Raw genomic sequence first — 72089 nt, forward strand, 5'->3', positions numbered from 1 at the left:
AAACAGGTATTTTCTCTTAAACATATTGTTAAACCGTGGATAGTCATTGTCCGACATATTCATGTACGCAAATAAAAGATTCGAGTGGTGTTCGCTTGCACGCTATGGGGCTTTCACATATACACTCCGAGGCCCGTACGGCGAGTAAAAAGAGACATTTTGGGAATTTTCGGCCGGTGTCCGGCCGGTTGCCGTAAAGTTCCTACGGGCGCCGGGACAGTTTCTGAACCCGTACGGGCGCCGTGGTGCTGAGTTGGCTGCTCCCAATCCTCCCGGCGTTTTTATCTGACCGTTAGGTCGTAGAAAGCCCGTAAAGGGCCCGTAGGGCACCTTACGGGTCCCATGCGGGCTCCGGACGGTGCCCGGACGGGCCCCTCACGATTTGGGGGGTCAATTCACATGAAAAATCTTTTAGGGCGCCTTGCGGTGCTCAAGGGTTCCGTACGTGTACCCTACGCCTCCCTCACGGGCTCCTCAAGAGCCCCGGATGATATGCACAACAACAGGCGTCTGCCGTCCGAGGGCCATTTAAAATGAATATTGCCCGTGCGGGTCCCTCACGGCGACATCTCGAAATGTACAACGCTGTTTTAAATATAGGAGGTGCGGATACTAGAGGACACATACAGAGTGAGTCAGAAAAAAATGTCCCACTTTTTAAAAGTTGTATTGTTTGAAGTATGAATAATGATCATGAGTTTCATGATATGTCTTGATAGAGTTATCCTCCTAGTACATTTAGGTACCATTTTCATTTGAATCTCTGCATGCATGACTGAACATCAGACAATCTTTACAAGACATGCACAGGCACACGCACACAAATGAGCATTCCATTCCCGACAAGGCCCACCCAAACTGTTAATTTTTGTTGGGAATTCTTCTTATCGTATGAAAAGTTGAGTGGCCGCTGTCCTCTTGGTGCGTATTGGCGGATGTTGTGCTTCATGATGACGAATTGTCACCATGAGTGTTGTGTGTGTTGTGTGTGCGTTTTTGTGTGCGTGTGTATGTGGGTGGTTGTGTGTGCGTGTGCGCGTGTCTGACTGTCTGTGTTCAATGCACTGTTTTATTCCTCACCGGGTAATTTGGCGCAAGTGAGATCTGGCAGTCATGTAAAGAATGTCTGATACTCAGTGATACATGCAGAGATTCAAATGAAAATGGTACCTAAATGTACTGGGAGGATAACTCTATCAAGATGTATCATGAAACCCATGATTACATATTCATACTTCAAACAATACAACTTTTAAAAAGTGGGACATTTTTTTCTGACTCACTCTGTAGTTCAGTGCACCGCACGGCAGCCGGACGGGCGCCTTGAGGACAACGGCCGGGCCCCGGCATGGCACCTTCCGGGAGCTATCGGTACACCTGCTCATCGGACGGAGCCCGTAAGGTTACCGGCCGGCACTCGGCCGGCACCCTGCCAGCACCCTAACGGGCGCTTTGCATTTCAGTCGACCAATTTTCTCCGGGCACCTCCCGGGCGCCGCAGAATATGTGACCACACATGCCGTAGAAATGAAAATCGGACGGTTCCCGTACGGTCTCTAAATCCACGGCAAGCCGCCGGGTAGGGAAAAGTCTTTCGTTGGTCATAACCAGAGATATGATGTCTTCATAAAGTTGTATACGGTCGTATCCTCCACTTGTGTTCTTCATGCTCTCCGATTGGGGTTTAAAACAGGGAATGAGGATTTCGCAAATGTTTCCTCGATGTGAGGGTTAGTGTAATAACGTGTTCTTTTTCAAGTTATTTACTCAATCCAAGGCTCAGGGCATGACTTTTTGCTCTCCGATTGGGGTTTAAAACAGGGAATGAGGATTTTGCAATTTAAGGAAGTATCGGAAATTAAGGTCGGGTTCATGAACATCTATGGCAAGTCTGTTTAATTTTTTCTAAAGGCACTCATGGTTTATCTGATTCTTTTCATTGTTAACTCAGTAATTGCGTGCACCGTACCTTCATTAGACGAAAACGTATCTTCTGCGTGTTTAACCGGTACATCAGTGGGCTACAATGAACGATGCAGTTTCTCTTGTCCAACTGGCTATAACCTAATTGGTGCGTCGACTGTTACCTGCACGAGCTCAGGAAATTTCTCGGAACCGTTTCCTGAATGTGTGGGTAAGTGTAATATGGGAGCACTGTGGTATATCCATGAAGGTTCTCGACTCTCCTACGAGAGGTTGTGGGTTGTGGGTGTGGGTGTTGGTCATCACCAGAAATATCTTGATTTCATAAAGTTGTATACGGTCGTATCCTCCACTTGTGTTCTTTCCCCAAGTTATTTAGATCCAAAGCTCAGGGCATGACTTCATGCTCTCCGATTGGGGTTTAAAACAGGGAATGAGGATTTCGCAAATGTTTCCTCGATGTGAGGGTTAGTGTAATAATGTGTTCTTTTTCAAGTTATTTACTTAATCCAAGGCTCAGGGCATGACTTTTTGCTCTCCGATTGGGGTTTAAAACAGGGAATGAGGATTTTGCAATTTAAGGAAGTATCGGAAATTAAGGTCGGGTTCATGAACATCTATGGCAAGTCTGTTTAATTTTTTCTAAAGGCACTCATGGTTTATCTGATTTTTTTTCATTGTTAACTCAGTATATGCATGCACCGTACCTTCATTAGAAGAAAACGTATCTTCTTCGTGTTCAACCGGTACATCAGTAAGCTACAATGACCTATGCAGCTTCTCTTGTCCGACTGGCTATAACCTAATTGGTGCGTCGACTGTTACCTGCACGAGCTCAGGAAGTTTCTCGGAACCGTTTCCTCAGTGTGGGGGTAGGTATAATATGGGAGCACTGTGGTATATCCGTGAACGTTCTCGACTCTCCTACGAGAGGTTGTGGGTTGTGGGTTTGGGTCATCACCGGAGATATGATGTCTTCATAAAGTTGTATACGGTCGTATTCTCCACTTGTGTTCTTTCCCAAGTTATTAATTTAATCCAAAGCTCAGGGCATGACTTAAGTCATGCTCTCCGATTGGGGTTTATAACAGGGAATGAGGATTTCACAATTTAAGGAAGTATCGGACATTAAGGTTGGGTTTACGAACATCTATGGCAAGTCTGTTTAATATTGTTTTAAAGGCACTCATGGTTTTCTGATTCTTTTCATTATTAACTCAGTTATTGCGTGCACCGTACCTTCATTAGAACAAAACGTATTTTCTTCATGTTCATCCGGTGATCCAGTAAGCTACAATCGACAGTGCTACTTCGTTTGTCAGACTGGCTTTAGCCTAACGGGTCCACCGTCTGTTACCTGCACCGATTCAGAAAGTTTCTCGCAAATGTTTCCTCGTTGTGAGGGTAAGTGTAATATAGGAGCACTGTGATATATTCATGAAGGTTCTCGACTCTCCTACGAGAGGCTGTGGGTTGTGGATTTGGGTCATAACCGGAGATATGATGTCTTCATAAAGTTGTATACGGTCGTGTCCTCCACTTTTATTCTTTGTTCAAGTAATCTACTACATCCATAGCTCAGGGCATGACTTCTTGCTCTCTGACCGGGGTTAAAGGGATAGTTGAGTTCTGTTGCAGATGGGGCTACACAAAATATTTTTTGGTGAGATAATGACAAACTGGGTGTCAAATTTGAAAGAACAAACAATTTAATGACAAAATCAACTTTGTTTGATAAAAATCGGTTCAGAGACAGCTGAAATATCCACAAATATAACTATTTATAATACTTGTGTACCACCACAAATATTACATAATTTGAAAAAACCGTTGAAAAACGAAATTACGCCCTTTACGTCGTATTTCAGCCAATGCCGATGTTGGCTTTTTGGTGGCATTTTCGTGTTGGTTATATTACGCACAACCAGCTGGTCCATGTATTGTTATTTTTAATTAAATAATTAATTAACGGTCACCGTATTTTTTTTGAAAGGGGAGCTGATTTGGTATGATCGTATTGGCTAAATTTCACACATTTTGGGGTCTAAAATTACCTTCATAGCAATTTTAGGTTCTAAATCGGCACTAGAAATGTCATAGATAAGAATAAGAGCGATAACCATGCACTATAAAGGCATTCGCGGTCTGAAAACAGAACTCAACTATCCCTTTAATAGCAAGGAATGAGGGTTTCGCATTTTAAGGAAGTTTCGAAAATTAAGGTCGGATTCATGAATATTAATAGCAAGACTGTTTGAATGTTTCTAAAAGCACTCATGGTTATGGTTTGACTGATTCTTTTCTTTAGATAACCCAGTGACGTGCATCGTACCTTCATTAGAAGAAAATGTATTTTCTTCTTGTTCACCCTGTACATCAGTAAGCTACGATGACATATGCAGCTTCTCTTGTGCGACTGGCTATAACCTAATTGGTGCTTCGAATGTTACCTGCACGAGCTCAGGAAGTTTCTCGGAACCGTTTCCTCGTTGTGAGGGTAAGTGTAAAAAGAGAGCACTGTGGTATATTCGTGAAGGTTGTGGGTTTGGGTCATCACCGGAGATATGATGTCTTCATAAAGTTGTATACGGTCGTGTCCTCCACTTTTATTCTTTGTTCAAGTAATCTACTACATCCATAGCTCAGGGCATGACTTCATGCTCTCTGACCGGGGTTAAAGGGATAGTTGAGTTATGTTGCATAAGGGGCTACACAAAATAATTTTGTGTCAGATAATGAAAAACTGAGTGTCAAATTTGAATGACCATATAATTTAAATGACAAAATCAACTTTGTTTGATCAAAATCGGTTCAGAGACGGCTGAAATATCCACAAACATAACTATTTCTAATACTTGTGTACCACCACAATAAAGGAGCACTGTGATATATTCGTAAAGGTTCTCGACTCTCTTACGAAAGGTTGTGGGTTTTGGGTTTGGGTCATCACCGGAGATATGATGTCTTCATAAAGTTGTATACGGTTGTGTCCAAAGCTCAGGGCATGACTTCATGCTCTCTGACCGGGGTTTATAACAGGGAATGAGGTTTTCGCAATTTAAGGAAGTATCGGAAATTAAGGTCGGGTTCATGAACATCTATGGCAAGTCTTTTAACATTTGTCTAAAGGCACTCATGGTTTGTCTGATTCTTTTCATTATTAACTCAGTAATAACGTGCACCGTACCTTCATTTGACGAAGACGTATCTTCTTCGTGTTCACCCGGTGATTCAGTAAGCTACAATCAACGATGCAACTTCTCTTGTCCGGCTGGTTATAGCCGAGCGGGTCCGTCGTCTGTTACCTGCACGGGCTCAGGAAGTTTCTTGCAAATTTTTCCCCGTTGTGTGGGTAAGTGTAATATGGGAGCACTGTGGTAATATTCGTGAAGGTTCTGGACTCCCTATACGAGAGGTTCTAGGTTCGATCCTTGTTCGGTGCCTACATACTTGGACAAGCCGTTTTGCCTCCATGTCGAGCTCTCTGCTCAGGTGTAAATGTGTACCTGTCATTGATTGCAGGGTCCACAGGAAGAGTTCTATTAATACTGATATGGCTACCCTGGGTAAATAAGACACAATTAATATTTATTTCCTTATTATAGTCGACAAACAGTTAGGATGATAAGCGATGCAAAATATTTCCAACTCTGTACAGCTTTCATAAAATCAAGCGCTGTTTTGTACTTAATTTTAGTTCGGCTCATTAGCTCATATTTTTATTTGATAGTTTGTAATCCACGATAAAGATATTTACTGCTTTAGGAAATATTTATAAATGATGATTTCCACTAGTTTTCGTATGGTTTGACAGTTTCTAAATTTGGTTGCATCGAAATTATCTCACATATCAAAGCTCACAATTCATTTCTTCTTTGCAAGCATAGTGAATATTGTATTCCAGACCTGGGACCCGTTTCATAAAACTTGTTATCTATAACAACTGCTAAATTTCTATGACAAATTTGCTCTCAGCCAATCAGATGTCATGATTTCAGTAGCTTATAACAGTAGCTTGTAACTTGTTATTGATATCAAGTTTTTCCTTGTCTATATAGTTGTAAGGTGCACTGTATTTTTAATACAACCACAATTTGTTTGGGTCAGTTCAGTTCAGTTTAGTTCAGTTCATATTTACTTTTCATTTCCTACAGAACAGTAATTTTGACAAGTAATCAGATATACTATACAAATATACAATGACACTCGAGGATCTAGCTGAAACTATTCGCATCGAAGGAACATCAACTAGTACTATTCTCCTGAGGGCCATCGGCCCGAGGGAGAAAAGTACTAATGATGTTTCTGAGTGCGAATAGTTTTAGCTTGTTCCGAGAATGAGTCATTTTATATTTGTTTTATATCCCTTCCATCTGTATTATTCCTACACTTCTGTAATAACATGAACCTTATACTCACATTCACATCTTACATTCAGATCTAAAAGAAACTAGAATTTAAATCGTCACGAGGACGATTAAGGTGGTCTGAAATATGAGCATGATCCCGGCATCTGATCGAGAAATAAATTTCACATTTGTGATAGCTTATTGTCTCAGCTACAACATACTCAATGCTCAGCGAAAACGAAGCTAAGACGACGGAGATATTGCTCGTGAAAGACGGAAATGTAGAATCCAGTTTTGAGAAAAAGTCATGTCCCATAGAGAATACACGCAAAATGTAAAAAATTGACATGCCTCCTTTAATCGCAAAAATACGCCATGATACCATTGTCAAAATGAAATATCGTGGAGACTGCATTTGTAGAGAATATTCTCAGGTAGAACATATCAAAATTCGAAAGAAAATTGTTGAATATTTACAGAGATACAATCAATTTTCCAAAAATCTGCTGACGTCATAATATGCAAATTGAAATTTTGAGTTCGGAGGCCATTATGATGACGTCAAGAGTTAATTGAGGGTCAAATGAGACATGAAATCATATCTCCGACTCATAATCTATCTAAATATGAAAGAAAATTGGGGGTATCTGTCCATTCTGAAGAGTTACAATGAATTTTGTATAGGCATGTTTTTGCACATGTATGTTATGTATTACAAGAGCTCGCACGCACGGATGCGTATCTTAACGGACGCTCATTCCGTTATTAATGGTCAGAAAAAGGTGAACAAGGTATCAAAATGCTTGAATAAATGTGCCAAATATGATGACAGAGAAAATTTGGCGATTCTACGTTGCAAAATGCGAGTACGCGCGGAAACGCGCGCGCATAATTACGCGCGCGCAAATTTTAAAAATGCTTACAATGGCCTGAAACGTGTGCAAAAAAAATTTGAAATGAATTAGAGCATTTTAAAATTTTAATGCGCGCGTACGTGCGCGTCGAGGTGCGCGCACGAATTTTGTTGATATTTTTAGTTGACCTTTGACCTGAAGTTAATGTATACCAAATATGGTTTATTTTTTATGACTCGTTATCGAGATATGATAATGACCTGATTTTTACAAAATGGCGCCTGGATGACGTCACGATGACCCCATGAACTTGAAAAAGGTTTCGGGAACTTGATATTATAGGGCCTAATGACTATCAGAAATTTGAAGGAAATTGACCAAGTCGATTTCGAGTAAACGTATACACAAAAAAAGTGTACGGAAGAAATAAAAATAAACTAAAATTTAAATCGTCACGAGGACGATTAAGGTGGTCTGAAATATGAGCATGATCCCGGCATCTGATCGAGAAATAAATGTCAGATTTGTGATAGCTTATTGTCTCAGCTATAACATACTCGATGCTCAGCGAAAACGAAGCTAAGACGACGGAGATATTGCTCGTGAAAGACGGAAATGTAGAATCCAGTTTTCAGAAAAAGTCATGTCCCATAGAGAATACACGCAAAATGTAAAAAATTGACATGCCAAATCTGGTATCAACTTAAAGCTTAGATATCAGAGAAAATGTTGGTAATACCATTTAAGCAGAAATCCCTGGACATCCAAACATTTCCTATGGATTTATAGAAAATAAATCCCCAGAAATTAGTTTTGGCACACTTTGGTTCCTCCCTGGCCCACTGTGCGCCCGGACTCGAACCAGGGACCTCGAGGTCGGAAGTCAAGTGCGTTACCGATATACCAAAACATTTCCCATAGAGATTACACGTAAACGGAAAATGGAATTCTCAAATCCCACTTTGCAAGTGAAATATGAGCATGATCCCGGCATCTGATCGAAAAATAAAGGACACACTTGTGATAGCTTATTGTCTCAGCTAAAACATACTCAAAGCTCAGCGTAAACAAAGATAACAATACGGAGATATTGCTCGCGAAAGACGAGGATGTAGAATCCAGTTTTGAGAAAAAATCATGTCCCATAGAGAATACACGCAAAATGTGAAAAATTGACATGCCTCCTTAAATCGCAAAAATACGCCATGATACCATTGTCAAAATGAAATATCGTTGCAACTATATTTGTAGAGAATATTCTCAGGTAGAACATATCAAAATTTAAAAGAAAATTAATCAATATTTACAGAGATACAATCAATTTTCCAAAAATCTGCTGACGTCATAATATGCAAATTGAAATTTTGAGTTCGGAGGCCATTATGATGACGTCATGAGTTAATTGAGGGTCAAATGAGACATGAAATCATATCTCCAACTCATAATCTATTTAAATATGAAAGAAATTGGGGGGTATCTATCCATTCTGAAGAGTTACAATGAATTTTGTATAGGCATGTTTTTGCCCATGTATTGTGGATACAAATAGCGCAGGTCGGCGCGCGCGTTCAACTTTGACAGCCGCTAATTCCGTTATTACAGGTCGGAAAAAGGTAAACAAGGTATCAAAATGCTTGGAAAAATGTAATAAATATGATAACAGAGAAAATTTGGCGATGCTATGTTGCAAAATATCAGGACGCGTGGATACGCGCGGAAACGCGCGCGCATAATTACGCGCGCGCAAATTTTAAAAATGCTTACAATGGCCTGAAACGTGTGCAAAAAAAATTTGAAATGAATTAGAGCATTTTAAAATTGTAATGCGCGCGTACGTGCGCGTCGAGGTGCGCGCACGGATTTTGTTGACATTTTTAGTTGACCTTTGACCGGAAGTTGATGTATACTAAATATGGTTTATTTTTTATTACTCGTTATTGAGATATGATAATGACCTGATTTTTACAAAATGGCGCCTGGATGACGTCACGATGACCCCATGAACTTGAAAAAGGTTTCGGGAACTTCATATCATAGGGCCTGATGACTAACAGAAATTTGAAGGAAATTGACCAGGTCGAGTTCGAGTAAACGTATACACAAAAAAAGTGTACGGAATAAATAAAAGTAAATAAAGAATAAAGAATAAAGAATAAAGAAAGAAAGAAAATTCTAACGAAATCAATAGGTGATCTGTCATCGACAGACCACCTAATAAAAGAAAATTGCACGGCTCAAAAACAGGGTTTAGCTGGCGCTATTGCGTATAGTGTAGTGCAATTATCGCGCGCACAGCGCAAATTGCATGTGCGCATGCTTGAGCGCTGTGAGCTGAGGCATTGAAATCCTGTACGCTCGCTGACGTCACGCATAGTCCCTTTTTTCCCTAGGAAAAAAGGTACTATGCGTGACGTCAGCAATAAAAAATGTACTATTTCGATGTAGGCGGCAGGAAACTTCTTTTATAGTAAAACTATTCTTTTTCGTGTTGTGTACACTCCTAATGCAACAATCTTACGATAAGGGATATAAAATTTAATATTCAATAATATGCTTGTTTATTTACTGTTAATATCTAGAATCTTTGTAAATTCATTAGTACATTTTATTCTGTATATGTTGCACCAGTGAAAATCAAATCTCCAGAAATGGACAATAAATATTAAATACTATACAAATACAAATAATACATTTAACATGGTTTAAAGTTATGAAATAGAAAGTATACATAAATATCCCGTATAATATTTTTTATAGTTTTTGCCAGATAAACCTGTAGAAATGGAGGGATCCACTGAAAAGCGGAGCTTTTAAAATGTGGATCCCTCAAAATAATGACAAACATTATTTGTGTAACATGTAAATATAATTGACTTGAAAGAAAACCAATATATATATACGTACATGACCAAAGAGTGGCAGAATAACAATAACATTATAAATCCGTAATTTGAAAACTTGTTACGACACTTATACAGTGCGTCCCAGAAAAAACGAGACCGAGAATTATCGATGTATTATCAAAACTTATCCACATTTATAATTAATAAATGACACATATTTGTAAAGCTTAGATCCTCTTCTTTTATTTGATGCCACTTATATGAATGCATATTTCACGCATGAGTGATTAAAATGAATTTGAAGAGAGGAAACCAAAAAGTCATTTGGCGGACGGTATCTGAATTTCAAAGAGAAAATCACATTTCTAGAAAGTGAAGTGTATGCCCTTTCATGACACATCAGTTAGGAAAAATGAGCTAGGAATAACAAAGTTCTGTTTGTTTAAAGCAGTGCTTGCATTTCCTTATTTTTATTAAACGAAGTCGTTTTCACTGGCTGTCTGCCGTAGCAACAAATGGAATTAACAAAAGACTTAACTCCATTTCGTTGACAATCAGCCGTAGACGACAGAATTAATGCTTGGCTGATTGTCAACGAAACGTAGTTAAGTCTTTTGTCTATTCTGCTAGTTGCTACGGCAGGCAGCCAGTATAGTGAACACTGGAAAGGTCAAAAGAGACAATGACGACTGACAGAAAAGACATAAATGTTTAATAATAAGACAAAAATATATAAGACAACAGAAAATAAAGCAAGGAAAGAGAAAAATCGAAGAATAGAAAATGTTGCTGCATATGTGAAGAGTAAAGAAAAAGAAGAGAGGTGAAGAGGAGGAGAAAGGAGAGTGAGAGAGCACACGATGTGCATACTACAGTGGCACGCCGTTTTGGCTCGCCGTGGCTTGCTGTTGGGCGGACCGAAACGACGTTGTACCTTCCACACCGAAGAGATAGCGCGGTGTAGCGCGGGCTAGACCGCGCTATCTCTGCCGGTGTGAACAGCCTCTTACACACCTCTTTTAAATGGTTTCAGAGTTACCATAACTTTATTGGTGATGATCACGGGGCTCAAGCTGATTACTAAACTAAGCTGTGAATCCGTGATATTCAGGTGTGAAAAATTAGTAATTATTAGGTGTCTTAAAACACCTTTTTAAATGGCAGTCAAGGTTGCCACAAGTTCCGCGGTGATGATTTCGTGACTCAAACGTAGTATCAATATAAACTGGGCATCCGTAATTTCCAGGTGTGAAAAATTAGTAATTCTTAGGTGTCTGAAAACACCTTTTTAAAAGGTGGTCAAAGTTACCATAAGTTCCGTGGTGATGATCTCGTGACTCAAACTGATTTTTAATCTTAGGTGTGAATCTGTGATTTTTTAGGTGTGAAAAATGAGTTATTCTTGGGTGTCTTGATGGTTTCACAGTTACCATTTAAGTTCCGTGGTGATAATCTCTTGACTGTTGGCATATTTCCATTTGCACCAGTTGATAACTGACTGTTGGCATATTGTCAATGCACCAGTTGATAACTGGTCTGTGTGCATATTTCCAGTTGCACCAGTTGATGACTGACTGTTGGAATATTTCCAGTTGAACCAGTTGACACCAAATAATTTGCATATTGAATATGGGGTGCGTGCAGATCTATGTTTTTGTAACAATTAATCTGAATTTACAGCATATTTCTTAATTACTGATGATTTAGTTATATGCAATTCATTTCGAAAATACTTCAAATATAAATTACCAGTTATTAGGACCTTTCGCTACTTCGTATAAATTACATTTAATTAAACATGAATAAGGGAAACATTTAATCTGAAATAAATAATTTAAATAAAATACAAGTATATGAAAAAAATTCGATTAATTAAATATTTTAAGTCCACTTATTACCAATGCCTTTACATTGGAAATACAGACGTACCAGTATTGAAGTGTTGTTGCCGTTCAACTGGTGGAAGTTTTACCAAATGGTTCTACTGGCTCAGCTAGACCAGTTGAATTCTAACTGGCCTGGATCAACTGGTTCATTTAGCCCATTTCAATTTCCAGGGTTACCAGTTGGAATTAACTGGTTCATCAACTGGACCAGTTGCAACAAGCTTTTTTCTTCTTGGATGTTTGCACCACCCCCCCCCCCTTCTAAAACTTCTAAAGAATGTGATAATTTCGTTAATGAAGATGTAATTTCATAACCAAACAAAAACGGGAGTATTAGGTTTACAAACCATGGTATCCAAGGTAGGGATAATCACGTTATTATAATGGTGATATTCCAGTGACAATTGTGTGATTAAGTGTACGTGTTTTTATAGGTGACCTAGTGCAAGAAGCGTATTAACACAATCACGTAAATGTCAAGTGTTTGAAGAACGTCAATCTGTTCAAGTCGATACCTTGATATTGACGTGATTTTCACGTGAATTTGTTTATTGGGCATGCTAATTTTCACATTAATTGGACCTTCCTAGGTCGAGATCTTAGGGGGCCACAATGACCCCCCCCCCCCCCCTCCCCGGTCGTATTAAGACCTCAAATAGCCAGGCCTTTTTAGGGTGAAGGTAACAACAAGATTGGTGAGACAATAACATTCTTCCAAAATACATTTTATTTTTAGGGCCGGGATTTTCTGAAAGATTCGAACATTAACCGAGATATTTAGTTCATTTCAACTACATTTGATTTATTGATTAATAGTTTTACAAATATAATAATTATTTTCTTCACTGTCATTGATTTAATTTAAAAAAAACAGTATTGACTTAATTTTTCCTTGTATCCGCTACATAAAGACCAATTGCTTAAACGCAAAATAATTTTTCTTATCGCTTTTATCCCAATCATTATCTTCGGAACTCACTTTGCACAGATATCGACAATTGTTCTTCCGATCCGTGTATGAATGGAGGAGTTTGTACTAATGAATTAAACACCTATACTTGTGAATGCGTTGATGGCTTTACTGGGACTAGGTGTGAAACAGGTAAGCTATTTAGTCAAAGCAGATTACGTACCTACATACATACACTTTTCGTGTAAAGCAATTGCTCCTTGAACATCAAATACAAATTTCCTTTTAGTTTGATTTCTATCTTAACATTTATCTTGTGATTAAACAAAAATTGTCACTTGATGAAAGAGCTAATGGATTGGTTTTTAAGCTTCGCAGATCATCCCCACTATCATTTTGGGGAAAAGTCTTTGTAAAAAGTGGCTTTCATTCAGTGTCTTTTTCAATACAATTTCAAAAGTTGCATCGAAAATATTGACAGCTGTGATTCAAATCCCTGCTCGAATGGTGGGACATGTACAGATCGTGTCAGCTCTTATACATGTAATTGTGCTACTGGTTATTATGGAATGAATTGCTCAACAGGTATTACTAAATTGCGTCTCAATTCTCTGAAGACTACCAAATAATATTCCTCAGAAATTCCTGTTTAAAAAAATGTTCGTTCCTTTTTTTTTACAACTTTGTCTTAAAATTCATATTGGTTTGTATACTTATTTTGTATTACATCTGCTGAAAATGACATTTTGATGACATAATTGCATCATGACGATATTTTTACGACATTTTGTATATATTTAATAACAGTTTCTTTAATATACTTCAGTTAATTTTCTTTAACTTCAATTTGTTCTTCATATTAAATCCTGAAACAAATTAAACTATTTCACCTGATGGAAGGGCATTTTAATTGATTGTCATGCTTTGCAGTTCATATTCATTCTCATTTTTTGTTATACCACTGTACAAAGTGACTTTTATCTATTGTCCTTTTCAACACAAATTCAAATTTTCCATTGTAGACATTGACGACTGTGATCCTAATCCCTGTTCGAATGGTGGAACATGTTATGATCGTGTCAGCTCTTATACATGTACATGTGCTCCTGATTATACTGGAACGAGATGCGGTAACTAAATCGTGTCTCAATTCTCTGCAGATTACAAAATAAGATTTGCCAGAAATTCTTCTTTAAAAATAAGTTTGTCCCTTTTTCGTGTACAACTTTGTCTCAAAAGTTACCTTTGTTTCTGCATACGTGTTCTATATTACATCTGCGGAAAATGACATTTTGATCACATATCTGCAGAATGACGTAATTTCGGCGCCTTTCGTATATTTGTTAGGAAGAGTTTCTTTAATTTGCTTCAGTTAATTTCCTTTAGTTTCATTTTGATCTAAATATCTTATCCAGTGAAGAAGAAAAAAATCATCTGATGAAAGAACATATCAATTCTTGATATCGCCAATACTCCCACGTGCCTATAATTTTATGTGCAACTCTTGGGTGTAATTTGCGAGCCATTTTCCAGGACTAACAGACTTCCGATGTACGGTTCATGCAAGCTTGGAGATTTTTCTTAATTCAGAGTCAACAGGGTTGAAAGTACAGACAAAAGATGCGAGGGTGTTTCACATTTTGGTGTGATAATGAGAGAAACTAAACTCCTCTTGATGTCGAGTAGACACATGGAAAAGGGGAGTGCATTATACTTTCAAGAGCAGATTTGATATTGTGATTACCGCAACGATCTCTATCAACTATGATTTGTTTAAGGGTATGTTTAGGCTCGTATATTTCATCCTGATCGTACCGATTCAACTTTTAGCGCCAAGGTCACTTGAAATTCAGACTATGTATAAGACATTTCTGCGTTCAGGTTCACATTAATTTCATCCCGATGAAGGGAAAATTGATTTAGTGACCCGTTTTTCCGTTAACCTTAATAAGGCCGGGGGCCATAATGCCCCTCCCGGTCAAATTTTGGCCGCTGCATCAAAACCCCTGAACCTTTGGCGTTGAAATCGCATGGATTTTTTCCCTCATGTCTCCCGCATAATTTGATACCAAATTTGTTATGGGCGAACCTATGGTTCGGTATTAGGTGACAAAATATAATCACAAGTCAATCAAAATATGTAATTCTCACAAATGTGCGTGTGTAAGTATATTGCAGTTATATGAACTTTATCAAAATCAATATCATGAGTGATTTATTCCATGTTATGCAGTAACACATTCATGATTATACTTGTTAAGTATTGGCCAAGCATTTTTGTATTTACATAATAAAATACATAATAAATTAAAAGCAATAGAATACATACAAAAATTGGTAATTATAAATATAAAAGAAACTATAGTTTCATATGAAAACAACATGTAGCAAACATATGTGTACCTGTGTGTGCGTTTATTTGTATGTTTGTATTAGAGACTATTATATTTCAATTGATAAATGTTATTATTAAACTATTAAAACCAGCAATTTCAAATCAATCTGCCCATGCATTGTTCAAAATCACGCATTTTTGAAAATTTCCAATTTTTGTTTTGCATATTGTCATACAAATATCAATAAACAAATAAACAAATAAACATAAAAGAAAATAAACATTCCATCTTATTCAATTACTTCAATCTATCACCATGCTAATTTTCACCTTAATTGGACCTTCCTAGGCTGAGATCTTATTAGGGCCACAATGCCCCCCCCCCCGGCCGTATTAAGACCTCAAATAGCCCAGCCTTTTAAGGGTTAAGGGAACACCAAGATTGCTGAGGCAATAACATTTTTCCAAAATATGTTTTCTTTCTTAGGCCGGGATTTTGTGAAAGATTCGAACATTAACCGAGATATTTAGTTCATGTTATACTCCATTAGATTTATGGAGGGTCAAAAGTATTGAAAGTACAGATAAAAGATGCTAGAATGTTTCACGTTTTGGTGCAGTAATAAGAGAAACTACATTTCTCTTTTTTTTTGAGTAGATACATGGTAAAGGGGAGTGCATTATACTTTCAAGAGCAGATTTAATATTGTGATTACCGCAACGATCTCTATCAACTATGATTTGTTTAAGGGTATGTGTAGGCTCGTAAATTTCATCCTGATCGTACCGATTCAACTTTTAGCGCTAAGGTCACTTGAAATTTAGACTATGTATAAGACATTTCTGCGTTCATTTTCACATTAATTTCACCCCGATGAAGGGAAAATTGATTTAGTAACCCTTTTTCCGTTAAGGGAACACCAAGTTTACTGAGACAATAACATTTGTCCAACATATATTTTCTTTCTAAGGCCGGGATTTTCTAAAAGATTCAAACATTAAAAGAGATATTTAGTTCATTTTATACTCCACTTGATTTATTGATTTATAGTTTTACAAATATAATAATTCTTTTCTCCACTGTCATTGATTTAATTCAAAAAAACAGTATTGAATTAATTTGTCCCTTTATCCGCTACATGCAGATCAATTGCTTAAACGCAAAATAATTTTTCTCATTGCTTTTATTCCAATCATTATCTTCGGAACTCACTTTGCACAGATATCGACAATTGTTCTTCCGATCCGTGTATGAATGAAGGAGTTTGTACTAATGAATTAAACACCTATACTTGTGAATGCGTTGATGGCTTTACTGGGACTAGGTGTGAAACAGGTAAGCTATTAAGTCAAAGCAGATTACGTACCTACATACATACACTTTTTATGTAATTGCTCTTTGCACATCAAATAAAAATTTCCTCATACTTTAATTTCTATCTTAACATTTATCTTATGATTAAGCAAAAATTGTCACCTGATGAAAGAGGTAATGGATTGGTTTTTAAGCTTTGCAGATCATCCCCACTATCATTTTTTGGAAAAGTCTTTGTAAAAAGTGGCTTTCATCCAGTGTCTTTTTCAATACAATTTCAAAAGTTCCATCGCAGATATTGACACCTGTGATTCAAATCCCTGCGCGAATGGTGGGACATGTACAGACAATGTTAATTGTTATACCCGTTACTGTGCTAGTAATTATACTGGATTGACCTGCTCAACAGGAAACTGAAGTGTGTCTCAATTTTTCTGAAGATTACCAATAAGATTCGTCAGAAAATCTTCATGTCAAGATCATCATTATAACCCCCTCCCCCAGCCCCCCCCCCCTTCCCCCTCCAAAAAAAAACAACAACATACAGAATTGGAAAAGTCAGCCTAATTCATAATTTGACAATCTTAATCTCTTATTACCAATCTTGTGAAAGAATATGTTTTGACTACAAATCAAATACGGTAAGATACACATTTTGGCGGGAAAACGCCTACTAATTGATATATTTGGTAAATTATCATATCGATCCTGCCTGGATATCGATCGCAAATGCACTTCAACATTGAACATTTGGGTATATATTTCATTTTTTGCGAATTTAGGTTGAAGTATTGCCATCTTAACCTCTGAAGGCAATATTTAAACAATATTGTCTTAAGGTCTTTAGCTTTAAGTAAACTGTACTTAAATTCCAAGCTTTTGGAATTGTTCCGTCGAGAACGATAAATTCGTTAATAATTTAAGGATATTTTCTCTCCTCTCTGTAGTCGACTGTTCTAGTGACAACCCATGTATGAACGGAGGGAGGTGTGGTACCGATGCATGTAAATGCGCTACAGGATATCGGAATTTTTCGTATTCATCAAATAAGAATTGGTTTTCAAGGAAATTCATGTTTAGTTGTTTATTTTATACAAACAAAAATTGGCCATGCTACGCTCATATCAGGACTTCAACCTCTGAATACATTTCAAGATCGTCATTGTTACTTACCCCTTCCGGAAATTGTATCAATAACCTTTTTATAATTTAACAATCTTGAATGCCGAGCTTTTGAAAAGATTCGGTTGAGAATGATCAATGTTAAAATCGTTGTTGATTTTATTAAGGACATTTTCTTTCCTCGTTTTAGTTGACTGTAACAGTTCTTTAAACCCATGCATGAACGGGGGGAGCTGTGATAACGATGAATGTACCTGTGCTGCGGGGTATACAGGAGCTTTGTGTGGTGACGCAAGTAAGATCTTTTTATAAGCTTTTACTGATATTGTTTACAATTGTTAATGTCTATTTAGTATTAGAGTATTCAGGCGCGGATCCAGGATTTCTAAGGGGGAGGGGGGGTGCGGGGGGTGGTGAGCACTACACTTTTGTGTTGGTCCTCGAAAAAATTGAAAAATCTCAACCCCCCCCCCCCCCCCCTGAGCGCCGGGGGGGGGGGGCATCTCCAAAAAAGGTTAAATTAACGTGTTTTTATACGACCCGACCCCCCCCCCCCTGGATCTGCCACTGAGAATATTGCACACTACAGAAAGTACATATGGTCACAAGGCGGGAATCGAGCAACACCTTATATCAAATTATATCAAATCATATCATGTCTTTGCAATTTTAAATGTGTTTACAATACTACACTGTCGCTCATAACGTTGTAATAGTTTTTTTACCCCAATTTATGTTTTTATTTTGACAATGATTTATTCCTACTAGGGAACCTACGCCCTTAAGTCATACCTGACAGTAATGAGGATTAATGCCCCACAAAAGGGCACTAATATAGCACATCAACACGGTTTTTTATCCTGGGGCCTCACAGTTACGAGGTCATTGCTTTGCCACTGAACCATGACTATACGCAGCGGGGCTAGGGTAGGGGGCAGTTCCCGCAAATAAAAAAAAAGAAAAGAAAATGCAATAGATTATCAATAATTCATTGGATTCCCCCGGTCCCCACCATAAAAAAAAATTATGTGTGCCCAAGCCTTGAGCCATAATGCGTGGCCCTAAGAACTGTAGATAATGTTAACACTTAACGCAAAGGTTTGCAATGAATCGCTAATGGCATAATCATTAGGTCGACCACTATATTAACCAATCAATATCATTGTTTCAAATTTGTAATTGACTTCGGACTTTTGTGTTAAGGAAATGAAAATTGTGTTTCTTCGTTTATAAAATCTAGCATTGGCCTACGAGTTCAATGCGCTTGTCCAAATCCTTTCTGGTCGACGGAAACGGGCAGCTGTTCCCATTGGGTCACCAGAGGTACAGAACCTGCTGGATTCAGTAAGTGTTACCTTGGTCATTTCTTGAAATAAAACCTTCAGTTTGGGAAACTCTCTATGCAAAGTGTACCAATCACCTGATGAAATAATTGTATTCAGCTAGAATGTAAAAAGTCAACCTTAATACCTTAATAACTTTATCCGGCATTATATGGACCAAGAACAAATTACAGAATAGCATCAAACCAAGTCCACGGAACCCAAGTCGGACTTTGGTTTCGTGTGGGTCCTATTCCATGGGAGTGTGTATAGGTGTGTCGAGTAGTACAGTACTCACCAGTCGTGTTTATTTGAATTGAGAGTGTATTCAAATATGCAGTATCTGTTTACATACTGTAAGTTATATTAAAGGTTTTATTTTAAACGTAGTATAGCCACATGTTATTACTAACACACAGAATAAAGTACGTTTTGGTTATTGGTACAGTTTAAAGTTTACTATTTTACTTATTCTAGATAGTACTGTGTAAACCAGAATCGGTCATGATCGGTTAGCAATATGCAAACATAAACATGACATTTCGAACCTAACCCTTAATCTAACCATAAACCTGACCCTACCATTGCGTTAGGACCAATCGGTTTTAACAAATTTGTATTCACAAATATCTATGTTTCTATTCATTCATTTATTTATATTTTCATTTATTTTATCTCTATTTATCTATTTATTTATTCACTTATTTGTTAATAAATTAAAGTATTACTTAATTATTTATTCCATTATTCATTTATTTATTTAAGTATTACGTATGTATTTATTTATATCTTTATTCATTTAATCATTAACTTTTATTCAAACAAACAAACCAGTACCAGAAAATGGGGAATTCTGTTCAGAAGAATAATTATACAAAATTTGCCAAAATTGGTTGAGTATTTTGTATTTTTTTTAAATTCCAGCCCCATGTTAATGAAACAATGTTGAGACATCAATTGGCAGTGCTCCTTACAGAAAAATAACGTACCATTGTGTAGTTTCAGAAATTATGAGATTTGGTAAAGCTGTTTTTACACGTCAGATTGAATACAAACAAAGCATTCCATCAACATGTGTCCTTTTTATCAAGCGCTTTTAAAGGTAAAGACCAGTTATGGTCAAGCGATTGCATTGTGAAAGAAACGTTGTGGAATCGATCAGAATAGGTTGATCATCTAGCATCTAGGATCTGCAAGGTTCTGGAATCATCAAAATGATAAGAAATTTGGCCCATTCTTCGTAAAGTTACAAGCACTATACACAGAAAGATGTATATGGGACTACCCTATATCTCTCACAAACCATGAGAGAAACAAATTTACCAAATATATGAATTAGTAGGCGGTTTCCCGACAAATTGTTATCATCATGTATTAGTCAAAACATATTCTTTCACATGATTGGTAATGAGAGCTTCCATTTCATTTTTTGAAATTGGGGCGTTTCCAATACTGGTCTTCACCTTTACTGAATTTTCAAACACAAACATGAAATAATACGAATTTTTCAAACCACAGTTTCCGTGAAAGGGTTACTGGACACATTGAACTCCTAAAATACGTCATAAAATGCACCTTAAAATTAAACCCCATCAACCATATTTGTCAAAATTTGTCATCATCTTTTCATATAAAAGTATGTTAGTCCGTTTTGTCTGGGTTGTAATGTAACCAAATGTATTCCTAAGTGCCTCGATACGAATAATTTCATTCACCTGTTAAACATTATTGTATTTCAATAGTCACTATTAGAATGCAAATTGCATATATTACGTGTTGTTAGGTTAGGAAAGTTAAAAGGTGTGTCCTACCTAGCAACAGTTAATATGTGCGATTTTAATTCTGACTATTGAGATACATTTATTCGTAACAGGTGAATGAAATAATTGGTAGTGAGGCGCTTCACGAAGGCATTTATGCATACATTTGATTACATAACGAAAATAGCCTATTATAAATGTATTTGTTAATGATACCTTAATTGGATAGTGTTCGCAATTGCGCAAAAATAATCATGTGAATGAGACCTAAATTTGTTTGAATGGGATACCTGCCCCTCCCGGGGACTTTGAAGCGATGATGCTGTGAAAAATGAATAACTGCGTCACTAAACTGATTTTTTTTCTTTAGATCGTGATTGCTGTCGACAGTCTTCCAGAAGTAATTAGTGTAAATGGAAGAGCCATTTCAGCGAATAATGACACCATTGATCTCATCACAGCAAGAATCAGGCTAGACTTGATCTTTGGGAGTGACATCACGATTCAACAGTTGAGATTACTCGTGATAGCCTCTATCAACAACATACCTGGAGTCGACGTTCAAAGTGAGTAATGCAGCTGCATTACTACATTCGCCACTCTCCACCCAGGTGTTAAATGGGTCCGATAGGTAGGACTTATTGACTGCTGTTGGCCCTGGAATCGGTAGCCGGGATGATATTTGAGCGCCTTGAGCCCTTGGATGGTGGATATATGTGCTGTAACAAACATATATTTTTCTTCTCCTCCTTTTTCTTCTCCTCTTCCTTCTTCTTCTCCTTCTTCATTAATTGCTCACCTGAGCAGAACACTCTTGAAATCTGTTGAATTTTGTTATTTTGTTTAAATTGTTCCATTTTAATCAAGGATATCTCTCAAATGCCTAGTTACCCTCGACTTTTTCTTTCATATTCTGATTGTAAGGGGTAAAAAGTATTCGTATTAAATCGTTAGAATGGATTCTGGCTAAATATTATAGGAATCATTCTATGTGAAGAAATGGGATACCTAACCCTGCCGAGACCTGGAAGCAGTACCTCTAAATCGCCCTAATGATCCAGGTGTAAAGTGGATGGTAGCGAGGTCCCTCTTTGTGAAGCTCCAACTTATGATCCGCGGACCTCTTTTTTATTATTCTTATTATTGTTATGAATAATATTGTTTTATTATTGTTGTTATAATAATCATAATTATTATTTGTATGATGATGATTATGATCGTTATCATTATCATCATTATCATTATTATTTTTACAATTATAATTATTATTTCCATTATTGTTATTGTTATTATTATTATCATCATCATCATTATTTTTATTCCGAATAAAGCACTTCACATAAACATTATAACATTAGTCATCGGATCCAGGCTTACCTGCACACAATGTCCGCACATTCTCCACTATCCGGCGGGGGAGGGGGTGGGGTGATGGTTTAGTTATTGCTATTTGATCGAATTAGGAAAACACATTCATATTTCTGTGGTACTGGGTGCACTTAACCCTAATAAGGCTGGGGGGGCCATTATGGCCCCCCCCCCCTCCACGATTTTTCTGATTGTTCGAGAACGCATATGGATGGCGCCTCGCCGCTCGCTGACTTTTTTCTTTAGAGTCTTGCGCATCTTTTAAAAAAAAAAAAAAAAAAACGGACCTATAGTTACAAGGTCACGTGACCTTTTGTCTTTGCATGTCAGCCCGAAAATCGCTCATTTTTGTGATTTGTGTACAAAACATATGGAAATGTCATTTTTCCTAAAAATAGATCAAACATTGGTTATTGGGTCTTGTTTAAAGTTTAGGTGGTTGTTTTGGGAGTCAAAATAGTTGAATTGTAGGAAGAAATGAAAAGAAAAAAAACAATAACATAAATAAGTTAAAAAAAACAATGAAATACATAAGAAATTATCAAAACAAGAGATAACATAAGCAATAAGCTGGCTCTTCCAATTTTTTTGTCATATTATTGTTCCAAACGGTCTAATGAATATATGTAGTGAAAAAGAATGCTTAAATATGAATAATATAGGATTTATGGGTAAAAGTGTGATTTTATGACGTTATTTGCATAAATTACCATAAATATGCAAATGAGGGATTTTTTTCAAAAAATTGAAATTATCATATTGTTCTATACACTTCACTTGACATGCGTGCAAATTTTCGCAAAGATCAGCCGTTTCACGGCCGAGATCTTAGGGGGGGCCATAATGGCCCCCCCCCCCCCCCTGGCCGTAGTAAGACTTCAAATAGCCCGGCCTTATTAGGGTTAAATCGATGAGATAATAATTCACAGACAGGCTTCATTTATTGCGCATAAGCCAACATAGGTTTTATTCTTCTAATATATTTGAGGTTTGTTTATTTGTTTTACCTGACTGCTAAGTAAGTATGCTTGTAAATAAGCGACCAGGGACCAACGGAATGAAGTCCTCTCTGACGGACTTGGTTATGAGGACTAATGCTTAACCGAAGGGGAATAGCACATCGACTTGATTTCGAACCCGGGTCTTCCTGGCTACGAGACCACTGCTCTACCACTGAGATATCGCATATCACATTGCTCTAACAAGTACAGGGTATACATTGCTAACATTTCATGAAGGAAGGCAAACGTTTTTAATCATTTTTATCCACAGGTTTTGAGCTGCTGACTGATCCATGTTCATTGGACAATCCTTGTGGTAATGGAGATACATGTGTAAGGGTCGAGCCCGGCTCTGATAATGTTACCTGCATGTGAGTTTCTTCTGTTTTTATATTCTTTGAATAAGCCCTCATTTTCTGTACATCAGCAGGACAGGGGGCGTTGAGTGAGTCTATCCATTTAGGGTTTTTGGAACAGGGGGAGGGAAGTCTTTTGACGGGGTAAGAGTGCGGGCAATGCTTCAGGGGATCTTCTTTGCTGGTCAGTGTATCTTCTTCCTTTTCCTTACTCTATTTTTGTTTCTTCTTTCATTTTAATGTTATTAACCTCTCCCTCCCCCCCCCCCCACTCGTCCCTTAACGTGCCCCAGCATCCACTGTTACTGTAGTTGGGCCACCTTTTTCCATCTTCTTCTTCTTCTTCATTAATTGCTCACCTGAGTCAAACGCTCTTGAAAACTGTTGAATTTTTTTATTTTGTTTAAATTGTTCCATTTTAATCAAGGATATCTCTTCAAATGCTTAGTTACCCTCGACTTTTAATTTCATATTCTGATGGTGAGGGGTAAAAAGTATTCGTATTAAATCGCTAGTATGGATTCTAGCTAAATATTTTAGGAATCATTCTATTTGAAGAAATGGGATACCTAACCCTGCTGGGGACCTGGAAGCAGTACCCCTAAATTGCCCTATTGTTCAGGTGTAAATGTGTACCTGTCATTGATTGCAGGGTCAACATGGATAGTACTATTGATACTGAAATGGCTACCCTGGGTAAATATGACATAATTAATAATTACCTCTCTTTTTCTTTTTACAACTGTATTAAGTTACCTTGTTTAGCTTAAAAAAAACCTACTTTCATCGTTTATCCATAGGCCTAAAATATATACATGTGTCGTTCGTGCCCGTCTTTCATTGGTCGTAACCAGAGATATGATGTCTTCATAAAGTTAAATACGGTCGTATCCTCCACTTGTGTTCTTTCCCCAAGTTATTTACTTAATCCAAAGCTCAGGGCATGACTTCATGCTCTCCGATTGGGGTTTAATACAGGGAATGAGGATTTCGCAATTTAAGGAAGTATCGGACATTAAGGTTGGGTTCATGAACATCTATGGAAAGTCTGTTTGATTTTTTCTAAAGGCACTCATGGTTTATCATCCTGGTAGACCGACAGCCCACAAGCTGAAAGACCAACAAAAGAAAGAAATAATAATAATAATAATAAATTACATTTATATAGCGCTAATACAAAGTTTCTAAGCGCTTAACAAAAATAAAATTAAAGTAATGTTAACATACAAATTACAACAATATAATACATGATACATATTTATAATAACAAATTCCTAATAACAATCATACAATAATAATAGTAAATATTTACATATTATTTAAGTTAAGATAACGCAATACGGTCTCGTGGAGTGAACCCTTTAAAAAAAGTTGTCCAAAGGCCCGCAAGACCGATATAGTCTGTCTCATGGGTTGTCTGTCTAAAGAGCTGTAGCCAACAAATAATTCGCCCCCTGTTCAGTCACTTTTAAGTGGCCAACTTGAGCGACTGGGCACATTGAAATGAAACGTAATGTTTTTTGTAATTATTATACATCATACCTGATTTAGAGCAGAAATGCAACATTCTCCTGTGAGAACTGGAGGGAAGCCGTAATCTATTCTTACATATTTGATTTTGTTTTCCTTCTTTTTCCAGGAGTGCTAATTGGCCTGATTGTAGTCGTGGTAGCCCTGTTGCTGTACGCAGTTACTATTACTTTCTTGCTCATTCAGCTCAGGTATTTCAGGTTTATGCAATTTATTTCAGCCCTGTATTTCACCTTTTACAAGTTATACATAGACGAAATGTATTTACTGCAGAAAAATACTACCATTAAAGAGCTGTCTCCTAGACAATATGCACGATAACAAAGAATGAGCTTTTGAGGGTTATATACCTTACTACTTGTAACAAGATAATTCAGTTAATATTCATAAAGGTTGTTTGACCTTTGAATCCACATTATAACGAAACTTAATATTTATATAACATAATATTATAACATTAAAGTATTATCCAAACTATCTGTTGAAAAAGTGCAGGAGACCGCAATCATACTAAGCGATGCTTGACTAGAATGGCGGCCTCGAAAAAAAAATCTTAAGGTAAAACTTAAAATGAAAAAGTGTTTAAACGATCATGTGTATGAGTTTGTGAGTGTGTCGTATGAGTGTATATTGTGTATTTGTGTGTGTCACAAAGTAACTCGTATTTAGCCCAGGGAATAGTATAGTAATAATGACTGCTTTTAGAGAAATAGTTGTTTTATACGCTCCAAGGGGAGGTTACAATCGTGCTATTGCCCGAGGGCGTATAAAAACAACTATTTCTCGAAAATTAAAGCAGTCATTATTACTTGTATATACTGAAAAAAATAGTCAACTTATGACACCACCTTGGCTTTTGTCTAGTTAATCTGCACAGTTGTTATTTATGAGTGTATCTTTGATAGTTAGACTAGTCTAGATCGAGCCTAGCTCTAGGAATCTATGTAGCATTTTCCTCCTACTAGTCTAGGCCTAATTCCTCACAAATTTCGAAGCTGTTGAGTGTCATAAAATCAATAAATACCTTGTCCTGAAGACGTAAAGGATCAACCAAATCAAGCGAACCTTGGATTTTGTCAATGTCTTCTGCTGAGATAGCTGGTTTGTCAGTCACAACTCCCTTTCCTTCTTGTTTAAGCATTGCTGAAAAACACTTAAATACTCTCGTCGAATTGGAAAAATCTTCATGCTTAATTTATGGCGTCGACGTTGTTAGAATTGAGGAAATCCGAATCTAATAGTAACCATTGGCCTAGATCTACGTTGTCCAGCTCCAAATTTAGAAGTTTGTTTACGCTATCGAGCTCTCTGTTGATAACTTGCAGGTAGCCTAGATCTAGACCTATAATCTTTTTATGGAGAATTTCACGTACCCTTTTGGTGTTCTTGCTGTCAGCAAAATTAATTATGTCTTGCAATTGATCATCATCAAGAAGTTGAAATCTAGAAAGATTTTCTTTAGCCACTTTCGTCTTGTTTGGAAACTATAAGTAGAATCTAGGCCGGATTTAGTAGTACGAAACTACGATCGACATCGCTGGTCGTCTTATTAAAAAATCTAAAAATTAAGCTAGCGACCAATTCGCTCACACACAATGTATGGTATCCGCGCTCGCTCAAACCAGAATTTAACACGTGAACCAATGGGTATTTCAGAAAGATTGAACTATTTTCCCGGTAACTTGAATTTTGCCGGGATTTTACTGATTTACTCTAGAACTATTACATAGGTTTGGCATTTTAAGTGGAGAGCTATGAGTGTGATGTGTGCTTTTTAATAGGAGAGCTATGTGTGTGATGTGTGTTTTCAGGGATACCTTAGGCAAGAAGCTATACGTGTACTATGTCAAGTGTAGGGTGCATGAGTTAGTTGCAGTTGAGAACGAATTTAGCACTGGCCAAGGCATGAGCTAAGCTAGGATGCGCAGCAATTATCTAATTTTGGTGCCATCTTGGAAATCAGGGCAAGCAGGCCAGGAGAAGACTCCTCAGCAGCTCCTAAATCGTCTTTGAAACCTGTAAGTGACATTTGTTATATTCTTTTTCATATCTTTATCAATGTTTTCTTGTGTATGGAAGTTTCACAATATAGGGCGTGGCATAGGTAGGGAAACGCTATATAAGCAATAGGGGTTAAGTGTATTATGAGAAAGTAAAGCATTTTAGAATTGTGTCAGCAAAACATTGGAATCCATCATTTATTGGAGCATTTTTAAGTAGGATAAAAGAAGCAGTTATATTGGGGTTTTTCTTTTGTAAAATGGAAAGGAAGATATGTACTTTACCAAATTCTCATGCATTTATTTATCAGAAATTAGTAATTGTAATTGAAGATGTTTTATGATATTTTCCCTGCTAAAACGGGATGTAGTTTGCATAGCGCTTTAATAGCCTTGATAAGTATTACATCTTGCGTATGAAATACAGAGGATTATGTTGATGTATAGCATTACCATTTTGAGTGTGTTTCCTGATCCACTTATTTGGATATCATTGTCGTTTCAGTGGTAGGTAGGAAGATGTTAATAAGGATATATTTTCAGATATATGCAGCCATGTTTGTATAATGTATGATTATATTTTATATATTGGATTTACATGTATGCTATGACCATTGGGTTGCATGTATTGTTTTAACAGCAGTCACAGACGAGCTGGGCTAATATACGTCTACTAGACGATTTGTGACTTCAGGGTGAATTCCAACTTCTGAGAACTCGTTACACGGCTCTCTACGATGATTCAATCAGCGGATCTCAACTTTGGAGTACGGCTACTCGCTGAGGCGGTTAGAGGGTTCAAAATTTTTGCTACGGTTACTACTTTGTCCAGTACAGCATCGCTACAGACGAACGTCATATCGGATACAGATTCAGATTCAGATTCAGATTAATTTTATTGGTCCATTTGGAAATTCATTTGTTGGCATTACATAGGCACATGAACAATATATAATAGAAAAGAATATACACAAATAGATAATATACAGTAGCAAATGTACAATGACATATTCTTGTGGAAACACGGACATAAATCGTTTTTACATAGTGGAATTATATAAGAAAAATAGAATAGATAAATTAATGGACTTCCAACACTATTGAAAATGTACGATTGCGTAGAATTTGGATACCCGCGGATAATCTGTCGCGAGTCTACGTACGAGGGGTTAGACGAGACGTCAGCATGTCAGACAAACTACATGAGACTTCAAACGGACGGTGTTGAGTATCAGTTATATATGGAACATTTAATTGGCAGATATCACTAATGTGGAAGCATTTAGATTTGTACCTCTTTTCCGTGAATGATTAAGGGTAGGGTGAACACAATGCCTGTGCAAACAGTCTGCCCCGCGAACACACACAGACAAAAGCAGTCAGTTGGTAGAAATAGCAATTTGTGTAAATGTATTTTTAAAAAATTAAACAATATTTTTAAATGTTTATTTCACATATATTTCAAGCATACCTTTAACTATAATTCTGTGTAGTTTCATTGTTATAGGCATGTGGGAAATATGTTAATTATTTAATTAGAATATTGTCTTTTCACCCATGTATGACATGGCCCGCTGATCGCCCATTGACTCGCGCTGCTATTCTACGTGGCTTAAAAATGCACCTCAATGTATAAAACTCCCCTACAAAAATGCAATATCCTCATGCGTTTCACTCATTGAATCAATTTGTTTTTTTACACTCAAGTTAGCCACAACTGCACTGGGGTCACCAAGGGTCACCAAAGTGCTACTCAGAAATTCAGTCCCTGTGGAATGTTATGGCCTGTTGAATGGTTTCTCGGAAAATCGTCAAAAATCCTCAAATCTGACATCTTTTAAATAGGCAAATATACTGTGATGTAGCTGAAAGTCTACAAATTCTTATCATATGATCGTTTTTTTCTGAATAATTTGTGAAACACATGAGGAAATAGCTGTGACGGTGATCCAAGTAATTTCCATCGCCATATTTTATTGGCATTGCAAAAATATTTGGAATTTAAGGTTAATATTTGGTGTAAATATGATCTATGAATATATGATTTTACAAATGCCCCAAAAATGAACCATTTGACTTTCCTAATTTGCATAATGAGTGCGCGAATATAAAATTAGCTGAAATGACCTAATTTGCATATTGATGAATATTAATGATTTTTTTTAATAAATTTCCATACCTGTCTGATATACATAGGTTTCACTGATGTATCATGTTCAGTTTTGATTTGATTAGATATGCGCATATTAATTAGGCGGACTTGGTTATTTTCACAACTTTTTTATACACTGTCGCTCATAAAGGTGGAATATTTTAGTTTTACCCCAATTCATGGAATTATTTAAAAAATTATTTAAAAATAATAGATATAGATAATAGTATACATTCTCAGATTTTATTGAATAATAACTTGCCAATGTGTGTTTTGCGGAACTGCTAAAGCATGTGTATGCTACTATGCATATTAACTAGGGGACCTACGCTCTCAAGTCATAAATGACAGTAATGAGGATTAATGCCCCACAAAAGGGCACTAATATAGCACATCGACACGGTTTTGATCCTGGGGCCTGACAGTTACGAGGCCATTGTTTTGTCACTGAACCATGACTGTACGCAGCGGGGGCTAGGGTAGGGGGCAGTTTCCATAAATAAAAATAAACACAGAAAATGCAATAAATTTTCAAAAATTTATTGCATTTTACCCCGGTCCCCAACATAAAAAATCCTCTGGACGGCCATGCATTATGGCTCAAGGCATGGGCACACATAATTTTTGTTATGTTAGGCACCGGGGTTAAATGCAATAAATTATTGAAAATTTATGGCATTTTCTGTGTTTTTTTTTCCATTTATGGAAACTGCCCCCTACCCTAGCCCCCGCTGCGTACAGTCATGGTTCAGTGTCACAGCAATGGGCTCGTAACTGTGAGACCCTTGGATCAAAACCGTGTCGATGTGCTATATAAGTGCCCTTTAGTGGGGCATTAATCCTCATTACTGTCATTTATGACTTAAGGGCATAGGTCCCCTAGTTGATAAGCATAGTAGCATACACATGCTTTAGCAGTCACGCAAAACACACATTGGCAAATTATTATTCAATAAAATCTGAGAATGTATACTATTATCTAGATCTTTTATTTTTAAATTATTTTTAAAATAATTCCATAAATTGGACTAAAAAAAAAATATTCCACCTTTATGAGCGACAGTGTATCTGCAGATTCGCAAAAATGGCAAAAATGACTTATTTTGTTGGCTTCTGTTTTCAAAACGTTAATAGATATATGAATTTTCTTTTTTGTATTTTTTACCACAAAGATGATATTTTAGTGTCTGATAATTTATTTTATTATTTGTGTCCAAGAAAGTAATGAATTAAGTTGTCATCTTTGTCGAATTATGCCATTTTTGCCGATTTGACCATTTCTGGCAGGTTTTTCGGTAATTTTGCGATATCAAAAAAAAGGTATAAAATCACAACGCATTGACCGATTTCAATTCTGTTTTTTGTTTTTTGAAGCTTTCATGAAGCTTGATCATTTGCAACCATCAAATAACATGTGTTTGTTGTAATTATTTTTGGTTTGCTATACCTATGAAGGGGCATATTCATTTTGGGGAGCTCAAGTCGTTATACTTGCAGTGCTGCACCAAAAGGGGTAATACTTTTACTTAGAAACACCGTAGGATTGTGGGAATATTTTGCTTTATTAGGTAAAAGACACATGATACTACTTCCATTGTTTTAACTGTCACTAGGATATACCTGTAGATTACACGTCTCGGAAAACACAGGTTGATTGTTGGTTTTGGGTAATTTCATTATTAGTGTGCTTGTAAGATGTAACTATACAGACAACAAATGACATTTGTGTTTTTCTTTGTGTGTTAAATTTATAACCAACCCTTATACAAACAGAACTAGATCCTATCGCCAGACATAGCAAAGTACAGTGCTTGGATCTGAAAATGTGTATATGTGGGTGTGTGTGTGTGTGTGTGTGTGCATGTGCGCGCAAGCGCGTGTGTTTGTATGTGTGTGTAGCTAATGTTGGATGTGCATGTAGCTCTGGGTCGCATGGCGGAGTGAAAACAAATGTAGCCTTTTTAATAAAGGAAACCAAGACTACGAAATAGAATACGAAATTAGCAACAACAAAATTAATATCAATGATAATTGCCTACTGCATTATTTAAAAGAATAGAGAGAGATGAACAATGTCTTATTGAATTTGGTTAGGAGTTCCAAACATCTGGTCCATGATGTCTTACTGACTTTTGGGCTAAAATTATTTTAGGATTTTCTAATTGATAACTTGTTGAACAACGTGTGGGAGATGTTGGAATGTTTGAGTTTAAACTCTAAATGTTGTGAAATAGGGATGGTAGTTGATTATGAGAATATTTATACATAAAAATGCTTGTCAGAAAATGTGAATATCTTGTATTTTTGATGTTTTTAAAATGAGTTTTTTTTTTCAGAAGTAAAGATATTACATAATTGGATTTTTCGAATCAGTAATGATTTTGAGCAATCCAACTTTCTATTCAAATAAAGTATAGGTTTAAGACTACTATATCGTGGATTGTATTTATCATAAATTTAAGGAATTGTTAAAAGGATTTGATTATTACCCCTGTGATTTTGTTTTACCTTTTTCCATGAAATAAATGCAAATTTGGGTCATTCTTTATAGATGAAGTTTATATCTTCTAAGAACTTTATTGATCAATCTCTACGACTCTTCAAATCGATCAATAAAGTTGATTTTTGCGATTTTGTTTTTTGTTCTGTAACAGACGCAAAGTACCAACCAGGACTGAAGAGAACGGACCAGATCCTTACATGGATCTAGGACCCAGACCCGATGCAGACACGACATACCAGGAGATGGCTATCACCTCGACGGCTTCGTCCAAAAAACCAGGAGAAAGACGTCTACCATCATCAAACCTGATTTATGAGAACCAGAATGTTTCGCAGTCTGCAAACGAAATAAATGAGGGTGTTGATTACGAAAATGTACTGACCCCAATGTAAGACAATTGGAAGCTTCAGAAAATCATAGTATGCTCGTCAGCAATTTTCTGTTGTCTTGATTTTCATTCACAGATAAGAACATCAATGGATTAATTCGGTTATTCTTCTTCGAAAGCAATACAAAATCTAACATAACGTCTTACTTAAATGATACTAAACATTGGCAAAAGTAACTGGAAAAAAAACATTACTTTTATATAGCTTATTATATTCAAAAGATACAGGTCTACTATCTGTACTGTGCTAGGAATATTGTAATCAATTGAATTTTGGATAACATCTTTTTTACAAATATTGGTTTGATTGATGGGTTTGATTTATTGGTTTCTGCATCTTTTTTCTTTTTTTCATCATACATTTTCATGAACATAATATGGCTTGATACAATATTTCAAGTGTATATAATTTTTATACAGATAATAAACGATATTAAACACATATATTGAATTTAAACAAATATATTGAATGGAAATTAACATACATTAGATGCAGGAGGGCTACAGTAATAAGCAAAGTAGCTTGACGTGCCGGCAGCCCTCAACTTAGATACAACAATACAAATAAAAATAAAAAAGAGTGACTTGCAGAGAAGAAAAGGAAAGGGGAGAGAAGAAGGAGAAGGAGGAGCGTTGGAAATAATACAATAAATCTCATACAGCTGCTGATTGAATACAGGTTCATTCATGAATGTAAAAAAAAACGATGCTAGGTCATGGACGATGTAAACAATCCAAATCGAGACAAAATGAATTCAGTAAAACATTTTCGAACAAAAGAAAAGGAACAAAAACAACGCAATGGACCAGTTCTATTGATTAAGATTATTATAACGCCAAAACAAAAGAGTAAATGAAGATTTTGATGGCGCATTTCTTATAAAATTAGGTAAACTATTCCAAAAAGCCGCACCATCAAATGAAAAACTTGTTTTCCCATCTGGGTATTTATTTTTGGTAAAATTAATCCTGCGTTTGTGCACTGCGCGTTCTAATGTTTTGTACAGAATGGGTTTTTTGAAACATTTGTCAAATAAAGACAGGAGTTTGATTTCCAAAAACAGAATAAATCATTTTACATTTGAAATAATTCCACCTACTTTGAATGCTTACGCACTTGAGTTTATTCAAATTTTCTTGAGTTGGGATTTTACATTGGCTCCCCAGATTACTCTGGCCATTTTCTTGTGTTGTTTAATGATTATATCTCGGACATCCTGTGAACAATTAGGCCATGTATTACAACAATATTCAGATAAAGGCAAAATTAATGCATTGGCAAAAGCTTCAGTCCCTCCGAAGGTAGGTATCTTTTTTGACGACCAAGTAATGCTATCATTGACCCTATCTTTTCACTTGTTTTTGTCACGTGTTCTTTCCAGCTCAATATTGGATCTAGCCAGACTCCTAAGTTATCTTAGGTGTAAACCTGAGAGATTTGGTGTTGCTCGAGCTGAATGCAAATTGATTTTTCAAGTTTCAAGCCAATCTTTTTTGTGAACCAAATATCATAAATTTAGTTTTTTGTGGTTTAATGCCAGATTGTTTTCTTTTACCATACATAAACTAGTTTTAAATCAAATTTCAAGGCCGATTCAATGTCCTCACTTCTTTGACTACTAACAACAGTACAGCATCGTCTGCATATAACATTACTTGGCATTTGGATACTACCTTTAATAGGAAGATCATTCATCATGACAGTATACAATAGCGGGCCTAAATTGGCGCCTTGCGATACGCCTGACACAGTCGTACCCCAATCTGATTCAAATTTTTCAAGTACAACTTTTTATTTCCGATCACTCAAGTTTTCCATGAACCAATTAATTTCTTGACCCAGTATACCGTACTTACAAAGCTTTTCTAACAGTATTTTACAATCTACAGAGTCGAAAGCCTTGCGCAGGTCTATGACGACCGCGCCTGTCATGTGACCCTCATCCATTTGTCTATAAATATAGTCAGAGAAATAGGTTAAAACAGTATGGGTACTATGACCTTTACGAAAGCCTGATTGATTCGGAGAGAGAACATTATTTTCTGTTAGATATTCTTGCAATTGATTATGTACTGACTGTTCCATGATCTTCATAATACCTGTCATTATGAAGATCAAGGGCCTATAATTATTCAAGTCTGATCTCTCCCCACTCTTAAACAATGGAATAACCTTAGCTTATTTCCATTCAGGTGGTAGTTTGCCCGGGTGTTATAGGGTACATGTCATTGTCCTGGGGGCGGGGTAGTTGTCGGAGGTAAATTGTCCTACGGTTCGTGTCCGGGGGCAGGTGCCAAGTTGTAATTTTCCTTGCAGATAGACTTAATACGAACCTAAGTTTGTATGGAACATAATGTTCTTATACTGTGAATATGGATTATGTTATACTGGGAGCAACGGATTGTTGCTTAAAAACAACCTACATTTATTTCTTGATCAAGCATTTTCATTTATATACATGACCATATTTCATAACCATTTAATCTTTGAACCAATAAACGGTATATTTGTATCCGTTAAATAGTTTGAATAATACAACTAGCAACAGGCTGCGATTAATTACAGATGGATTGGAATATGAACGTTCTGTAAAATCTTTTCAATATGTCATAATAGTAAGAAAAATAGTCACACATATATTATGTATATGCATATACATATATATGTATATTATAATGTTGTATGTCATGTGTATTTAGATTTATTGTTTGTTCATATTTAGAAGATGCGTTGTATTTGAATACCTCTTCTTCAGATTCACTATTCATGAACATGACATATAATGTACGGCAATTTCTACTACGACTATGTTAACACAAATACACTTCCTAATTCCTGTCTCGCTGTTCAATACGTGACCTGTCTTCCTAAATAAACATTGTTGCGCTATTTTTAACCTTTCAATGCAAAGACGAGATTTTGGGTTTCAAAATCCCCTTTTGTTACCTTACCTTTTGATTTCGAAATGCATGTATATCTATTGAAATTGACAGGTTATGATCCGACCGGTTGAAGTTTATCACCTATTCAAACTATTACTTGCTTACTGAAGCATGGGATGGAGTTAGTCTTTAATAAAGATGCTTCCGATTATGAATTAATTGTCTTGTTAGGTGATCTACCGCGTAGCATAGCAGAGCACCTATTGGTTTCGTCGGAATCTATCTTTTTGTATAGCAGTACTATTTCCATTATGTATGATATATGTTTGTTTAATAAATGTATTCAAGCAGATATATTATGCATATCACGGTGGTGATTGGTGAGAAGGGGGCTTGTACTTTGTTTCTATATTTTAAGATATTGAAATAACGGAGACTCTAATCTAATTCTAATGACATTATTTTCATAAATTCACTCAGCCATGAACTTAAATAATAGAATATTAAGAAGTAATATTAATTCATGATGAAAAATCGTATCCTCTGATACCGATAGCAAAGACCTAAATATTTGCTTACAAATAGTGATAATGTGAAAAGAAGAATAAATATACATTCATGTATATAACAGTTTACTAAGATGGATTGGAATTTCGGTTAGGAGCGCCCCCATACGATGTGTCTCAATTTAGTATTTCTGTGTGTCTGAGTGGTCTAGGCACCGTGCGTTACAAAATAAAAAGATCACTGCGCACGCCCACCGAGTAGCCGAGAAGCCTGTTTCAAATCGAGCAAAGCTAGATTTCCATGCAACCGAACCTGTGCTGACCAGATTAAACGTATATAAAAAGCAGAAATACGAAGTTGCAAACCATCCAGAGACTCCTAATAAATTGCAATACTGGTTAATTAATTATATCATTACAAATGTTTATTTTCAGTTTTATTTATGGTTAACAGATTTCCTTTTAAAACGGAAGATATTGCGTATGTATTCAATACTGAATGAATGCCATTAAACTATTACTAACAACAACAACTAAGACTTTAATAAGGTCAACCTAGAAAACATTTCAATATCACTGTCCCTCACTTTGCAAAATATGCGAACATTACAATAACATGTACTGCCTTATATATTATGTTGTTTTTTTATATTGACACAGAGCTGAAATGAAAATAATTTTTTCTCGTCACACTGTAGTTTTAATGAATTTGAAATGTGGATAATTACGTCTTTCAAAATTTAGAACAACACGAAATAAATTTCCATTGTCTTTTGTTGGCAGTGAATTTTGGAATAGATTACCTATTAATGTCAGATTAACGAGGTTTAGAAAAGGTTTGGGAATTCCGTTACAAAACTGCAGTTGAACGAATCATGAATAAAAAAAACCATGTAAATAGTCTGTTTATGTACACAAATTATATTTCATGTTATCAGATTGCATATTGTAAGATTTTGTTAAGTATTCTTAAAATTGTCTAAGTATCGATTGTAATAGTAAAATCAAAATTTGTGAATTGTTTAGTTTTCTTAACTTTACTTGTACCAAATTACTTGTTTAGCTGTATTAAGGGGATAGGCTCGACTAGCACGTGTGCTATTATTTGGCCCATTCTACCAACCAATAGTTATATTTTTGTACATGTAGATATCATTGCATAAATGGTATTGCTGAATTGCTGTTGTTAAATAAAAGTGAATAGAATTAAAATATAGACATGTCAAAAGAAAAACAAATATGCTATATTGATACACAGAATTTAAATAAAGACATTGCTTTTACTTTTACAACATTGCGTCTTAATGCATTATGATTTTAGTATATACTTTGACCAATAATTACAGTAACAATGTAATTACATGTAGTCATGCTTACCATGTAATCGTATAAATTACAAATCAATGAAATGTAGTCCTTCTTAAAGTCAAATTAAACAAAATACTTTAACACTTCTCTCCTTGTTGTTCATACAAAGAAATGATGAAGTGACTGCCATTTAGTTTTTTAGATTGTAAAGCGCCATGAGCGACAGAACCTGACGGATACCGGCGCTTTATAAATGAGATAAAATGAGATAAAAATGAGATTATCATGTGATCGTGAAATTATGATAATCTTGTAATTGTGTAACCATGATTACAGGTGCTCGTGTAATCATATTTATCATTCGAACCGCGAATCACGTAATCTTGTAAATGTCATTACCCCCCCCCCCCCCCCACCGAGCGACTTTTCGGCTGACTGAGTCGTTGCGATTTATTTTTGGACTCCGCCCCCCCCCCCCCCAAAAAAAAAAAAAGTTTCCGCTTAACAAAAACAAGTATGGCGAAAGTGGATCTCCTTGCCTACATTCCCTTTCTACACGAAATCTCGATGTTGTGTGCCCATTCACCCGAGCACTAGAGTATGTATCAGTTTGCAATATATTTATCACTTTATAAGCGAACTTATAAATAAACAAAAAGTGGTGAGAAACAGTATCGAATGCTTTTTCAAAATCAATTAACAAAATCATTCCAGGAACATTTTCTTTTTCAGTGTAAGCAATAATGTCATATAAAGTTCTAATATTTTTCACCAATAAGCCTAAATCTTTCAGACAAAAAAAACCTGTTTAGCCTGTTTGGTCTATTAAAAATACAGCTGGATAATATTTTGTAAACGACATTCAACGAAAAAATTGGTCTCCAATTTTTGTATAAAGTGTCTCACTTTGTCACCCTTAGTAAGTAATGTTATTAAACCAACATTTTGCGTAGAAGATATTTATTACAGAAGTGTGAGCACAATTCATACTACGCATCATATAAATGTATAATTCTCCAAAGAAAAAATCCACAGTTAATCCATCTTGGCCTGGGACTTTATTATTTTCCATAATAATTCTTTAATGCATTTTCAATTTCACTGTAAGAAATTTCTCCCTCTAAGGAAATACACTCCTCTTCTTTGAGACTTTGAAAATGTTCTTCACTTATGTGAGAAAAAAGATCTTCTGCATCACAACTCGGAAGATATGTATACGAACGTTCGTAGTATAACCCAACCTCTTTCAAGATGTCCTCTTGTTGTTGCCACACTGTAACATTGTCGTCAATCAATTTTTACAAATGTTTTTTTTCAACTATCCTTTGTTTTTCTAGGTTCAAAATATATTTAAATGTTTTTCCCCAGTATTGCATTGCTTGAAGTTTGAAGAAATATTGTATTGTTTGAAAATGTATACGGATTATAAAGAGAGACAAAGATAATTAAGACAACAAGTGTAAAATGAATGATATATTTGTAGGGACTTTAGCATAAAGTGTAAATTTTACCCCCGAAAATAAAGACATGACATCCACCCGAAAAATCCAAAATTGATGAGGCCCGTACGTCTTTGGTGACACACGCCACCTCTTGACCGTTATTGAATACTAGAAACACGTCACAAATGCTGGCACTGTTCTTTTTATGTCAATCCCTAATGAAAGCGAACTGCAACACAGCTTTTACAAAATATAAAATACAAGTATACACGTAGCTCCCTCATTGTAAAACAAATCAAGAACTTAGGCACAGAGTACCCTATTTGGATAAACATGCAGAAGAAAAGGGATGTAATGTAATGAAATCTAAGATGTAATTTATCTAAAATCTAATTTGATATTCAAATTGGTGAGAAAAAAAGCATCAATATAAAACTATGACCTACGTTATTTGTTATCTTGCTTCTCAACAAATAACAGTATTTTTTTAATTCTTAAATCATTTGGAACTAGGTGTCGTTATAATCTTTCGGGGGAAAAATCCTGCGGACAAAAGATGCACATTAAAATATAAAAATGTAAATAAAATGTTTACATTTTTAATAAAAGGTAAAATCTATCTACATAACATCATTAAATGCTGTCCACCTCCTACCAAATACAACACCACCTCCACCACTACATCCCACACAACCTCCACCACCACATCCACCACCACCTCCACCACAACATCCACCGCCACCACCACCACATCCCCACAACCTTTACCGACATCACACATCACTATATTTTTTTAAATCAAATAGGCATTTTCTGTCCATACGGCATGTACGGTGACAGAGGTTGTGAGAGATTCGGCTAGTTACATTATGAAATTCTGTATGCTATTGGCTCAGCTTATGGTCTAAGAGGGGAAATGGTTGTAGAGAAAATGAACATGCAGTAGAAGGGTTCCGAGAATTGGAGGGAGAGAATGAGAGAGAGAGAGAGGGGGAGAAAGAGAGAGAGAAGGAGGGAGAGAGAGAGAGAGAGAGAGAGAGAGTGAGAGAGGGAGAATGAGAGAGAGAGAGGGTGAGAGAGAGAGAAAGAGAGAGAGAGGGAGGGAATTGGTCATTCACCGCGTGCCGAATTTGAATAATTTTGACCAGAATTCAACATAACAAAAGATTCCCTCAATTGATGCGATATTATTGTGACTCATCGGGAAATGCTTTTGTTGCGCCCCTCATCCTCCCCGCCGTCTTAAGTGCTTCTAATTTATCACACGCTTGGATAGTTTTTTTTTTTAATATTAAGTAGATGACTGAATGGATCATAAAATGAATAGAAAATTGAATGACGTGGCCATTTTGTCCGCATGAATCCACTCACACAATAAAGATGTATGTGGCATGATGGATGCTGTTAGTGTATATATTGGACAACTGGCAAGGATGAAATTCTCTGTTCGTTATGGCGATGCGTTTATCGTTCTTTCAACTTCTTTCACATTTAATTTATTTTTTGGTTTCAACGAAAAAATTAAACGCTACTATTGGTGGTATTAATGTGATCAGAGGGCGATGATGATTATGATGATAATGAGGATGATGATAATGATAATAATAGTGATGGCGAATATGCTGTCGAATATGATGAAGATTGTGGTGACCGTGGAAGGGATGATGATGGTGATGATGATGATGATGATGATGATTATGATTATGACAATGACGGTGATGATAGTGGCGAATATGATGAAGATGATGGTGACGGTGAGAATGTTGATGATGATGATGAAGATTAAGGTGGTTATGATATTTATAACTTTGACAATAAGAATACTGACGCTGCAAAGTCAACAAACTTAGCGCCTACATTCTTCCTGAGTTTCGAAACACTTCTAAAAATCGACCTGATATGAATAAAACGATAAGCCAAGGTATTGATATTCATAAATAAATGTGCACCAATCTTGCCATTCTCATGTAAGAGTAATGGATACCAAATAAACATATTCGAAGACCACTGTGGTTGTATTTGTCATTGTACGGCAGACATTTAAATTAAATTAGAACTCACCAGGGTTAATAGATGATTGACATTTGTGTTCAGGCTTAAAATCCTGTTATGAGTGGTAATAATAATATCGTAAAAGCAATGAGGCGTTTTATAATTATGCGCTATATAATGCTTTATTAATGCGCTGTAAACATGCAAAGGTAAGATATTGTTGCTTCATAATAATAATAGATTCTTATATAGCGCACGTATCGACCTTGTTACCCGGCTATGCTAGGCTGCCGATTTCGACGCTCTCAGCATTTAAGGAATTCTTTCCTACCGGTACCCATTTAACACCTGGGTGGAGAGTGACAAGTGTAGATTAATGTCTTGCCAAAAGACATTAGTGCCGCGGTGGGACTCGAACCGCGGCCCCTTTGATTCACATTCCGACTACTTATCCACTACGCTTTATTTAAATTTAACATTCCATTTAAAGCCCCACTGCACTAATTTGGCCAGGGGGATTAGACCTCCCTGCTTGGTCACTGACAGGTGGATATCTCATCAAATCAGCTCTCAATTCACACAAGAAAAATGGGACCAATTAGGCATTGTTTGCTATATAGAGAGCGCAAATAGTACAATGGGGCTTAACACTCAAACTGAGTCAAACCAGTTTCTTGGACACAGAAATCTGTTTCTTCCGAAATTCTCTACATTCATATCTTAGTAAGATGTAAAGCAGCGGAGCCAGAATGTCTTTACTTTTCTCGTGATTCTTATTTCATTTTTAGCGTCATCTCCATCAAAATTAAATATAAGCGGTATTTGAGCACATGTCGTGGTTATCCTTTGACCTACAATAGCTTTCTACGCCTCGCGCCCGACGACCTTTTCCATTTTCTCCGTGTTCTCTTCATCTTCATTTCTCCTGCATCCTCTACCCCTCTTCTTCCTTCTTCAGACTTCCGAAATCATTGAAATCGATCCCCAAGAGGACTGACTGTAAGACAATGGGAACTAGGTCACTAAAATATGGCGTCGAATGAAGGACAAAAATGCATATGTAATCGAAAGGGTAGATCCATTGGGGATGTAGGGGCGTATTCCCCCTCACTTTCGACCTGAAAATGAAAACTGAAATAGGATTACATATGGAATTCGTTTTTTTAATAATAAAATTTCTATGGTCCCAAATTTACATATGAACAAGTAATTTCGAAATTGCAGGATGTTGGCTAAGCCATTGCCAGAGAAAAGAAGAGATCGACTGCAAGTCGTAGTGAAGTCAAACCTGTCGCACGACTGGTTACCGACTATCAGCCGATTTTGTTCTTTTCTCCCTTTGGAATGCTGAAAATATAATGTTTTTTTTAGTTCACCCTTCTCTTCCTATAGGCCATACATCTTGCCTCTTTGTGATCGCGACTTGTGCTCTTGCAACGATTTTGTCAAATAGTTATGTAGGGCTAGGGTAAGGCTTGCAAATGATTAAAACTTAAGGTTTAAGTTTGGGGGTTATAAAATATAGGATTAGGTTTAGTGTTGGTCCATGCATGGTGAAGTGAGCAATTCTATTTGGGCTTAATTTCGTATAATATGTACGGTTAAGGTAAATGTTGCGATTGATTTTTAGTTCAAGTTTAGGTTTAGGGTTGGGGTGTTATAGGGTGAGGTAAAGTGATGGATCCAGGGCTGGAGTTAGACATTCGGTTAGAGTAGCAACTTGTCGTATGAGAATAAGAAACATGTCGCCCCCTCCTCCTTCCTCGCCCCCGTTTTGAAATGTCCGGTTACGCCATCTTGATTGAATTTCAGTCGGCGCTGCTAAGGCTACCAAGCCAATAGAGAATACTTTGATCTACATGATCAAGGGCAGGACTTGGGTGCTATCGGTTTTGCTTGGAGGGAGAATTCAGGCGCTTCTCAAGAGAAATCGAGAGCCCGTGCAAAATGTGTCATCTCCTCAATATAGTTCGATTGGTTGGGAGGAGGAGGGGTCATTTTTTGTCCCAAAAAAATCTGTCAATTTTGAATTTTATGCTGTTAATTATTTGTAGGTCTACTCGAATTATTTTGTCAAATTAAAAAGTTAACAAAATCAAGTTATTTTATTCCCGATTATCTGGAAACATTCGTTCTCATCTCAAAGTCATTTGTATTTTAATCGACGTGTTCTTTCGGTGCTTATTCTCAGTCTTCCTTTTCATCATCACCATCATGATCATCATCTTCTTCTTCTTCTTCTTCTTCTTCTTCTTTTCGTTCTACTTTTCTGATCTGTATGATTCTTTTCTTTTCAATTAATATTGGAAACAGTTTTGGAGCGTATAATTAAAGGTATCCACATTGGATAGCATTAAGTGATTAAAAAGTATCGGTCGAAATCTAATTTCGACAGCAGCAAGGTTCTTAAATGGGTACCTCAGAGCATGTTCATAATTCTGTCTAGAGAGCCAAAAGGGATTTTAACTTATATTCTTCATGATGATGCAGAGAGGAAACCCCCCAAACAGATGATTTATATCTTGTCGTTTTCTTGTATTCTATTACGAATTCACGTTCCAATTTCTGTATACAAGATTTCGCTATCACGTTACTTTTTAAGTTCTTTAGTTTGATTCTCATGAAGATGGTATTATTCGGCGCGTCCAAGAGGCGTCGAATCTCAGAGTTTATCTTTGAACAGAAAAGGAAAACAGAATACATTGTGTTAAAACAAATAGATTTAAGAAATGAAACCATTCTGTCTCCATTTGCTCTTTTTCCCCTGTAAAGCTTCATCATAAGTTCTGCGTTTATTATGTATTTCACTCCCTCCTAGTTTTTTTTCTCTCTCTCTCCCTCTCTCTCCCTCTCTCACATTCTCTCACTCTCTTTCCATCCCTCTGTCCCCAACTATCTTATCCTTTTTTGTCTAACTTTGTTCCTCCTCTCTCCCTCACACTCTCTCTCTCTCTCTCTCTCTCTCTCTCTCTCTCTCTCTCTCTCTCTCTTCTCTCTCTCTCTCTCTCTCTCTCTCTCTATATATATATATATATATATATATATGTCTCTTTCTCTCTGCTTTTCTCTTTCTTAACTCCGGAAATTTAAGTCCCGGTGGTGTCTGTACAGAGAGAGCAGATGTTTCCCCCTGTGTCGCCATGGTGCTATTTATGCTCAGCTAATTTACATAGATGCTGGTAATAACGTAAGATACTTATATTGAAAAAAAGGGTCTGAATGATACCTGCAAGAAGACCGTTATAATTACTGACATTGATAATACGTAACTGGTATGGCCGTCTTGCGGGTAGCCGACACTCTCTTGTTAAAAAATGGGGTTAATTGATTAACAGTGTCATTATATTATATGACATCCAATGATGCAAGTTATTAACGTAAGATTCATGGCTATTATACTTGTAATGTACATGCCCCGTTTGTTTTACATTCGCCTTTTGGCGGGCTAGTAATCTTGTTATTGAAACAGCGAAACTTTGCAGTATTTTGACGATTCTTCTAAAAGTGGAAGTTTGATAAAGATTATGATAACTACAAAAACATTTATTCCGTCTTTCATAAATTCTAGTCTTTATCTCAAATTTCAATCATTTGTATTAATTGCGTGACAGGAACCATCGAGCTTGATATTTTTATTTTCATCTTTCTTTCTCATGTTTCGTCACCTATGGGCTCTTTGTTTGTCACATTCATCTCTCTTTTTTCTGTGTCTTTATTTTCTCTTTCTCCTTTTTTATTCTCCATAATCTCCGCTCAATCTATTTTTTATTCTGTTTTAATGATTATATTCCTTTTTATAACTTCATAATGTATGGTATTACTTCTGATGATTCATCTGTAATACTTCTCGTCATTTTGTTATCTGATCTTAAAAAAGAGGGGATGCCAATACTATGCGCGCAACAATAAAGACTTTCCTATTAAAATCGTCAACCGTTTTCGGGTCGGGTTTGTTTCGCCCTTGGCGTTACACAATCTGTTTAAAATCGACTGGTGCCCTCCTTAAAGTTGCCTGACTGAAATGAACGATTTTATTTCTCAGTAAAGCACTAAGGTGTTGATTTCTGAGCGTAAACTTTTGTGTCTTCGATGTCGCGAAATCGATTTGCGAAGATGTAATTGCACCGCGATGCACGCCTTTCTTCGCAGGTAAAAAGAGTTTGTATTCTCTACCTGTTAAAGCGTAGCCCTTCAATTTACATCTCCCCTCTAGCCCATATCTCTTTTCACCACTCTCTCTGCCCCCTTCTTGCTCTCTCTCTCTCTCTCTCTCCCCCTGTCTGTATGTTTGCATCTCTGTCTCTCTGTCTGTCATTCTCTCCCTCCCCCCCCCCCTCTCTCTCTCTCTCTCTCTCTCTCTTCTTCTCTCTCTCTCTCTCTCTCTCTCTCTTTCTCTCTCTCTCCTCTCTCTCTCTCTCTCTCTCTCTCTCCTTTCCCCTTCTCTCTCTTTCTTTCTTTCTCTCTCTCTCTCTCTCAGTTCTACATCCCATTTAAATCACCTGGGTGGAGAGTGGCATATGTAGAAAAAATGACTTGCCCCAAAACACTGACATTGGTGCAGTTACAGGGTTTGTATGGTTTAAATGGTTCACCGTCACCTGACTTATCCACTAGACCACGACTTCTTTAAGATTTTGAAAAAAATTAATTTATGAGTGGAAGAATGGTACACGAAGTTCGTGACTACTTATATTTAAATTCAAGTTCAAGTTCAATTTATTTAATTCCAATAAAAACATATACACATAACAAATCAATAATACGGCACAATTGCAAATCATTATGCATCGAATTAAGGGTACCATAAAAGGCAGTCTTGTGGTCAAGATGTAAGTTGCTCGAAAGCAGATATTTGGAGTAGGATCATTCGGCATTATAAAGCCCCCAAAAAAGGTTTTTGCCCAATCATTTCTAAGGGAATTGATTTTGAAACAGATCGAAGCAAAAGTCATAGATTTGAAATGTGACAACGGCAACTTAGCTTCGAGGCGAAGAGGAAAGAGAAGAAGATACATGTATTTCCAAGTCTTTTAATACAGTACCTTGCAGAAATTGCATACAGATGCAGAAAGATTCCTCTTCTCGTAGAATTTATTTTTGTTTTATTTACATGTCCGTGGTGCAGTCCCTGTTTCCAGCAATTAACACCCTTTTCAGTTGTGTAGCAGTCTTATGCAAAACGAATTCAACATGTGGAATGCATTTTATTTTTATTTTTTAAATTCGTATTTTGTATTTATCAATTGGATGCTCAGTTATAACTTTAGCGCCGTATGATACAGAATAAAGGGAAACTGCAAACAATTGGTAAAAATAAGAGAATTGGACTAGTAGTAGTATTGTGTCTTGTGTCGGTCAATTCCAAGCGTTACGCAATCACACTTCCAGACAATTTTCATTTTTGAAACAAAATATTATTGACATTTTAATAAAAAATCTGAAAAAAATTAATATCATGATAAAACTAACATGAGGTACTTCCACAAGTTTAGCATCCTATCTAACAATCATCAAATTCTATATTTTTGTGATTGGTTGCTAGGAAACATAAATTGCGTGAAAGTATAAGGTAATTTAGACTTTATTTAAATGTCTATTCTATAATCAAAATGGGAAATTATCTTGAATTGTGATTTCATACATCGTAAAGGATCGATGAACCAATGCCCAATTCACATCTCAGATTTCCTTCACCCAAAATAATGTTGACTTTTGGGGGGCCTTTTTTGCAGAGTATGTAGGATGACCAATGAACTTGGTTGGTATAAAGATACCAATGGTAATGGTTAAACGGTTATCTGAGTCAAAAAGTATTTAATCCTAGACAATCGGTGAAAGAGATTCATTACCATGACCGATGGCGTACGTACCCGGGAGCATGGGGAAAAGTGTTCCTTCCCATCGACTGGTGAACAAAAAAAGATAAACAAAAAAGCGACGAAAGAGAGAAAGGGACAAGGAAAGGGGGACAGGACGAGAAAAGAAGAACGGTTGCCACTACCCCCCCCCCCCCCTCCCTTCCTTCCGTATCAGTGGCCTTGTAAATTCGCATTTCATTTTCCAAGTAGGACCTGTGCCCCTACTCCCCCCCCCCCCCCCCCATCCACAATGCTAGTGCCCTATCAATCGTGAATTCATGCTACGCCACAGACAATATCCCATAACCATTATGACCAGCCCTCATCAAAGCATTCATGACGTCACTACATTCAGGCCTACTTCATTATTATAAGGGATGAAGCGTCGCCCCTTAATCATGAATCGATCTGAATTTGCTATCGACAAACAGACTATGCTACATGTGAACCATTTGATAACACCAGCCTTCCCTCCTCATGAATATTCATAACTGTAAAGTGCCGTCCGAGAGATTTACGCGCCATTTCACTATCGATTGCGCTCGGCGCCGAGCGATCAGTCAATGTGTCTCCATGTTAACATGATAATAAAACTTAGGATGCCGGGTCAGATTATGTGTCGATGGATGAGGAATGTGAATCATTTGAGAAAGGATGTTCTGCTGGTGATGATGGGAGACGAAACATGTTGTGTCTTGATTCCAGAAGCATTCGACATATCATGATGCATGAGAAGAAAGTCATGATTCGTTGGATAAGGAATGAAAGAAGATCGAGAGGACAAAGAAGAAGAACTAAGAGAACCCAAAATTAAGGAAGAAGAACGATATAAAGCTGCCAAAGAAAGAGAACAAGCGGAAATAATGAGAATAAGAAGAAATAAAAGAAGAAAAGGAGAAAGATGGATGAGGGAAACAAAATGAGGAAATGGTACAACATGTTGCTCAGAAAAAATGGAGGGTTAAAGACATAAATATTTTTTTTTAAAGAAGGACACGTGGACAGAGGGAGAAAGGGAGATAAGGGGGAGGATGGAAAATATACAAAGAGAGACCAAAAGATGATATTTTTAAGCTCCGTATTATAAAAATTGAAACCCGATGGATTCAGAGTGTCAAAAAAATAAGGTTTAACAAACAAAGCTGGTTTGAGAGCTCATATTTCTTAAACCCAGGGTCAGTTTGTAAAGCAGAATATAGATATAAGACTATTGAGATATCAGCTAGATTTCATTGCAAGTAATGACTATGGATAAACCTTAGGCCATCGGAACTCAGGTTCTCATCCAATCACGCTGCTCGCTCCCAATGTTCCGATAAAGGGAGAGACAGCAGAGAAAACCCATCTCTTACAATGAGCTGATTTTGATGGTCTCCGATTATTCGCGGAATTCCCCCTTACGGGCAGAAAGCACGTGGCTCGCGCTAAAGCCCCGCGAACAAAAGGAATCTCCTCGTATGATTCATCCATTGTCCACGAGTTATCGTCCACTAGAATACGCTGAGAAGTGATACGGGGTTTGAGTCATCGCATCCAGTTTCCGAGATGAATGAAAGAAGCAAGGAATCCCTCGTCTCCAAGGAAAAAAAATGAGGAGGGGGAAATAAATAAATGGAAATCGCTCTCGCATCAATTACCCGAGGAAAATCGGAGAGCGCGAACTATTAATGACTTCATCAGCTCGTTCCGTCTTGCCGCGCGCAAGCGAGCCGCATCCCCCAGCCCGATTCCCTGCATAGCCGGAGAGCTCCGGTGAGGCGGGTCATGACTCGACCGAGTCATCGGCGTTCATTCACTCATTCGTTCACGCTTCGTTCGCGCGTTATTATTTTCATGTAGCACATCGCGTCGCTTTTGTTCTCATTCGCAAATTTAAACCTTTGTAATAGTGAGATTAATGCCGTGTGGAGAGAGATGTCGGGAGAGTGGGAAGGGTATGGGGGATAATTTGTATGACCATATTAGGGGTAAGACTGAAATCATGAGTCATTTTGTGGCGTGCTGTTAATGGCGTAGTTTCAGGTGGGATTTCCTCCATGAGACCACTTTTAGTGAAGAGTGATCAGCCAATTAAGGAACAGTAGTCTCTTTTGATTTGGAATCTCCTCTGTTCTCTCGCTCTCTCTCTCGTTTGTAACTCTCATTCCATTTTCAGTGCTTATCTCATTCAATCTTTATCGTCTCGCCTCTCACTACATTGCTCATCTTGATTTGTGATATAGGTATAGACACCTAATAATTTGGGCCATTTTCTTAAGCCTAAGTTTTCTACTCTCGCATGATAGTTATCATAAGCATCTCTCTTTGGCTTTATCGTTCTATGCATATCCTTATCTCTCTCTCTTTCTCTCTTTCTCTCTGTCTTAGTCTTTCATTTATTGCAAATTTATCTATATCTCCATTATACAATTTACCATTCATGTAAAGATATTATCTTGAAATCCTTAATTGATTTCATCATGATAATAATGTCAACTATATGCAATCAACTAATTATATTTTTATTTGTATCATCAATTTTTTTGTTTTTAAGTGTAATTATATTTATCCCTTATATCTCTCTACTTAAAGGAGTTTTTTTTACTAGACCTTTTACTGCACTGTATTATCTTCTTTCTTTGAAAAAAGGAGAGAGAAAAAAAACATGATCATAATGTAAATGAATTGAGAAGAAAGAAAGAAGAAGATTACGATATATATTATATGAAGAGATGCGATGCAAATAAGAGAGAGGCTTGAAGACATAGAACAACAAAAATCTAAAAGGAAATAAAAAGTTGCAATTTTAATATAGCCTCGGATTCCTATTTTGTTTTAATGTATAGAGGCTAGAGGAAAGCTAGAGAGAGAGAGAGAGAGAGAGAGAGAGGGGGGAGGAGGGTGAAGGTGGAAGGAGGGATCACATAAATTACTGAAAGCATGTGGAAATGAAAGAAATGAACTAAGTAAGATAAAGATGAAGAGAGACCAATAAGACAGGGAAATAAAAGCTAGGGTCATGAAAAAGGGATAAGGCAGAAAAATGAATCCCGCTGAGAGGAACGATGACAAATCATCAAATTTATACCAATCTCCTTTTCGCGCTCCTCATCATTCCTTACACCACCATTAAACCCACACCACCAAGAAGGTGAAAAACCCCAGACACACGACAAAGCGAACATGTAGCTAGCGCTAATCAAAAGTACGTTTAGGTTACAGGCACTGGCCCGAAAATGCCATAATTTCCATCATCTTTTGTCAATCAAATTTACCCCTGGTCGCTCGTCTCTTTCTTTACCCCTCACGCAAGCTCACAAATCCTTGTCTTAGTCATCCTGAGTCATCTCTAAAATACCATCTGTAAAAAAAATTGGTGGTGATTATGCCAGAGCGAGCAACTTGTTCTACCTCCCAGTGATGAATCAATCCGGGTGAGAAAACTCTAATCCGCGAGAATCATCCCTGGGAGAAGTGTACCTTTTAGGTTAATTTCCCTATTTTTGTTTTACCTTAGTACGTGACTGTCTTTTGTGAGAGCAATGATTTATATGTTCTAATTATTATCTTTTGAATATATTAATGTTATTCAAATAGATGCTTGAATTGCATATTGTGTTATTGTTTTTACACCATCTCATTCATCGTGATAATCACCATCATCATGATGTCTCCCACTCTCTCCCTCTCTCTCTCTCTCTCTCTCTCTTTCTCTCTCTCGCTCTTTCTCTCTACACATACATAAGGTTGATTTTGTACGCCATTGTACAAAAACAACATTTGATAATATGGAAAGTACAAAATATTCTTCCAGTGAACATAGATTTTTTTTTAATGATCTCTAAACAGATTTTCCAATCTTTTATGGAGGTTACGAGTGCTATTTTGTATATGGTATAAGTATTACTCACAAAAGTTTACTTTTGGTACACCCTGTTAATATGTTTATGCTGTTTCAGAAATGGTAATAAATTCATTCGTTTAATCATTCCCGTATTACTTGAAAGAGTTTTCATCATTTTCTTTGTTAACTTTAATATTTCAGGATCTTATATATTTCTAAAAATGTACGCCCATGCTCGATAGTCAAGATTTTTTTTTTTTAAATAAATGGGGAAGGGGGGACAACAACGATTAGGGGAGAGGGGGGGAGATAACTCTACCTTATTCTACCCCAAAAGTTTAAACATATTCATTTCAAAATACATAGTTATTGGTTTTGAATCATCCCTTGTATTCTTCTTTAGGAAATAATGAGTTTCAATGCAAGCTACTTTTTAGAAAATTTATATATACAGACCTATAAATTTTAAATCACTAATGTGTCATTGCATGCTCAAGACGGTAAAACATAAAAAAGGGTAATACCGATGACTACGCCTAACCAAGTTAATCATCAACTCGATGGAACTCTGCCTCAGAAAAGCCTGATAATTAGAGATGTTTTCCGTTAATAATATTAATGAAGACCTTGGTATGTCAGATGGGGATCAAACCAAACGTATTTGGTGGGCGTGGCATGTTTTCAATCACGTGATGACAGGTATGACCACCAAAGTAATACAATGTGTAGGTTCATATCTTCTTTAGATCGATATCGTCCGATAGCTACTGGTATATTGTCTCATCCTTTAAAATAAGCTTTTCTCTTGTTTCACGTTCTATGTTCTTCCTCGTTATTATTTCATATATGCTCTCATTTTCTTATTTTCTGTTTCTTTATCGACATATTTGTTCTGTCTCCCTCTTTCTGTGGGTTTCCATCTCTTTTTATTTCTATTCATCTTTCTTGCTTTTAATTTCTCTCTCGTTTTTGTCCACTTTTATATTTTTTTTCTCTCCCTTTATTTTTCCTATTTCTCCGTCTCTATGTTTTTACTTTTTCTCGCTTTTTATCTCATTATATATCTCTCCCTTTCTTTCTTATTTCATATCCATCACCTTCTTATATTTCATACTTCCCAGTTTCCCTTACTTCAGTCTCAAATCATCAGCATGTGAAAAAAATCCACATAAAAGAAGACTCAATCATTAAATTTCTGGAATACCATTAGAAAATGGTAAAAATTTGGACACTAATAGGCCTATAACCAGTGATGTTCATCTTTTCAATATTCTTCATTGTCATATTGATTATGTAGGTTTAGTCGATATCATATGCATCAATATTTTGAAATAAATATGAAAAGTGTGTGTTCCTTTCTTTCTTCTGATAACGTAATGACGAATCGACAAAGGTTGGTAATGGAAAGTGGGCGTGGTGGAGCAGGAAACATGTAATCTCAATATATATTTCGTTGGTGACTCCATTTACCATGGTACAGACTCGTACAAGAAAAAGGCTTGTCGCACTTAGGAAACCACGTGATGTCAAGAATCAACCAATCAATGACTTCACATCTTAGGCCGATGATACACGATAGTGATAAGAATATAAAGATGACGCACCTAGGAACCATGTGATTCCGTGTATCAACCAATCAGAGATGTCGTATCTTATCAAATTCTGAACATTGGTACAGGTTCGTTAAAGAAAATTAGCATGGCTCACATATTCATCACGTGGTCACATGAACCAACCAATCAGTGAGTTCATATCTTATGATAACGGTAAAGCGTATCTTAATATCATGGGCGTAGCACCTTATGTTTACCTCTACGTCCTCTTGTTGTTCTTGGCAGGATCCATATTGCAGGAATACGGAATCACCTGGTGTCATGTATGAAACTATCAGTGATTTCACATTTTAGGACCATGATGTAGGTTGATAACATGGGCGTGTCACACCTGGGAATCGGGTGGTATTACCAATGACGCATATGTGATGATTCCAATGGCTAGGATGACAATTGTACAACCTAAGGAGTTCCATATTGAGTCACCGATGGGCTTATGCCCACCCTACATTAAGTGATTTCTTACAAGAGGAAACGAACTCCTGTTTTACATTATATGACATTGTTCACGTTATTTATTACTTTACCGACTATACTCAATTTACTTTTGATTAGGAGTATGATTTAAATAAAACTTGAAATCCGTTGGCCATGTACAAAAAACAATACTCATCTTTAAAATCATTCTCTTTTAATTTGTTTCCATGCTTTTTGATATGGTTACTTTGTTTGATATTACAATTTTATTGGATGGTGAATGGTATAATTTACATGTCTGAGCTTAGTTAACAGAATATCTTTCATTACAAAGGTGACATCTCATGTCGAAATGAAATGTTTCCCGTTTTTCTGTTCATGAGCAATGACTTTTGTTTTTATAATAATGTAAGAAATATGCATGCTTGTTCAAAAAAATATATATATATAAATGTAGTAAAGGTAGTATCTAAAAATGAATATAAAACACTGCTTACCAAAAATATCAACGTAGTTGAACAAAAGTGTGATTCTAACCATTTGATATTTACAACATAAGATTGAGGTATATCACATTAAATTATTTAAATATTATTTATCTTTTACCCAGTCAGATAATAATCCGTAAATTATTTCTCCCAAAATCCCTCTTCTTTACGTGTTTTTAAACTTTAGTCAGATTGTTTCAAGTTGAACGAAAATGTGTTTGTTTGTAGTGTAGTGTCCTTTACTAAGTTAGCATTTAATGCTAACTTAATCATAAATGCGGTTTCCCAATTTGTTTGTACCCACTAAATTTAGTTGGTACAAACAAATTGGAAAACCGCATTTATGATCAACCAATGTAGTGTATACCTATGTTTTTCGTGGTAAGCTATGACTCGCATGTCCGGCTATATCTAGGCTTGCCCATGCCTGAGTCACCGGCGACCGGCCCGTGGGCCATGGCTGGTTGAAGCGAAGAGGGGTGTGGCGACGTGGAAGGGTGAACGAGGAAGCTTTCTATTTCTGTATTCATCATCAATTATTCTTACATGGAATATAATCAATGTCCCTTTGAGTTGATATATCTTATAGGATTTACGACAGCAATCATTCTTACATGGAATACAATTAGTGCACCTTCGAGTCAATTTATCTTATGATATCAATCCCCTGTGATCTGATATAATCTTATGAGATTCACTAGAGCAGCACTTCTCAACCTTTTTTGTTGTTTAACTCGAGGCCCAATTTGGTTGTAAGAATTTTTTGGAGGCCAACCTTACAAAAACACAATGAGAAAATAGTGACAATGAAACATGGCACAAGAAAAAGATAACGGATTAACTGGTAACTAGGAATTAATGATTGGTCGATTCTTTTTGGTATTTTAACTCTCACACAAGCAGCTTCTTGTGCAGTTTACGCAAGGGAGCACTGCAATGATAGGTCGTACGGACATATGGTCATATTACGGGAGGGGGTTGTGGCCTCTGGACGAATATTAAGTTTTATCACGGTCAAAATGAATGTGACCTGTGACCTTTTTTTTTAAATTCCCATGTGTATAGGAACAAGTCTTCTCTAGAAGTGTGCTCTGTCTGCTTCAGTTTTTATCTTAAAGTGAGCATATTTTATGAACAGGTATAAAATTCCACGAGAGTAGTGATTTTTATGCTTCTTCATCCTCATAATGCACACAAAATCATTCGTGTCAATCTTTAAAAACAGCTTCCACTCAATGTATTTGAAATTTCAATTTATGATGAATCTAAAAGCTTGAACACGAATCTGTGTAAATTAATTAAGTAATGAATAAGACAAAACCGAAACAAGACACATTTTGATATGAATATATACCTCGTGGATATAGCCTACATAGTTTATGATATATATATATAAAGTATGCAAATCAGAATCAGGTATGAGTGTATGACAAACATTGTGTGGTGCGTCATATCTTGATAGCTGGTAGTTCGTTCGTCCAGGCTTTTGTTCAACTGGAAGAAGAGAAGACTTAGTCATCCATCTGGCCATACACCTGGTCTTCATATTTTTTCTCATTCCCCCTCCCACCCCCCCCCCCCTCTATCTCTCTCTGCCTCTCTATCTTTGCCTCCACCCTCTCCACACCCTCTCACACTCTCTCTTTCTCTCCCTCTCTCTCCCTATTTATATACATGTATATGTATATATATATATATATAGAAGTTGGAAAGGTTCATATATATTTATCTCTCTTTCTCTCACTCCTCCCATTCACTTCCTTTTTTCAGTTTATCTGCAAGATTTAAATTTTCACTTTTTTCTACCACCTTTTTATGTAGGCATTTTTGGATCACTTCTGCAAGATGAAGTATCACAACTGTTTTGTATTTTTTTTCTTTGATTAAAAACTTGTTGATATCACCGTGTTTTTTAATGTTTTGTACTCATCTTTTATTCACCCTGCTTTAAGTGAATAAAAGTTACTTAGCGAAAATTCATGCATTTCTAAGGTACCCTATAATTCTTTACTATTTTATCACTAGGACAGGTTAAACTGTCTAATCTATGAAAATAATCAACTTTTCTTTTCAAATTTTCAGTATGAGTAAAACAGCAGTTACACGTATATCTAATATGGACCTCTCTCTTTCAGTTTCTCTCTCAACAATATCGGATATTCATATTTTGTTCCCTTTCTCCCTTAATATTAGTTTTGTTTTAGCCTGTTCTAAAAAAAAGCTAATTTCAACAAAATAAAAATAAGATATTGATTGTGATCTACGGATCTGTATTAAACCCACCCCTTCTCTTTTCATTTCCCCGATATTTACTACATAACAGCATGGTGACACATTTGGAGTATACAGGTTGTTCGCTTTTACTCGACTACCAAAGAATGTGTTATAAAAGTATATGTCAATCAACTAACATCTGTTTTTCATTACACGTTAACATTAAAGTGTTCTCCACACAAAAAGAGAGATAAACCTTTAATAACGGATGCTCTTTATCCGTGACGGTACGCGGCCTATTGGAGAGGGGGAGTATCGACTTATGAAAATCTATTAAAAATGCAAATGGGGGGTTGGAAGTGAGTGGATGACAAACATTTATGATGCGTCATAGATTGATATCTCGCTGTCCGTCTGTCCAGTCCTATGTCCTATTGGAAGAAAAAAGAGGTTAGTCATCTACCCCTCGCACCCCATCTAGTCTAGTTCTTCAGACCACATTAAAAAAAGAAATTCCGATTGATTATACTTTGAAAATTACCAGGGATGGCAATGTTGTATGTTCTTTGTAAAAGGGATGCTTAGAAAGAAGTTTTCTATTTTTTCTTTCTCGTTTTGTTTGTTTGATTGATTGTGTGCTTGTGTTTGTTTTGTTTTTGTTTTTTTGTGGGGTTTCGAGTATGTGAGTAATTAGCCCCTAGAAATAGAAACAAAATTATATTTAAAATGTAGGTTTTCATTCGTTGTATAAAATTAATCTTTGGATATTGCTTAATTCTGCTTAAGAAAACAATTTCTCTCGATTATGATTTTGATTGAAATTCATAAAAAATAAACAATGATATTTTCATAGCACCATTATGGAGATGGAGTCAATGGACTGGCTAGTCTTTAATAGTGCTTTAACCCCCAAATGGGAGTTTTTCCTAAAGGTTTTCGTTGATTAAAGTTAAGGATTATGTTATTTAGATTTGTAAGTTATTTTATGTAATTTCATCGCTTTTTGGTTTACTTGTATTGCTTTGTTATCAATAGTGACTCTTCTCCGCCATATATTTAAATTTCATTTTGAAAAAAAATGTCTCCCTGGTGAAGACTAGTCAACACTACCAAGTTCACTTTGCGGTGAAGATTTTTCGCTCAGCAATTATTTTTTAAAGAAGCGGGCGAAACGTTCAAATAAAGAAAACAAGAGAATTTATAATATGAATCATCCCATTTGACTCTGGTCAAAGTGAAATCACCTCTCTGAACAAGAGACTGTGACCTTGATAAAAGAATACTTTCAAGAGGAGAACTGGTTTTGCTCTTATTAGGAGGCGAAAAGGGAACGGGGGAAATGTAATATTTGGATACCCTGGTATGATGACGAATAATTCAATCATACAAACGTTGTTGTTACATTTGGCAAACGGAGGCAACTTAAGTATGAAATTCATTTCTATCAGTATTATTGTTTGTTCTACCTTATTTATTCGATCTCATCATTTTCATTTGACTTTACATAAAAACATGCTTAAACTGTTATTAATTTTACGTTGGGCTAGACTTTTTTTAAACTCTATTTTTGTACCATTAATTCTAATTCCTCTTGAAATGTCAGTCCTTCATGGGTACCCTGGAATAATTATTACATAATCAATGGATGTGTACCAACTTCGAACTGGGTGGAAAGTAGCCAATGGGAATTAATGTCTTGCCAAAGGGTGAGTGCAATGCTATGATTTGAATCTTCAACCTTTGAGAGTCAGGTGAATGAACCACCATGTCACGACTCCTCCCATCTCCTATTTACAAAATAACACAACAGAAAGAGAGAGAAGCCTAAGAATATCGGAGAGAAACAATGAAGAAAACATATTACAATAATAAGAAGGGATTATCTTTGATTATGTCAGAGATGTAGAGAGAGGAGGAGAAAGAGAGAAAGGGGGAAGAGAGAGAGAGGAGGGAGAGAGAGAGGGGGTTCAGATTTAGAAAGGTTTGAATATTATATAAACATAAATTGGCAATGACAATTAAATTGAATATAAATACCACGACATAAAAAAAAAGATAGATAGATAGATAGAAAGAGAAAGAGAGATGGGATAAAAGATATTTAGATAGATATGAGAAATAGAGATGGGATATTAAAGAGATATTTATATACATAAGAGAGAGATTATATAAAGAGAGAGAGAGATGGGGTGGAGTATAGCGACAGGGATATATAGGGTGATGGTTTGTTATAGAGGTATCATGGTTATTGAGAGAGAGGTGGAAAGAATGAGGTGAAGAAAGAATGGGAAATGGAGATAAAGAGAGGGAATAGCATGAGTGGAGGAAACATGGAGAGATGTGGTGATAGAGGGAGAGGGGTAGAGGTGAAGAAAGGGAGAAAGAGAGTGATAGATAGGGGTAGAGGAGATAGTGAGAATAAGGTAGAGACAGAGACGAGGAGGAGTGGTAGAGCGGAGAATGACTCATCAAAAAATGTTGACACCAATCAGTCGTTCTTCATTAATCGCGTGTTATCGGGGAGGCTGCGGGCTCGTTTATCTAGTCCCTCTCAGTTTCCTCTTTCTGGCATGTTTTCTTACCCTCATCCGCCCTTCCCTTTCTCCAGTATACACATTCGAACATAGCTTATGGCAATATCACGGAAATGTCATATCTGTCAAACCCTTCAGAAGAAAATCGAGTGATTGAAAGCTGAAATACAAATATTCCAATTTATCATTATATGTAACGCACCTTTTCATAAAGATTCTTGAGGTTGGTCTCTCTCTAATTTCGAAATTGCTTGATCGAATCTCTACACCTTTCTCTATAAATTTAGAATGATTTTTTTCTACCACTTTTCATGAAATGATTGTACCAATATTATTTATTTATGATAGAAAGAGCTGACATCTTCCCAGAGATATATTGATCAATCTCTATGACTTTTTTAGGGCAACAGTGTATTGATGCATGTAGTTTAATGTTTTTCTTTTGGGTAGGCTTTTGAGGCACCGTCACAAATTCTTTCTCCTTTTCTTTATGATTTTCAAAAGTGACAAGTTTTTTAATCTAAGAGAATTGGTTGAATTTCACAACCCACACTCTCGTGATGAATATTTATAGTCACTGTCATTCAAAATTAAGAGTTCGGCTGCAAAGTGAATATTCTAGCCAGATGTCTCTAAAAAAAAAATGATTTAGACTTCAAAACTTTGGAGACAAAAATATCACCAATTTGAAAATCATCAAAGTTATCTTTTTATGCATTTTTAATGCGCATATGGCTTTTTCTCACCTGCCTAGGAAAGGGGACTCATTTTCTATCGGTAGGGTAATATCTCCGGCGACATTAGCCAAGATTGATACCCATGCTCCAATATTGCGTGATCTGTCTTTCCTAGTGTGACCGCAATACGACCTTGTTCGAGATATCCTAAAAGGCTATCATCAATTACCTCAATCACCCGGATTTGTCCCAACTGTGTGAATCTTTTTAAGAAGAATCTCAATCCATTCAAAATGGTAGGGTTTTTTCTTTGGGTCTGGATTTGCCGTCAGCGTCCTAGAAATAGAATTATTTTAAAGAAAATAATTACACAAAAGTGTATTTTCACAGTAGCAGTAATGATCAATGATTTGAACCTTATTCTAGCCATGTTTTTAAAGTTATAGTTGTAGTAGTAGTAGTAGTAGTAGTAGAAGTAGTAGAAGTAGTAGTAGAAGTAGTTGTAGTAGTAGTAGTACCTGCAGCAGTACCAGTGGCGTACCTGGGGTACTCCGTCAGGGGGGGCAAGCGACCGAAACAAACAAAAAAGGCGATGCTAATTTTCACTTCTGGCGAGCGAGCGAGCAAAAAAAAATCTTTAAGTAAAGTTTGGTATATAAACTGGTATTGTTGCAAGCGAGCGAGCAAAAAAAATCACTTCTCTTTTGTAGGGAAAATATGGTACATAAACTTGGGTTCATTGTTCCATGTCGGGGACGTGATTATTAAAAGCGGTGTTATATCTATTTTGGCGAGCGAGCGTAGCGAGCGAGCAAAAAAAATCACTTCTCTTTTGTAGGGAAAATATGGTACATAAACTTGGGTTCATTGTTCCATGTCAGGGACGTGATTATTAAAAGCGGTGTTATATCTATTTTGGCGAGCGAGCGTAGCGAGCGAGCAAAAAAATCACTTCTCTTTTATAGGGAAAATATGGTACATAAACTTGGGTTCATTGTTCCTTGTGAGGGACGTGATTATTAAAAGCGGTGTTATTTCTATTTTGGCGAGCGAGCAAAAAAAATCATTTCTCTTTTATAGGGAAAATATGGTACATAAACTTGGGTTCATTGTTCCATGTCAGGGACGTGATTATTAAAAGCGGTGTTATTTCTATTTTGGCGAGCGAGCGTAGCGAGCGAGCAAAATTTTTGTAATGATAATTGGTTCATAAATTTCAGATTTTTTTTGTTGCAGGGCAGGGCTTACACAATCATGTCTAAGGTGATGTTAATTCCGTTTTGGCGAGCACGAGCACACCAAAACTTCTTTGAATAACGTTTGGTACATAATTATTAACTGGTTGTTGCAGGTTGGGGCGGGCACGTTAGCGGTGTCAATTCCATTTTGGCGAGCGAGCATAGCGAGCAAGCAAAAAAAAAAATTCTCTTTTAATAGAAATTAATAAATAAACTAGTTTTTATTGGTGCAGGTCAGAATGGACGCAATCGCGTTTAACGCGATTCAATTCCTTTTTGGCGAGAGGGCGTAAAAACTCTTCCATTTTTAATGATATTGTTGCAGGTCAAGGGTGGGCACAATTTTTTTCCAAAGCAATATCTATTCATTTTATTCGCGAGCAAGTGTAGCGAGCGAGAAAAATGAATTACTCTCTTTTAGTAACATTTGGTCCATACACTGTGTGTTATTGTTGCCATGGTTGCAGGTCGGGGCCCGTCGGGGCAGGCACAATTGTATTCTAGGCAATGCTAATCCTTTTCTTTTTTCAGGGGGACGAGCAAGTGAAAACATTTAATACAAAATAGGCTAGCAAGCAGTTCGCGCCAGCGAAGAGTTTCGAATTTGTTATATCACTTATATTTTCCTATTTTCATTTGTCTAAATTTTTTAGGGCCGTATGCGGAATATTTTTCTGGTGGGGGAGGGGGAAAGATGCGTTAAAAGTTTTCGAAGAATCTCAAAAGCAAAAGGAGTGAAGGGAGTTCGAGCGACCGAACTGGTCATGAGGGTACTTTTGCATTTTCAAAAGTAGAATTGAAGGATTTGGTATAGGCCTACACAACATTTTCAGGAAAAAAACTGTACGTTTTCAAAATATCTGGGGTCAACTGCCCCCCCCCCCTGGTGCGTACGGCCATGGTTTTTTTTTTTTTAATTTCCCCATTTTTTTCCTTTCCTTTTCTTTTCCCTTTTTCTTCCTTTTCTCTTCTTCTTCCTTTTTTCTTTCCTTTTCCTTTTTTTCCTTTTTTCTCTTTCTTTCCTTTTTTTCTTCCCTTTTCTTTTTTTCTTTTTCTTTCCTTTCCTTTTTTTCTTTTCTTTCCCCTTTTTCTTTTTTTCCCCTGGAGCCCGTCAGGGGGGGCACTCTGCCCCCCCCTGCCCCCCCCATAGGTACGCCAGTGAGCAGTACCAAAAAAGTAGAAGCAACAGCAGTAGCAGTTTTAGTAATAATACCGGCAGTAATAGTAGTAATAGTAGTAGTAGTAGTAGTTGTACAATTGATAGTCATATTAGCAGCAGTAGTAGTAGTAGTAGTAGCAGTAGTAGTAGTAGTAGTAGTAGTAGTAGTAGTAGTAGTAGTAGTAGAAGTAGTAGTAAAAGTAGTAGTATTATTAGTAGTAATAGTAGTAGTAGTAGTAGTAGTAGTAGTAGTAGTAGAAGTAGTAGAAGTAGTAGTAGTAGTAGTAGTAGTAGTAGTAGTAGTAGTAATAGTAGTAGTAGTAGTAGTAGTAGTAGTAGTAGTAGTAGTAGTAGTAGTAGTAGTAGAAGTAGTAGTAAAAGTAGTAGTATTATTAGTAGTAATAGTAGTAGTAGTAGTAGTAGTAGTAGTAGAAGTAGTAGAAGTAGTAGTAGTAGTAGTAGTAGTAGTAGTAGTAGTAGTAGTAATAGTAGTAGTAGTAGTAGTAGTAGTAGTAGTAGTAGTAGTAGAAGTAGTAGAAGTAGTAGTAGTAGTAGTAGTAGTAGTAGTAGTAGTAGTAGTAGTAGTAGTAGTAGTAATAGTAGTAATAATAACAATAGTAGTAATAATAACAGTAGTAGTCGTTATAGTAGTGGTAGTAGTAAAATTGGTAGTATTATTAGCAGTAGTAGAAACAGAAGTCGTAGTAGTAATTGTAGGTAAAGTGGTAGTAGTTATATTTAACTAACAGTATTTAAATCAGCAGTAGACGTAAAAGTAGTGTAAAGATCAAACTCTATGATGTATTAGATACAACAGGTAATATACTTATAGTAATATCGATGATACAGTTATAATGGTAGAAGTAATAGCAATGGAATAGATTGAGAAGTACCACCAGTAACGGGTGAAAATACGAACTGTTTCAGATACAGCAAAAAAGGGTAACAAAACATACAGTTTTAAAACATTAGAAGTCGTCAACAACGAATATTCGCAGTTTGGTACCGTTCTCTGCATATATCTATGTGGAAGTTACGAGGTCTAAACAGCGCTTTCTTAATAAATGCCATTGAAAATTTCAAACACATGAAATGTAATACCCATGTGACTTATGGAATCTGTATGGCGGTCAAACACAAATGAAAATGGTAGATAAGGCTCTGATATCCCGAAAGTTAGTTTGCGATAATGCGATTGATATTTGGTTTTGTGAAATATGATTTTCTTACGTGAAAGGCCCCCGGGATACTGTAGAGCCTACAAGTAGCAATCAATATATCCATTGGGCAACCAGGGGACAAAAACTTCCCATCAAGGCGTATAGACATTCATTAGGATATCAGAACTCTTTATCAATAGGCATTATTATTACATCATTATTCCTGTTCATGACTATCATCTGACCTAGTTCAAAGTCACGTGACGAGTTCGATGCCCGAGCATACCTTATCCGCGTTCGATCATTCCAGCTCGCTGAAGCGTGAAGTAATATAGATTTTGCCTTCTCTCGCTAATCCACCTTTTTTTCCTTTTTCCCATCCTCTCACAACACCAGAGTAATGCTCCGGTCACACTTCCATGTAAATTCTAGCCGTAAACGCCATGAAAAGAGATTTTTGTTTTTGTGATAAGGAATGAGACGTGACTATTCCATAGTAATGACGACATTTAAGCGTCAGGTACAGTTTCTACGTGGCGCCTATAATGTAAGGCTATTAGAAATGTCAAATGATCATTTAATTACATAAAATCAGCTGTCTTTTGCATTTAGGGGAACATGGCTGTACATGGTGTTGGTTTGTTTTTACGTGTCTGTCTATACGTGGTGTCGGCTCATTTTTACGTGTCTGTCCATACATGATGTTCGCTTGTTTTTACGTGCCTCTATGTGGTAATGCGTGGAAGTTACGTGGGAATTGCGTGGCCTAACGTGGCGGATACTATAAAGTGACTATTTTTGTGGCTCTATACAGCTACGTAAACGGTATGTTTACGTCGACGTAAATTTGCAACTCGCCTAGTACGTTGCATCTACAGCTAGGCTTTTAAGCAAAAACATGACCGGAGAATGCGGGTTTGTAAATCTCCCTGATCTGACCAAGGCATGAAAGAAAATTGGGAATCCCGCCCTCCTGCCTGACTGAGCTCGTCATTTCACGGTTGAACTATAAATTTATTTCACTCGAGGGGCTGGATCGAGGCATCGATGAATCTCTCAAATCATTTTTATCTCAAGGCTATGAGATCGATGTTTGGGGAGTTCGTGAATCACTGAGCGCCGTGTCAAGGGCGTTCATCCCAGGAGCTACGGCGGGTGAGGGACCCTTGAATGGCCTCGAAGATAAAGACGGCGCTTTTGTACTGCGCGTTGCACACGAGGCGTCATTATGCTGACGCAGGGCTGCGTCACAGGGAAGGGTGCGGTCTTTGAAGCAACATGTGAGAGTGGCATTGTACAAAAACTTCCCTCAGCTTACCCGCATTTAGTATTAGATTTTGATTTGATTTCTGCATTTTTCCAAATACAATAAATGAATAATACAGAACAGCATACAATATGCAAACAATACTACGGGTGTTCTTTTTATTCCATACAAAATATATGATTCCTTCTTCCCAGAGTTCTCTTTTATTATTATACGTTTTCTTGTTATGTACTTTTAGTTCTTGTTACTGTTTATAATCTAATTTTCAATGTCATCAGTATAGTTTCCTTTCTAGTACTATCTTTCCTACATTTTGTACTTTAATTTCTATCTCACTCCATCGTTCTTGTCTTCTTACTAGTTATCTGGCTTCTTTTGTATCGTTCCTTCACCATGATTTTCTTCTTTATTTTCGTCTCATCTCCTATTTTGATTCTTCATCCCTTTTTTGTTCTCTCTCTCTCTCTCTCTCTCTCTCTCTCTTTTAACCGATAAGCAATTATATATTGCAGGTAAGTCTACCGATGATTTATCTTTACATTTATTCATGAATTTCCAGGTCATCCCGCCCTAGGTCATGGAGTAGATTGTTGAACATAAATATTTTCAGTGTCGTGCTCCCAGCTAAATTTCCAAATGATTTAATTCGATGAATCATGAAGTTCGCTCCAGGTCACTTTTTAAACTTACACGAAGAAAACGACTTGAATAAGTTCATCCCTGAACAAAATAAATGCTATCTCGGTCTTCCTTGTGACGAGATGAAACTTGAGGTAAACAAGTGCGGTCATTTTTTGACGAGTTGGATTCATGTTATTTATGGCGTTTTCATTTTACTTGCGTGTATACAAGTTCTGATAAAATAAATCCTTTAGTTTAAAGTATATTCAGCTTTAAAGTACTAATAATGGTATATCGTTTAATAATAAATATTTCTCTATGAGGAGGCGCAATGGCTCATTCGTATAACGCAGTGGTCCGGTAATTAGGAGGTCCCTGGTTCGAGACCAAGTCAGTGCGCGGGTGCCCTTTGGTAAGGCATTAATCCTCATTTCCAAGTTCCTCGGAGAGAACTGAAAGCTCTCGGTCCCTTAGTTGTTTACTTACGAGCATACACATGCTTTCTTATCAGTCAGGTAAGAACAACCGTCAATCATCGTTAAAAACAGACTATCGGACTCCTATCAAGTTTAGTTGACGGCTACTTTACAGCAGCGATAAACATAATTAGCATATGAAAGAAACGTTTATGATTCAAACGCTTCAAAGAAACTTCTAACAAATTGCACAAGTAATTGTTAGAGATTCCGAATGGAGGCTCACGATTTTTCCCATTCTACCATATAAAGTTGTCATTATTGTCGTAATTGTTATCATCATGATTAATCCCTTAATTTACAGTCGATCATTAAACCTTAAAAGGGGGAATCTGAGTGGTTATAACATTACCATTATAATGATTATACATGTAGTTGTTACATGAAGACATAATAATGTACATGTGTACTGGTCCATAATGATCATACTTCGTTAATTTTGCTTCTAAAATATTATGAAGGTGACACGAAGTTATCAAAAAATATTAACGTTGCATGGCGTAGGGTCTCGTTCCTTAATAATAATGCGTTGTCCTCTAAATCTTTCGGATATTGACATATTCAAAAATATTTCCTTTGATTGGATACAAATCATTAACATCTTTCAATTGAAGTTTTATATCCACTCGAAGATAAACCAAATTATTTTGATACTACGCATCAATTATCATCAGGAACCTGATGACTTTTGTACTCTCTTTGAACTTTATTTCTTTCAGTTTTGTTATTACAATCTTTTTTATAATGAGCTTCTTTGGTGGAGACCCAAAAACAAAATCACGTGAAAATCACGTCAATATCAAGGTATCGACTTGAGGAGAGTTACGTTCTTCAAACACCTGACATTTACGTAAATGTGTTAATACGTTTATTGCACTAGGTAACTTAAAACACACGTACACTAAATCACGCAATTGTCACTGCAATATCACCATTATAATAACGTGATTACCCCTACCTTGGAGACCATGGTTTGTAAACCTAATACTCCCGTGTTTGTTTGGTTATGAAATTACATCTTCATAAACGAAATTATCGCGTCACAGAAACACGTGAAGCGTTAGTAGTTTTAGTCAAAATATCTGCGTGAAATTCACGTGAATATTACGAGGCTGACTTGTGATGAATCATGTTCTTCATTCACGTGAAATTTACGTCGAAGAGGAAGTATGTTACTGTAACCCGCGTTCAACCCAATAATTACGCAAATGTTACAATAAATGAACCAAAATAATAACAATCATCCCGTTTCTGAACATCGTGTCTTGGATCTTCCATAATTACGTCCAGGCGCGCCGGAAGCAGTTTGGGGTTAGAGGGGGCTGGGGGAGGGGGGGGGGGTGCAAACATCCCAGAAGAGAAAGCTAGTGTCAACTGGTCCAGTTGATGAACCATTTAATGCCAACTGGTAACCCTGGAAATTGAAATGGGCTAAATGATCCAGTTGATCCAGGCCAGTTATAATTCAACTGGTCTAGCTGAGTCATTAGAACCATTTGGTTAACTTCCAACCAGTTGAACAGCAACAATACTTCAATACTGGTACGTCTGTATTTCCAATGTAAAGGCATTGGTAATAAGTAGACTTACATAATTGAATTAATCGAACAAATTTCGTATACTTGTACTTTATTGAAATTATTTTAGTTCATAGTTAATGTTTCCCTTATTCATGTTTAACTAAATTTAATTTATACGAAGTAGCGAAATGTCCTAATAACTGGTAATTTATATTTGTAGTATTTTCGAAATGAATTGCATATAACTAAATCATCAGTAATTAAGAAATATGCTGTAAATTCAGATAAATTGTTTAAAAACATAGATCTGCACGCACCCCACATTCAATATGCAAATTAATTGGTGTCAGCTGGTTCAACTCGAAATATGCCGACACTCAGTCATCAACCGGTGCAACTGGAAATATGCACACTCCAGTTAGCAACTGGTGCAATGAAAATATGCCAACAGGCAGTTATCAACTGGTGAACATAGACATATGCCAACAGTCACGGTATTATCACCACGGAACTTAAATGGGAACTGTGAAACCATCAAGACACCCAAGAATAACTCATTTTCACACCTGGAAAACACAGAATACCCAGCTTATATAAATAATCCGTTTGAGTCACGAGAGCATCACCGCGGAACTGCTGGCAAAGTTGACTACCATTTAAATAGGTGTTTTAAGACACCTAATCATGACTAATTATTCACACCTAAAAGTCAGGTATGCCCAGCTTAGATTAATATTCCGTTTGAGTCACGAGATCATCACCGCGGAACTGCTGGCAACGTTGACTACCATTTAAATAGGTGTTTTAAGACCCCTAATCATGACTAATTATTCACACCTAAAAGTCACGTATGCCCAGCTTATATAAATATTCCGTTTGGGTCACGAGATCATCACCGCGGAACTTATGGCAACTTTGACTACCATTTAAATAGGTACTTTAAGGCACCTAATCATGACTAATTTTTCACACCTAAAAGTCATGTATGCCCAGCTTAGATTAATATTCCGTTTGAGTCACGAGATCATCACCGCGGAACTGCTGGCAACTTTGACTACCATTTAAATAGGTGTTTTAAGACACCTAATAATTACAAATTTTTCACACCTACATATCACGGATTCACAGCTTAGATTGGTAATCAGCTTGAGCCACGCGATCATAACCAAGAAATTTATGGTAACTTTGAAACCATTTAAAGAGGTGTGTAAGACACCTCCGAATTACTAATTTATATAACCAGAGATTCACGGACAGAACAATAAGACGATTAGCCGGTGTAAGTAACGTGATTATTACCATCAACCTTGGATAACCTGTGAAACCAATCGATTAAGGTGCTTACAAGACAAAATAATTACGTATTTATCGCCACCATCGGTTAACGGACAAAAAACTCGTTGCTTGGTCAAGTAGTTATTTGGTCATAAACACTTGATTTACAGAGGTAAGTGGAATCACGTTACTCCAGTCGCGTGATAAACTGGTGGTGTTTAGGTTAGATGAAAACGTGAACAGGAGTACCTTTTTTTGTTTAAATGAAGGCACGTGTCGATAACGTTTAAATCTAGTTCAAAAGGCACTATACTTTAAAATCACTTAAAATACATTCCCAAAAGAGGTTACTTTTTAGTGTTCTGTTTATTGGGGAGGGAGAGTTTGGGTGACCTTATTATGTTAAACTTAGGTAATGTACTTTTATCGCAGGTAAAGGTCAAATTGAGGTGAAAATCGGTTGTTTTTTTTTCGGCCAACTGACCGCTTGTACTTAATGATGTCACTCGGAAGGGTGAGTCACATCACCTTCCTCTCAGATACCATCGAGAAGGTGAGCATCTTTAAACTTTAGGCACGTACAGCTGTCGTAAATATTACGAGTTAAGCCTCAAAGTTGTCAACCGGATGGAAAGGAATGAGATTTCGTTCCCAAATCTGGGGCTGCTTGATGTAATTAGTTAATATTCCAACCCCCCCCCCCCTCATTTTCAAACACCATCAATGATGACAGGCGATGCAAAGGCATTTAGAGCTTTATTTTAGGAGGGCGTCTTCAAGTCCTAAAAAAATAGGAAAGTATAATAGAACTCGAGGGAAGGTGGGGGGGGGGGGTAACCAGTATGTTGACAAGCTGTGCTTAAAAAGATAATATTTGGAGCGATTTTTTGTTTAAATTTACGTTCGACATCAAAGTAAAATCAGCGGTGATAATATTAACAATAGTATCGAATATTCGAAGAGCTAATAACAAAAAAAAGTACTATAACGCTAACAAAACCACATAATGATTATGAAGAAAAAGATAACATACATAAACTCATAAAAAGTAAAAGCACTGAGAAAAGAAGTACGCCTAAAGTGACTCGGTAACATTGCCTCAGATTCGGAAACAAAATCCTGGATTTAGCTCATGCTGCAATCATAATTACAAACCTTTAGGTCAGTCAGGAATGCCATGACTTTTACAAGCTGATCACCAATATGATTATCAAGATACAGTACACGCCGAAAATCTCCGCAACACGATTACATGATTTATTTTTAGGATTACACAGTTTACACGATTCACCTGAATCGTGTAACTGTGTAATCGTGTAAATTTACACGATTGAAGAATGTCGCTCTGAATCGTGTAATCGTGTAAATAGTTAAGTGCATTGGTCGGATGATTCGACCAGATGTAACAATCGTGTAACTGTGTAATCGTGTAAATTTACACGATTGAAGAATGTCGCTCTGAATCGTGTAATCGTGTAAATAGTTATTAGGGTTATAAGGGCATTGGTAGAACGATGCGACAAGCTGCAACAATCGTTAAATCTTATCCTGCTTACACCACTCTTGCTTTATACACAACTTACCTTCAGTGTACATCAGTTAATTACTGTACTTTATATTCGTGTATAAACCTCAGCACTTTCCACTAACATGTATCGTATACTATCCGTGAGACAAGGTAGGAAAACGTCAGAAACAGGAAGACATGATAGATGAAATAGTAAAGGAAAAAAGATAGCTACGAAGAGAAGGGAACATATAAAAGGAAAATGAGGGTTGAAAGGCACGATGAAGATAAACAGAAAAAAAGAGAGAAAAAAGGGAAAACTAAAAAGTTGACCGGAAGAAAAGAAAGAGTGAAATAGAGTGATAAAAAAGAAGGCTATGAAACGGAGAGGAAAAGAGACAAATTAATAAGGTAAGAGGGGAACATAATGAGGGAAAGAGAGGCGAGAAAGATATGGGGGAATGGAAAGATATTGAAAGAAAGAGAGAGAGAGTGAGAGAGAGAGAGAGAGATAAAAAAAAGCTTTAGTTGAAAGAAAAGGGGCACCGATCAGATTTTAATAGGGGCATTTATCGGAGTTGATGGGGGCATTTATCAAAAGTGAAGAGGGGCACTTCTCGTACAAAAAGAGGGATACTTACTAGAGATTAAAAGGACACTAATGAGAATGGAAAATGGACACTTATTGTAAAGGAAAATAGGAACTCGTCGAAGGAAAAGGGGTGTGTGTCAAAAGAAAAGGAGCACTTATCAGAGTTGAAAAGGGGAAGGGGCACTTTTACAAATTAATAGGGACACTTGTCAAAGTAAAATAGGTACTTTTCCTACATACAAAGGGGCACTTTGGGGGAACTTGAAAAAGTTGGGGGACACTGTGCCGCTAGCTAAACGTAAGTCAAAGACAGTTGGCCATTCACTTATTCTATTCATTCTCGGCTTGCAACTGTTCCCTACACTCTGTAGCCAGTGGCTTACATACTTACGTACATGTAATACCTATTGTTCAGGGGGATCCTATGTTCAAGGGGAACCCCCTGAACAATAGGTATTATGTAAGGATCTCTGCCTGTAGCTAGGGCAACGGCCTTTGTACCCGGCGAGGGTCAATGGCAGGCCACATTCAGAGTAAGCTTCTTTTGTATGTGACAGGAAGTGTGCCCTTAAGCCTTGACCGTAGCTCTTTATACATATAGCTGAATAATGCAATGTTGTAAAAGGTAATTTACGAAAATGAGGAACGCTAAAAAAGCAATAAGTGATCAGAGTCTAAGGCCCGAATTCACAAAGGAGGTTTGTCGACAAACCTTGGTTTTCGTGCGTCATATGACGCGTTTTTACAAACCAGGTTTGTAAAATGGATAATGATTGAATAAAAAAAAGTATAACGATATTCATAGTAACGAATGAGCTGGTGAACCGTAATTCTAATTGGTACAGCCTTGTAATGTAAGAGTATCACAACATACTTAATTATGTTAGCCCTCCTTTACATTTTGTAATCATTTTTACTTATTTACAACTTAGGAATAACAAAATTCCCCCCTTCCTTCGTCGTTCATCGCTTTTTTCTTTTTTCTCACCGAGAATTAAATCCGAGAGTGCTTTTCGGGAAGTGGACTGATTTTTTTAACTTTCAAACATTCTATAATAAAACTAGAGACAAGACACTGCAATTAAAAATATATACAAGAGAAAGAAAGCGTAATCTTCGCTATCCCCTCGTATCGTCCACGTTGTCCTCGTTCAACCAAGAAGTAACTTCTTGCTTTTACTGAACTAGACGTCCTTAACCTGCTCACCATCACCACTGAAAATAAATTGTAACACAATTCCAGCGAGCAATCGAATCGTGTAAATTTTGAATCGTGTAATCGTGTTGCGGAGATTTTCGGCGGGCAGATTACACGATTACACGATTCGACCTGAATTGAGGAATCGTGTAATTTTACACGATTACACGTTTACACGATTCAAATTTCGCTTCATTGGCAAAAATCGAATCGTGTAAAAATAAATGGTTACACGATTCCCGCGAGCAGTCGAATCGTGTAAATTTTGAATCGTGTAAATCGTGTTGCGGAGATTTTCGGCGTGTACTGTATTTATGATAGGAAATCGAAATATTATTTCTTATTTTTTCTAACGGTATTTATAACATTACAGTATATTGGGGGAAATTAGTAGGGTAAAACCTGTCACTCAAAGATTTTTGCTTTTTTGAGGCATTTCATGATCATTTTGAATTTCATAAGGGCTTCAATATTTCACTATATCACAGACGCTGATAACACGTAGGGCCGTGTATCTCAGATTTAACATTGTTAAACGATGCCTTCAAGGGAACTTTTGAAAGTGGCAAGACTATTTCTCAGGTGGAAATATGATGTTGTTCCGTATTTTCGAAGCAGCCACCTTCAATTTGAACAATTTTCGGTAGATGAGAGTGTAGATTTGGGAAAAATTAGTTATACTGTTGTTAAGCGCAGGTTGTGAGATTTTGTATATACTTGGAGGGCTTTATCAAGATATTCAAATATTTAAAAAGAAAAAAAGATTTATCGATGTCGATATTGCTTAGCTGAGGGGGGGCGGGGGGTTGGAAGAAACCTCGAAATTGCAACGATCCTGTACCCATCCATGACTGGAATCTGGAGTAATTTTAGGGATCCATTCTTTTGGGTTTGGAAAACCACGCTGAAAATAGGGGAATCCACGTTTTAAAAAAAAGTAATAGAAACTACTATTTTTTGTATTGTATTCCATAATCATTTGGAGTGGATTCTTCTCCAAATTAAAAAAAAAACGATTACAAAGACTTTCGAAAAACTAACCTAAGAATAACTACAATAGCCTTGTCCGTCATATTTTTCAGACATAATGAACATGACAATGAGATGTTATGTAATAAAAACATAGATTCTATGGGATATACAATAACGACGTATTGACACTTCCTTCGTGTTTAGGTATAAGTAACCCCTAATATAGCTCTTAAATTGCGGATTTCCTCTCCTCTGTATTAAGAGAGAAAGAGAGACAGAGAGAGAGAGAAAGAGAGGACGAGAGAGAAAGAGAGAAAGGGAAAGAGGTATTGAATAAAACACGGTCTATGGAAAGCCGAAAGAGGACTATGAAATCACGAGAACCCAATCAATCAAAGTCTCCAGTTCTCATCTGATCGAATTAAAAGCAATTTTTGTTGCGGATGACGCATCAATTTAGCATAATGCGGGGACGAGGTATGATTTTAATGCTGAGATATGCTATCACTCATCAGCCAGTCTTTCGCTCGAGGTAGCGAGCGGAAACTATTGATGTCTCATTTATCTTATCTATTCCGTTCATGTTACTGTTTTATTATGTTTACTTACGATAGGTTCAATAGCCGCGAAAAACAGTAGTGACTTTTTCTTTTTTACATACTGTTTTTATCTTTTCTGTTTTGTGATGGAGTGTGGGCACAGGTGCGTGTTTGGGTGTGTGTGTAATCATATGGAAATATGTACTTTATTTTAAGCTGCATAGAATTTCAATATTCCATTTTTTTTCTCACTAATTCTGTTTTTCATAAATATGCCATTGATTAACTTCATATATTTTCATAAAATTATACTAATTATGACAAACAATTCACTAAAGCTTTTGACGAACATTGTATAAAATTGTTCCCGCCATGAACGTGAATATTTTGTAAAAAATACTGTATTGAGTAAACCAAAAATGATCTCAGAATCATTGTTGTCCACTCTCTAATCCCAACATAAACTCTCGTACAATCCCTCATTCTTTTTCTTGCTCTCTCTCTCTCTCTTTCTCCTCTCTCTCTCTATGTATGTTGTTATATGTAATTTCCCCGCTCCCTCTCCTCCCTTCCCCCTCTCTCTATCCTTTTGTATCTTTATTCTACCCCCCCCCCCACCCCCGCCAGCAACTGATCATCGTTTATCCGATCTTTATATCCCATTTTTATTTATTTTTTCCCTTCTCTATACAACTTTTAATTATATTCCTAATAACCTTTCCATCCTTTCTCCTATCAACTTCTCTAAAAAAATGATCTCTTATATTGAATATCTAAACGCATACCTTATTCCACTTTCACAACAGGATTGTCGCTTTTGGGCACCTCAAGAATATACCATGCCCCACCTACAAATCTCGTCATCTTAATAAAATGTATCACTGCCTCGAAGC

At 36.6% G+C, this 72089-nt stretch overlaps 2 protein-coding genes across 2 annotated transcripts; both read left to right on the plus strand.

Moving 5' to 3' along the window:
• The first annotated feature begins 1348 nt into the window (after positions 1-1348).
• Positions 1349-19375, plus strand: LOC105443893 (E-selectin-like). The gene is made up of 6 exons (XM_030988282.1): positions 1349-1397; positions 1952-2134; positions 3211-3327; positions 4232-4420; positions 18778-18881; positions 19337-19375. Exons 1-6 carry the CDS (start codon positions 1349-1351, stop codon positions 19373-19375), a joined length of 681 nt encoding a protein of 226 aa, XP_030844142.1.
• Positions 19376-24004: 4629 nt separating this feature from the next.
• Positions 24005-32293, plus strand: LOC115925058. The gene is made up of 3 exons (XM_030988212.1): positions 24005-24040; positions 24984-25065; positions 31681-32293. Exons 1-3 carry the CDS (start codon positions 24028-24030, stop codon positions 31919-31921), a joined length of 336 nt encoding a protein of 111 aa, XP_030844072.1. The 5' UTR covers positions 24005-24027; the 3' UTR covers positions 31922-32293.
• Positions 32294-72089: the final 39796 nt, after the last annotated feature.

This window comes from Strongylocentrotus purpuratus, unplaced genomic scaffold (assembly GCF_000002235.5).
Source record: "Strongylocentrotus purpuratus isolate Spur 01 unplaced genomic scaffold, Spur_5.0 spur5_scaffold_17, whole genome shotgun sequence".
NCBI lineage: Eukaryota > Metazoa > Echinodermata > Echinoidea > Camarodonta > Strongylocentrotidae > Strongylocentrotus > Strongylocentrotus purpuratus.

Coding starts and splice junctions, on each gene's coding strand:
- LOC115925058 (XM_030988212.1), top strand. Junction 25,066..31,680: donor TTCTTGCTCATTCAGCTCAG/GTATTTCAGGTT, acceptor GTTCTGTAACAG/ACGCAAAGTACCAACCAGGA.
- LOC105443893 (XM_030988282.1), top strand. CDS start 1,349: ATGGCACCTTCCGGGAGCTATCGGTACACCTGCTCATCGGACGGAGCC. Junction 3,328..4,231: donor AATGTTTCCTCGTTGTGAGG/GTAAGTGTAATA, acceptor TCTTTTCTTTAG/ATAACCCAGTGACGTGCATC. Junction 18,882..19,336: donor TACAGAACCTGCTGGATTCA/GTAAGTGTTACC, acceptor TACTTATTCTAG/ATAGTACTGTGTAAACCAGA.